We start from the raw sequence: 72,089 nt of genomic DNA, 5'->3' as shown, positions 1-72,089 counted from the left end.
AGTTCATCCCAGGTGAACAATGAATTAGTTATTCAGTAGCTGCCTCCGAGACTACCACCCACACCTATACTTCAAATCCATGGTTACACTCTCGAAGATTGAAACAAAGAACTTAATTACACTAAAATAATGAAATACTTAAATGTTACTTTTATTAAGGTAAAACTTACATAAAAATATACAATAAAGTGTACACTACCAAAAGCTAATTTCATAGCGGAGTATGCACTAGTTTTCAAAGCATTTAGTTAACATCAAAAGATACCCACCCCTTTCCCCAATACACCCAACGGAAGATACCCACCAATGTAAAACAAGGCAATTTTAAACAAAACTTTCTTGTCAGTGTCCCAGTCTCACTCGTGCTAAGCATCACAGCATAGTATACGTCTATCACAGATGTGGGACCCGACATGACAATCACATGCAGCAGAAAATAACAGCCTTTCAATACAGTAAACTAAATGGACAATTCAACAGGGTGGATTTACTGTCCTTGCATTCAAGCTTAAGGTGAAAATTTACAAAATTGGGTAAAAAGACTTTAAATCAAGGTGGCAAAATATATTTTCACAACTTAAAGGGACCACACATTCATCTTACACTGCAGACGAAATTCAACCAACTTCCATACAAATCTAGATACATCGGTTGTCACTTTATCCCATCAATAGGATCGAGTAAAAGACTTTATTGGTTTTAGAAACAGAAGTTTATTTGGTTGCCGATATCTTTTGAATTTTTCCTGTTGCTGTATTTATAAATTTTACATTTGTTTGTATACAAAGTTTTTTTGCAAAGATTTTTTCACGGGTGACTGTTATGGGATTTTTCGCCCTAAGAGGGCATTTTTGCTTTCTTTTTATAACAAAGGTTATGGTTTTTTTTATATATCTTTAAAGTTATGTTCTCCACACCTTGATTCACCTCCCCGGGTACCCTAGTAGCTAAGAAGTGTGCGGCCACACTATGTGTGGAAGTTACCATCCACAACCAGCATGTATGTTACCGATCACACTGGTGTGGAAGTTATCCAACCACATTTTACTGTAGATGTTACCCAACCACAAGTAGTGGCCCTTCACACTGGACTGGTCACTGAACAGCTACAGTCCATTGTGTATTTTTGGGGTTTTACGATTTTTTTGTGATTTTTTGCATTTTTAAAGTTTACAAGAACACCTACTAGACATAGACTGTTCACGTGGTTGTGGTCGATACTCTAAGAAATGCCGTGCCCCCTGGAGTTGTTGGGAACTTTGGGACCAAATGAGGACCAGCGTGGATGAACTTATGGCCAGAAAAATGACGAAAAACACATGAAAAAATTAATAAATATATATATATATATATCATCCTAATAACTCCATGGACTAGGCACAAATCGAGAAGAATAAAATCAAGGATATAGTCCTCCGGGCCTTGGTGGCAAGTTTGCGGCAATACCACGGCAGTAGTAGGGCTTTGGTGGGAGCCGCAGCAACAGTTGGCTCGTTTACATATCATCTTTCTTTTGGACAGCAGAAGCCTGCTGTTTGGCCTGATGAGCCTGCAGCACAGCCACGGCTTCCTCCACTTTGGCCTTGAGGGAGTTACGGTCTTCCAGCATGTGCAGGAGATCAGAGTTGTCAATCTCGAGCAACATGCCTGTGATCTTACCCGCCAGTTCCGGGTAGATATCGCGGATAAGGGGGAACAGACGTTCTCCCAACATCTGCTTTTGCTCCTGAGGCACTGCACTGGCCAGCATGGAAGGTGTGAGTGGCTCTTGACCCTGGATGTGCACTGCTGGCTGGGCCACTGCTTGCATGGCACTGCCGGGAGCACCGGAGACTGCAGGTGGGTTTCGCATTGTTGGGGTGAACTTGAAATTGTTGTTTCTCGCAGCAGCTGCAGCAGCAACAGCTTGAGGCACTGGGGCACCAGCAGGTGCCACAGGCCTGGTTGGTTGCAGAAGATTTGAGATACCTGGCTGTTGCTGGGTAACTGGAGCAGCCATGGGGCGGGCTGGAACATTCCTTGGGCCTGGCTGAGCTGGACGTCCTGCAGCCCTGAAGGGTGCTGCTTGCATGAAAGCAGTCTGAGCTTGGCCACTGGCTCGCACTTGAGCAGTGGGCTGCCCTGGCCAACGAGTTGAGGCACGCAATTGCGCCATCTGTGCTGGTGTATAGAAGCGTTGTGCCTGAGGCATGGTGGGCATGAAGTAGCTTGCACCACTGGGCTGGAACATCTGACCCATTTGCTGCATACGCATTCCGGCCACCCTCTGCATATACTGAGAGGCCAAATGGGCCTTACGATCCTCACGACGTTGAGCAAGTGCCACATACAAAGGTTTGCTTACCAAAATACGTCCATTCATTTCTGTCACAGCCCGAGTTGCTTCCTCTGGAGATGAGAAACATACAAATCCAAAGCCCTTGGAACGGCCATCCTCCATCATGACTTTAGCACTTGTAATTGCTCCATAAGGCGAGAATTCCTTCCTAAGCCTATCATCATCGATAGAATCATCCAAATTCTTGATGTAAAGGTTTACACCCTGGTAACGGTTCAGTCGTTCCATCTTCATCATTTCGAATTTCTTCTTTAGCTCTGCTTGACGTTCTCCCTTCTTTTGGGCACGTCCAACATATAAAGGCTTCCCATTGATCTCTTTGCTGTTTAGCTCTTTAACAGCTTTCTCAGCGGCCTCAGGCTCTTCATATGCCACGAATCCAAATCCCTTTGACTTCCCTTCATCATTACACATGACCTTATAGCTAGTGATCTTGCCATACTTTTTGAACATTTCAGCTAATTTATCATCATTAAGATCCTCTCCAAAGTTCTTGACATATACATTTGTGTACCTTTTGGCCTTTTCACCAAGTTCTTTCTCACGCTCTGCCCGTGGAATGAATCTTCCTACATAAACTTTCTTTCCATTGAGCAACATACCATTCACCTTGTGGATGGCATTCTTTGCTGCCTCTTCAGTTTCGAAATGTACAAATCCATAGCCTTTAGAATTTCCCTGCTCATCTGTTGCAACCTGTAATTTAAGAAAAAAATCCCTCATTAATAACCTAAGAATTTGGCCTACTGTCAAAAGAAATAACTATGATGTATATCAATGGCCACAGCTTTCATGACTATCAATGAAACCCTAAGTATCAAAGTAATCTATACAAGGGAAAAAAAAAGCCCTTTGTATATAGATAAATTATCACACATATCAAAGATTAAAGTTCAAATTCCATGCCTCACCTTACAACTAAGGATGTTCCCGAAGGCTGAAAAGGTATCATACATGGCTTTGTTGTCAATTGATCTGTCAAGGTTTTTGATGAACACGTTGCCAACACCTGACTTGCGTAGAGAAGGATCACGTTGAGACCACATTATACGAATCGGTCTTCCTTTCATTATGTCAAAGTTCATTGTGTCCAAAGCACGTTCTGCATCAGCGGGTTGCTGGAAGTTGACATAAGCATACCCAAGCGATCTTCTTGTGATCATGTCACGGCACACACGGATGGAAAGAACTGGGCCAGCTGTGGAAAACTGTAAAAGAGAATTACATTAATTTATATAACCCACCACTGCCTATATCTTAAAATGGATAAAATTAGTCATTAGGTTCAATAATTTGCCCAGTTCCATCTCCCTCCCTCACACACACACAAAGTGAGCTAGTTGCTTGCCTACACCGTGCTCATGGCTGGGTGAGGAGTGCCTACCGCAGTTAGTGACAATATGAATGTATGAAATATTAGGAAGTTAAAATTAAATGTGGTTTAATGTAAGGTGATGAGATGTGTAAGAGGTAAATCTAAAGTGATGTTAGGTGTGGATAGTTTAATTACTTAAGTTCACAAGTAGCTGGAACTGGAGCGAGAATGGAGATGAACTAGAAGCAAGTAAATCAAGAAATTTAAGACACCAGCAGCAAGGACAGACAGGGAAAATACAGATAGTACAGAAAGGAAGGTGCCAAGATAAGAGGGAGGGAAGAGTGTAGAGGTGTGTGGAGTATTAGGCAAATGAATGGGTGAGAGTGGTTTCTATGTCTTATGGCTACCTCCTGTGTAAGGGGGGAAAATGCCTTGGTATATATATATGTATGTACAGAAAGAAAGTACACCAAATGGAGGTAAACTGGAAACAAGTAAATAGAAAAATTGAAGGGACTAGCAGGGAGGACAATGAAAATACAGCAAGTACAGACGGGAAGAAAACAATACATGGGTAGGACAGGGAGTCTAGAAAGGGATGAAACACAATAGAAGAGGGTGAACCCTGTCAAATGTATGCAGCATCAAAGAAGTGGGATTGCAAGGGCATATCACAAACCCATACTATAAAAACATGTTCAATCACCCCCTTTACCTCAGCACATTTAGTCTAAAGGACCAGTTTGTCTCCCACCATACTGCTTGGGTCGAAAGCCACTGAATAGCTCTTGCACAGGAAGACCCAACATCAAGAGCAGTTTTACACATATTGCTTCACCATATGGTGACCCCCCCTCAAAATCTTGAACTCAAAACATATTTATTATACTTAAAAACACCCCTTCACCCTTTCTATTAATGATCATTTGCACTCTTCCCTGCTCATGAAACACACCAAGTATGTCTAATACCACCTTCTCAACTCCTCCATCCACTGACACAGGGAACCACAACCTTGATTCTCAGCTAAATCATTGACTAAAATCTTCAAGTAAATGATAATTTTCAGTTCATGAGAGCACCCCTACATATTAGGTTTTACAATTGTAGGTCAGTTCTTCCCTGTACTGTTACCAAAATTAATTTGTAACAAAGATTCCAGTTTTTGACTATTGCCCTTGTACCCCTCCCACTCGATGCATTCACATACATATACCAAGGGCTTCCATCCCACCCCTACCTTACAAAAGAGGTAGCCACAGTTAATGGCATAAATTCACTCCCACCCATTTCATTCCCACATTCTCCACTCCCATTCACCATCCCTCCCTCTCTTCTTAGCTACTGGAGGACTGGTCATCCCTGCATCTCTCCCACTACCCTGGGTCAGGAGCAATGCAAGAGAGAGCAAAGGCCATAGCTGCATTCACAACAAGTAATGTTTAATACAATTAAAAATGCACTGCAAATATAAAAAAAAATGTATGTCAGTAAACACCACTACTCTGGTGTCAATAGGAGCTGTGAACCTACCTTTTCAAAGAGCATGGCTTCAGTACAATCCTGATGCAAATCACCCACATATAGGGATGCTAGAGGATAACTGGGGCCGCTGGGATTCATCTTTACCAACTATTACTGACACCTGGAAAAATAAAAATAGTTCTTAGTGCCCTGCTTGCTTTACCATTCAAAATAATCTGCAGCAATCCAAGTCACTGGCACATCAGTCATCCTGAAACATAAGCTCAACCCCCTAAAATATTTTTAGACTACAAGCATCCAAGACTGACAATCCTTCCTAAAAACATACCATAAACACCAACACTGAAAAAATATCAGTACTCATGGAATTACACTGGCTACCAATAAAGGCGCGGATAGTTTTCAAGATATGTCTTCTGACTTTTCGAGCCTTGAAATATGGAAAACCAGAATATCTAAGGAGTCTTCTCAACGATTTTCAAGTGGATACTACTATGGGGCTTCGGCATAGTGATGAACAATATAGGTTGAATGAGCCAAGAAGTAATTTGGTAATGGGTTTTCGAGCGTTTGAAAGATGTGCGCCAAGACTTTTTAATGAGCTACCACTAAATGTCAAAATGAGTAGAAACTGCCATTTTCAAGAAAAATTTGAAGACACATTTGTTCACCGAGTGTTATGACATGGATGATTTGTGTATTAGAAGTGACTATAGTGTTTGATAACATCAATGGAGGCCCTGCAGAGCACCGATGCTGGTGGAGCGGGGCCTAGAACTCCCAAATAACAAGTAACAAGTAACAAGTAAGTAAACAGTAACTTTGCTTTTGGATATTGTAAGTAACAAATGGCTTCTCCATAATCCATGTATTGCATTTATGTACATGTTGTGCATGTGTGGGGGACAAGCTGAAACTTCAAGGTAGAAAATATATAAACAAGGCAAAATTATATTACCTTTCATACCATTCTGGTGTATAGGTAAGTTCCAGGTACGTTACCTTTAATTTTCATTTACATTTTTAAGTTCCAGGTACATTACCTTTAATTTTCATTTACATTTTTCACACAAAATTGATGGGACAAAATTGATAGGACAAAATTCATGGTGGAAACTTCTACAAAGTCCACACACATGCAGTGGATGCTGTAAACCATTTGGCCAGGGAGCATCCTTTGATAATTTGAAATATCTTTGCCCCAACAAGTGACAATACAAAACTAGTCATGCAGACAGGGCAAATCTAGTTTTGGGGAAATTACTTTTTGAGGAAACTGATGAACATTCAGCAGAGTTCATAAACATGTTTCAACACCCAAAGGAAATGGAAAAATATTCCTATATATTTACAACTTTGGTGGCAAATTAATTGGGTGATAAAATGGTTTAACCAGTAGCACAAAAATTATTCCAAACATCAGAAACACAACACCAACTAAAACGTGTGAATATTTTCCAAAGAAAAAACAACAGACTCAGGGGATTTGATTCAGGCACAAGAATCTAAAAAGAATTTACTACATTGCAACAAAATCTTCACATTGGATGCAAATCAGAACAGAAATAATGGTCTCAAACTGCAAGTAGATTTAATAGTAAACAAATGGAATAAACTTCCTGCAAAGGTAGTGCAATGTAATACAGTTCCAAGATTCATTTAGATAAACACCCAAGCAATATGCTGTAATGCCTGCCATTTATTTTATTGTATTTCTTATTTTTATTAATCATTCTTTTTTTTTTTGCAAGACCTAGTTATGGACCAAAAGGTTTCCTGTCAGCATGTTCTTTTGTAATAGCTAAAGAAGCCAACAGGGACTTTACATTTTTAATATGAAAATTCCAATACAGCATATAGTACAAACAGCCAAATTTTTTTTACACAATTATACTTCAGACCGGAAAGATTACGAGTGTCAAATCTAGACATTTTTCTTAAAGTGATGTGTTGCATAGATTGCCAACAGGGACTTTACATTTTTAATATGAAAATTCCAATACAGCATATAGTACAAACAGCAAATTTTTTTTACACAATTATACTTCAGACCGGAAAGATTACGAGTGTCAAATCTAGACATTTTTCTTAGAGAGATGTGTTGCACAGATTTTAAATGTACCTAATCTCGGCAAATACCCCACTGAACTATGGAATACATTGATTGATGTGGTAACCATCTTGAATGGATGAAAAGTTTCCTGAAGGGAAGGTACACATGGTCAAAGATACACAAGGATGGAGGGCATTAACATCCATGTTGTCTGCACTAGTTCCAGTATATTCCTTAATCATATAAACGATATAAAAGGGGCTACAAGTTACTAACATGCTTGCAGATGATAAATATCAAGAGATGAGCGAAGTTGTTGCAAAAATATTGACAACTTGTCTGGAACAAGGTGGAATATTAAATGGGAAACAGAACAGTCAATTTATCCAATGGGAAGCAAGACATGGGAAGATCCGGGAGTGCTGATAAGGGGCTCACTTGAATCATATGACCGGATGTATGTGTGTGTGTGGGGGGGGGGGGGGGGGACATTGCCAGGGAGCAAAGGTTCCTTTTCACTACACAGACTTCAATCTGTCCTTAATAATGTACAGCAGTTAAAACTCCTGCACAAAGTGAAAAATTGACATGACCAAGAGAATAGGAAAAACATCCCCATTAACCACTTCAATACGAGTCAAATGCTCACATTCAGCATCACACTACTTGCATAAAAAATATAGTCACTGCAGTATTACTCATTCTCTTTTACCGAGTAATAAAAACAAAAAACATGATCAAATCAGTTCACAGAATCCTGGGATCACTCATGTACAACTACAAAAATATATAATCAAAACACCAATGCCAGCATTCTCGTGTCCCTACTCACACCTCAGGATGCCTAAGTAGGCATCATCATACCGAAGTGGTTAAAGGAGTAGAAAAAGTGATTTCACTGTAGCTGTTTCAGACTACTGAGGGAGGTGAACAAAATTAACAGAGCATTTCTCAATCTGGGACGAGAACACTGCCAAGCATTGAGAAGGAGTAGAAAACTTGTCTAAAGGATATGAAAGTCTCCATTCAGATGCAGTAAGTCCTGGGGCCTAAATTATACAAGTCAAACTGAAACCACAAATTCAAAACAAAGCATGACAATTTAAGAACAAGATACAGGTCCCCACAAACTTCCTGTTTACAATAATTTGGTACATCAACAATCCCATGGCATACACAACTAATTGACCAAAGAGGAAATTATGCCCTCAACTTGCCAACATATACATACTAAACTCCAGTGAACCCCAAATGAGACAGGCAACAAGTGGCTTCCCCAGTGAAATGTGCTCGCCATCACATAACTCACAAATCTGGGAAAATAAGCATGACATCCCTACTGACCACAAATGGTAGATGGGGAGGAATGTTACAGTGTGCCAGGTCATGATGGTAGATCGGCATTTCTATTTTTTTCAAGTTCAAGTACTACATCTCCATGCCCTTCTTCCTCACAGTACCCCCAACTAAGAATAGCACCTGGGAAGTTTATGCTACATGTGAGGTAGCAATGACAATTCATCAGTCACCAATCAAGTGTTGAAACTTCTTTCAAACAAAAACTCCTTGCTTCACATGACCCAATCCTCCTGTGGTGGCAAGTGACAGTTGGGAGTGGGCAGGCAGAAGAATAATTCACACAACAGGTAGTGTGGGGTGGGGTCGTCCTATACCATGACAGTGGTACAGAGCAGCAACAGCCTGCACAACTGAGCAACATTCTTAGGATCCACTTTGCTCACCTAACTGGAGGAGGCGGGAAATGGTGCCTCAGACATTGCCCTCACCACCTTCACTATGGCAACAAGAATTTAAATACTTCAAGTTGGGAACAGTGGCCCTACCAAATTAAGTCATTCTGATGCATCCCCACTGCATGCCACCTACACAAGGTTGACCAAATTACTAGAGTGACCACTGGCATCTGCCCCAACTAAGCATTGCCAAAGGTCTGCCATATTATTTTCAAGTGCAGGGACATTCTTGCGACTGGAGCTCCTACTTGATTTCGCTAATACAGCAAGATTTTTCAATGGTATTGGAGTGTTCACACCATAAAGTGATGAACTTTTCCTTCAACTCTGCAACAACACATGCCAATGCATCACTACCAACAATATTATTCAGTGCCACAGCTAACCACCATTAATCCCACTACCTGAAATTGTGTTCCCAAACTATCCATGATCTATCAGCTCCCATGTCAAGATGATGGAGACCCAGACTTAAAGATTCTTAAGTATTTCTGCAGAGGTCTACCAATTTCTTTTCTATTCTAAATCAAGTCCTCTTAAATGAAGAGCTTCCACAAATGCACAATTTTTTGACTGGATAATGTACAAATTCCCCTCTGGTGATCCACAAACATACAAACAAATTAAGCTCAATTAATTTGCTCCAACTCCCCCTACAACAATCCACAAAATATATACAAAAACTGCTGTCAGAACTACCCTGCATTCTCTTCATTGTGCAACATACTATTTTGAACAAGCTTTAACCTTTGGGCATGATTATTTGAGTTTCTGCATGCAATACCAAATCACAGTAAATCAGCAATATGAACAATGCTTAATAAAACTAATAATCCTAAATATAACTGGAAAAAGCATGGACACTACATTATAAATGAAAAAATAGCTGGTCCTAATCAACAAGCAACACTTTCACATGTATTGAAGTCCTGTGGAGGCCACAGGTCTTTTACACGATTCCATGGGCAACAGATTGTTTGATCAAGTACTTTTTCTTGTACATGTATACATTTACATACATTTATGCATCTACAACAATGTAGTCAAAATCAACATCTTCCAATAAAAACTGAGTACTGTTGCAAGTTGTGGAGCCCAACTAATATTGGAGAGTCAGAAGCTATGCTGAGCTTTACCAACAAGATTGTCCCATCAGGTGGTCAAATTTACTGGGAACCACTGTTTACTTGGTGTTGTTCTGAGGTTGATCCCTCACAGTCACGGTGATCCACTGCTGAATCCGGTTTTGGCGTCCCTAGCTAGTAGGTCCACTTGATCCGGGATGGAGTTTGAGGCTGCCCGACAGTTGTCTGTATAGCCTGGTACCTGTGGTTCATCAGGTAAGGACGATAAGTATCTGTCCAGGCCAGCCTTAAATGTGTCCACCGTGCAGCCTGTTATGTCTCTTATTTGTTTAGGGAGTACACTGAAGATCCTTGGCCCTTCATGCCCCAGGCTGGCAGCAAGTAAAGTCTTGATTCGCTCTGGGGCTTTGGTTGGGAGCACCAAGGAAGAGAACAATACCACATTATATACACCTGGAAGATCAGGTACCAAATAGTGGCCTGAAATTAAGCCATTGTTCATCAAGTGCATAGAAAACTGATCCAAGTAAATACACATCCCAGTCAAATAGCCTTTTCGATGATGTGGGGCCATACTCAACACCGACAAGTAACATTTCGACAGACAAGCAGTATCCAGTCAACAATGCTTGTTTTGTGGTATAATTATTTCTGCTAAATCATAAATGAAGTTATGGTCGGTCACTCACTAACGATACGAGACTTTCTCTGCTGGCAAGTAAACCCTGTGCCAAATCTGCGACAAGTGACCCACATCACTCAACACTTGTTACAAGTGTTTCCTTTGGGCGCTTTTAAATGTTTCATGGTCCTTTACATATAGATGGTTTTGCCCAACTTTCAGCATCTCAAAACAGCTTTCTGCCTATTAATGAAATGTTACATTAACAAACAATCCACTGAACTTAAGCATGCCAGTCCAATTACTGAAACACAAAAGACAAGATGCTGTCTGATAAATGGACCATTTCAAGGTGCCAGCAATAGCCTCATTTGTGTTCCAACCAAGAAATTTGCACAGGTGTGATGATGACAGGCCACTTAATTATGATTTCCGATACACTCTGGATATGCTGACTTGATTGAAGACTCGAGCTAGGAGGCAACATGGCGTCTCAAAGCTCAAAGCTGTCAGTAGTGTATCAATCTCGATTATCTATATTGATGAAGCCATACATTTTAAAAATTAGAAAAAGACAAGCAACTTATTTATGCCAATATTGTCTAAAACAATGATTATCATTGGAGTTGCCAGTACTTGTCAGTAGTTAGCATAACTGCTTGTTTACAGTTTGGTACAGTGATTACTTGTCAGAGAAAAACTAGATTCCTTGGTGAATGACCTAACATATAAACTGTAGAAGAAATACTAATTGAACCACAATCACAAGCATTTTGATTAAGTGGTTTGTTGGTAATTTTAGTTGTCAGTCTTTAGCGACTGCTATAATGCTGAACAAAGTATAAAATAGAGTGGACGGAATAAATCATGAAGGTGAAAGGCATACATCACATTTTGTAGACAAGTTTGGTTTAACAGATTTCATGAACTTTTTCCAAAAATATTGCCATGAAAATCATGGGTGTGCAGTATACTATATCACTACCATAATGCTTGAACTGAAAACCACTTAAAATGGCCAGCATTCATCTAAAATATGCACTTTGACCTATCAACCAACTAGGTTCAGAGCTTCAAAACATTCAACACGTGCAGAGCCTTAGCAAGCAGTACCCAATGGACCTATAAGCAGTTACCACAAGATGTTAAGATAGTTATAGCCTAGAATCTTCAAGTAGAAATTTCTGATAAACTTAAGTCATAATGAACTACCCCATCCATCAAATCTGACTTGCGTCTAGTTACAGAAAATATATTGAAGATTGTGGGGCACAGCTGTGGCCATGGAGCAGGACCTCACTAACCAGTATTAATATCCCAAAACAGTTAATCCAATTCTAGCCTGATACCGGCTATAATTTTACCAACCAACCAGGTTCAGAGCATCAAAACATTCAACACGTGAAGTCTTGTGGATACCAGGGCATTCAAACATTGTGTATATAGGCACCCTAAATGAACCATAATGACCATTCACTGCGGAGCCTTAGCAAGCGGTACCCAATGGACCTATGGCTATAAGCAGTTACCACCAGATGTTAAGATAGTTATAGCCTAGAATCTTCAAGCAGAAATTTCTGATAAACTTGGTCATAATTGAACTACCCCATCCATCAAACCTGGCTTGCATCTAGTTACAGAAAATATATTGAAAGATTATGGGGCACAGCTGTGGCCATGGAGCTGGACCTCACTAACCGGTATTAATATCCCAAAACAGTTAATCCAATTCTAGCCTGATACTGGCTAGAATTTTACAAAACTATGATATGGGAATTTACACCAACTACTATGACTAAACATGGCAAAATCACAATAAGTATCAAGACCGTTTATCATAGCTGATGCAAATATGATATAGGAAGATGTAGCTTGAGCAAGCCTTACTATTTACAAGGCAGCATGCAATGCACCATGTTACCAGTGTGCAGTCTCGTATGTTAATTACAAGTAACAAATATCAGTCATTACATACAGTTCACCAAAAACAGCTCTTTATGATCACAGGACTTTCAACTTAGTCCTATTGCAACAATTTTCTGGAGATTTAGTACACAATGACCCTGACACAAAGTACCCATGTTAATGTTATCAATACATCTAATTATGATAGGCACTGGTTAGCATTTCTTTAAAACCAGCTGTGCCTGTGATAATGCATGATGGTAATATTGATCAAATAGTGCCATCACAATTTACAAACCCCAGTCCCAGAGCAATCATTGCAACCAAAACTACATTCCCAAAATACTGTGAAAATTTAAGACTATACAAATACGAATATTAAATTACAATTATATCACTTTCAAGAATAAACATGGGATATTACTCTTCCCTGCAACATGTACTTGAACTAGTAATCTAATTGTCTAGCACCTTTAGTTTAAAAAAAAAAAAAATGAAAAAATAATAATAATGAAATACCGAGACCATATTTGGCTGTTAATTTAAACTCCCATGATTCCACCATCACCACAAACTCGCGTGCATTCCTGCACACCAGCAAGCACATCTATGATCTAGCATATGTAAGCCAACCCCGAACCCCGAACACTTTCCCCAGGGACTGTAAACATTGAACCGCCAAAGAAAATTAACTACGTCCGAGCTACAATTTCAGGTTACCTTCAAGGTACTAACAATTCTGTAAACAATTAATTTGCCTACAAACGGACGGGAATACAACTTAAGGAGTGGCTAACCTACCCAAAATACATCAGTCCACGTGATTATACAGCCACATGGGCACTTATAACGTCTATTCCAAGCTACAATTAAACTATTTTCAGCACGCTACATCATCTACCCCAAACCCCTACCTTAACCAAACCTAAATAATCACGTTTTTAATAAATTTGTTGAACTAAGTATGAAATACATGTGAAACTGGGGCAAAGCGAATATATACAATTTTGTAATTATCACATTTTTTATTCCTAATTCTACTGAAAATCACCCAACTCAAACAATCGCAGAAAAATAACAACCACAACCTTGTTCTTATAGCATAACTTTCGGACTTCCACGTTGGCAAAATGGGAAAATGTAGCTTCATTCCGTCCGCCATGATGGTTCCGCTATTGCCTCACAAATTCACCGAAATATTACGAAGCACGTCACGTTTTCATTAGCAAGTCACACACTAATGATAATGCAATTTTAGAAGTATCGCAGGGAAAAAACAATATGTAATTTCTTAAACTACACAGTTGAATATTGAATGCAAACAAACAATACTACTTACCAACAAAGACACTAAGTACACCTCTTTTACTTCTGTTTCTAGAACCGTTTGCAATTTTTATAGTATTTTCTTTTATATTTTATACTTTTTTTGGGCTTTTTATGATAGTTTTAAGTAGTGGTGTGTGATACTAATAAATTAGCGACACACAACCACACGTGAACAGACCCTACGTTGAATAAAATAGGGGTAACATAGCGTGATCATGAGGTCATATATATATCCTCGGCCGCACTACATCTTCCCAGCCTCCGCAAAGTAATCTAGTGATGTCGCAATACTACTTTAAAATGTTTTCTTTTCTTTCAGAAAACACAATGATACGATAAAATGCATTTAATACTATTACGACGTTTGTTGACATGCCTTGTAGTAATTAATAATAAGATAAAGAATGGTGGATTTTAAGATCTCATAGATTGTGAAAGTCATATTCATCCGCGGCGCGAACGCAGACCAATCACATTGCTGCATGCTAAAGGTCGCTATATTTACAATATTTAATAAAATAAGAACGGCAATTCTACTTATTTTCTGCTGTGAAAATATATTCATTAAATATATTAAATTACTAAAAGTACCGTGGTATAACAAAAGTCTATGTGCGAATACCTGAAAAAAGTGACAAAACCAGTATAACATGTTGCTGCGGCTCACCAAGGCCACAGTGTTCGTGAGAGCGGTTGAGTTGGACTACGAAGAGAGAATGTTGTCTGTCACATTTTAAATTTCTCATGACGTTTATTATTTCGGTCCTTTTCGTCTATCCACCATCAGTTGTTCTTATAACACAATTAAATACATACAATATATTTCACTGTATAATGTTCAACTTTAGGTAAAGACCATTATGTTTTAATTAATTGAATGATGTCGTAATTTATTTGATGAATAAATAATTACATTACTTCCTGCAACTTGAACTAATGTTTATTAGTTGATGTTGAAGTTCCACAACTTTTATTGAAAATATAGAAGCTTTTTTGAATTTGCATACAATTACCAAAGGCTGGAAAAGTAGTGCAAAAAGGAGGCAATGAATGGATTGAGTACTAAGCACACATGTTTGTCATACTTCCCCCGTCATGTATGAAAATAGTTTTCCAAATTAGAAAAACAACGTAGCTTATTCATCAAGCATTTGACAGTTTCTGGATGGACTTTATGCCATGTGGATTTATGCCAACTCTCCATGTACATTGGCAGTTTCCAATAATGTTTCCTCATCACTTCATTACAAGTGAACCAATCCAAGATTTATGACCAACATTATAAAAAAGTAAAAAAAAATAATAAATAAAAAATCCTTGTTACTAGGCACAGGTTGAGATAATAACATCTACAAAATGGATCACTAGGTCAACTCCGAGGGGGAAGGTATGCTACAGAGCGGTCACCTTTAAATGATCTATGTAAGGATGTAAGCCATACGAATGTGTATACGCACAGTGTGGATGCACAGTGCATGTGACATGTACAAAAACGATCCAGATAGTGTACTTATATCTACAAAGTGCCCTCTCTTTGCAGTTCATGAGATTGCCTGCCAACTTATATATATATATATATATATATATATATATATATATATATAAATTGTAGCTGCAGTATATGCTATGGTAATTGTAACCCCACCCTCAATAAAATGGCGCTCAGTTCTTTCAACGGCTCCCGGTAACTGTCACTCTCCCCAGCTATCCCTTTACTTCGACATACCATCGAGACACAAGTCACTGACGCATACAAGAATGACATTTCACTTTACTGATAAAGATATATTAGAAGATTATTTATAATGGAAATATTATCTGCTGCAGATTGAAATACGCAGTAATTATATGGTCTACATTTAAAGAAAGATATAAGAAAACAAGATCATACGTAAATATAACAGGGTGATATTAGGTAAACACACGATACAAAAAAACGGGATCAAATTGATTCCCAGCCTTGCATATAATCTATATGAAATATAGACAAAAATATTCAGGGAACAAATCAAACTGACGGTGTCGTGATGTCATACGAATAATACGAAAAAAAATGAAAGTTCCCATATAGATCCATGAATTCCTGGAATGCCTTTGAAGTCATACGCGAATTCGAAATTAGGTACGATAATTAGAGAATAAAAAAGAGGAATGCACTGGTTCAATTTACTTCCTCTGCATTATAATTTAGAATACATAGAATATATAACGTGTGCATGAAAAATTAAAACAAAACACAAATTTACAAAAAAAGGAAGACTTGGCAGGAAGGAGGGAGCGGTGGGGGATGGAGGGGGAGTATGCACAACGTGCTGTGTAGCATAGAAACTTAGAAGCTGGACGGGGGAATCCCCGTCTGTAAAATTTCCCGCAAGGAGACGATGCATGCTTTGACTCAGCTATTCCCTTTCCATGAGGAAAAAAACAATTGATACATGCAGTATGTATACTCAAAATACCATAACGGTTGATAATTAGGTCGCCACAATGTATACTGCCTTTCACTATGCAAGTCCACATAGACACTCCTTATTGTATTCCTCTGTAATCTTTATCGTTGCTATTGTTTTGGTATTATATTATATTCATATGCAGTATATTAATTTTAGTTTTCTTCGTCTTTGAATAATGATCCATACACCCAGGCAATTTTATTCAGCATACAGGGAACCTTGTTACGGGAAGTTCATGATGGGAGGAGTTGTGGCTGGCGGGAGGGAAGTGGAATCAAAGGAAGGAAGATGGAAAAGAAGAGACGGTTCTTATATGTGACCTAGTGGCATAGTATCCACTACAACACCCGAGAGACAGAGGATGTGGAGCAAGATCAGACCATGGGCGTCGGGCTTCCTTCTCACGAGACGCAAGGAGGCAGAGAATAAATTAAATAATAATCGAACATCATTTGGCAAGATTGGTTCTCGCTGTGTGCGTGACGACATTCTAGAGAACTTGGAAATATCAATAGTTTGCAAATCATATTTCGGCCCATAACGTCTTGCCGCATTAATTTTGGTTTAATTAAAGTGACTGAATAAAAAAATAACTTATTGGAAACAAAGTCAATTAAAGATTGATTTGTCCATGACATTCTCGCATTCATTTCAGAACTGTTTTTACTTCATGTGAAATGAATTAATAAGAAATGGATAAACCAATTCATAGATAAATAAATGGATATATTAATAAGCGCAAGGCACATTTGGAAGAAATTGGTCCAATTGGCGGCCAACTCCCTGGCCACAGATGAGGAAATCATATAATTTAAAAACAGATCAGTTATAAAAAAAATGGTAGATATCTCGAAATTTGAGGATGAAGGATGGACTACGAGACCTCAAAAAAGGACTTACAATTGGTATTTTTAACATCCACCCTCCCCTCTCCAACTCAATAAATAAAGGTTTGTGATTGACAGCGTTCTATGAGGAATTTCCCTGTTCGCCATCAGGGACGTGCCAGTTTGCCGTGGGTCCTGCGACTGTGTGTGTGTGAGCTGCTCGTTGTCTGATCTTTCTTACAAAACCTGTTCGATATGGGTGACCCTGCAGAGATATCCTCTCTATCGACATAGCTTTCGTAATCATTAAGATTCTCAAGCCTATCCACCACGTCAAGGTGTCAACTCTCGGAAAAGCAACACGAAAGTTCAAAGTAGATATATTATAATAGATGGTGAGAAAGTCTTGAAGAGTATAATTATTTAGGCCAGATGGTGAAAGTGACGAAAGATCATGATAATGAAATAAAAAGACGCATTACAATTGGTTGGAAAGTGTTTGGTAAGTAAAATAAAATCCTGAGAGGCTCTCTACCTTTATGTTTGAAACGTAAAATTTACAATTAATGCATTCTGCCAGGAGTAATCCACGGGTGTGAGACTTGGAAACTAACGAAGGCGATGGAAACAAAACTGAGGATGAAGAGATCAATGATGGGAATAACGCTGAGAGACCAAAAGAGAGCAAGTTGGGTGAGAGAGCAGACTAGAGTGAAAGATATTGTGGAGGTGGTAAAAGAGAGGAAGTGGAATTGGGTAGGTAGGTTAGTGCGAAGGGCTAATGAGCGATGGAACAAGTGTGTTACTGAGTGGACGCGGCGAGATAGGAAGCGTGGAAAATGGAGACCAGACAGGTGGAGAGACGAGATTGAGAAATTTGCAGGAGTGACGTGGCAGAGGATGGTGCGGTCGTGTGAATCATAGAATGCTATGAAGGAGGCCTTTGTTCAGCAGTGGACTCAGGATGGCCGATTTGATTGATTGACTGCATTCAGTATTTTATTTCTCCAAATGATGGTGATGAATTGCAAGTTAAAAAGAACAAATGTCACGGAAAGATACTGAGATCAAGAATAAGAATGAAGAACCTGTAGATTTGTAATCCTTGCTTTTCCTATTATCTATACTTACCTATTTATCGCATACATTGCCTGCTGTAATTGAGGCATATTATTCTAGTATTCCGTTAGCGATAACCAGCCGTATCGTTCTCATAAGCCTAGATAAGCGTGTGATATATTCTCTGTGCCTCGCTCACCCATCTACTCACCCACCACGTGACCTCTAGGTCACCCACTCCCTCCAACACTGGTAGAGCTTCTCAAAGCCAATTTGTTGTTTTGATGGTAACCGCTTTCCACATCTTCGTAACCGTGACAACTACTTCCTTTTCTTGGTGAAAAACATGCTTGTAGTATAAATTATATGTTATCAATATCCAAGCATAGTGACGTCCCAGAGTAATGTACCTTTCTGAAACTTTAACATATATCTGTAATATTCATGAAACAGCTCGTTGATAGGTCAACTGAACGGAAAGAGGAATATATGTTGGTTTCTTGTCAAATGGAGAGGGAAATTAACAACTTGGTAATGTCATCTTGGGACTTGACGTCGGTTTACTCTTGACGTCATATCGTCTGAGTAAGGAAGGCGGCCGTTGTCGGCGATAAAAGCGGTGACGCGATTGGGTGCTGCGCAAGAAGCGCCAGATCACGTGTTCCATACAGCTCACTTATCTGCATGTGGGACAAGGAATGGAACGGATTTGTAACCATACGGCTCGTAAATGAACAATTATGCCATAGAGTTAAAGTTTCAAAACTACAAAGTAAAATATTAGGTAATATTATGTAAAAGTGTATAAAAACGCACTCGAAACGCGTGCAAGCAAACACACAAACCCATGCTTATGAGAAAGGGTGAGAGGAGTGATAAAGTGTGGGAAAGGAAACTTGAAATTGAATACAGTTGAAGCTGAGTGGATGAGTAGTCTTCTCTTTAACGAAAACTAGTCTAAACGTGCCCTATGACCGAAATAATAAGAATGTTAAGAAAGTCACTTTAACATCGACTATACGAAACCCAATACATCTAAACGGGGTTTCTCAATTCTACTCTCGTTTTCTAGAGAATATCCGATATCTATATAGTCAGTGAAATTGGAAGATTTCCAATTGTATCAGGCAGAATCGCACGCGAGCATCGTGACCTCCTAGTCGCGGGTTCGAGTCCTGCACTTCATTCCGATGTCAGGCAACGGTCCAAACACACAGAGACGACCAGAGGAAGCAAAATAATTGTAAAAGCAAGAGTAAGAACTTGACGAAAATCTAATTCAGACTAACTAATCTGTAGAATAGAGGAACGAAAATCATAACTATATCGATGATAACAGCGTGTTCAACGCCATGATTGATCAGACTATTGACTTGAAGTTACAAAAAAAAATTCAAGTAGGACAACCGCCCCCCCCCCCCCCGGACGAAACACAACTTAATATAGTTAACCAGCTTGGTTGCCAGTGAAAGTATATCACATATGTGGAAAAGAATTACACGTATTAACTACGTAACAATTACTACTTGGTCAGTATATACTACCAGCTTGTCAATATTTCTATCACCACCATCATCTCCACAACATCACATCACCACAATCATAACCACCACCCTCACGAGTGAAATATATTGGGGTGTTTCGTCCGAGGGTGTTGTGTTCGGATACGTATTTGGTTTGTGAATATATATATACATATATATATATATACATATATATCATTGGGTATGAGTAGGATTCTTTATGGCTATCGAAATGAAATATGCAGACGGTAGAACACATATTGATAACAGATGTATCATACTTTATTTTACTATCCAAGGGAAATGTGTTGTATGGCAACTGACCCTCCACCCTCGCCCCGAAGCCAATACAGCGAGGAATCGGAGGAAGTCCAGCGAGCTCTCCTAGGTTTGGCTATTTGATATAGACACTCACCATGATAAGATCAACTTTCTCTACTCAGGTACACAATTTCGCAGTTGTGACTTTTCTATTTATACAAAAATAAAAATCGAATGTAGATTTCAGCCAACGTATGAGATTTTTACTGACAGAAAGTTTAGACGTACGGGTAGATGTCCGATGGCGTAGGTATATTTGTAATAAACACGACTGACTGGGGTGCGGCGTTACTAAGCATACTTGACAGTCATTTGCTTTTCCCAAGGGTATGACAGATCTTGAAACCATTAAACATCTTGGATCTACCCACACATGGTGTGGCCAGTATTATATATGAAAGCAAAGGAAAGAAGTATGAATAGGTTAATATTCTGTTAATTTAGAGGGAACATAATAGAACTCATGATAATCTCGATATTTCTTCATAACCCGCTTTGCTTTGGTGGAATCAGTACCAAATAAGTACTGACGCTCAAAAAACTAAAATAAAGATAGATACCGTACCTTGAAATACAACAAATCAGAACGAAAGAAATCCACTCAAATAAAAAAAATAGCTAAGATTTCCTTTGGAATTACGCTGCATTACCAGTGAAGGAACCAGAAAGCGCTTGCATCACAACGGATTTCCAACGCGAAATTATGTCGACAGGAGTCCTTCAGTCCCTACCGAGGTTGGATGTGGAATAAATTAGTACATAATGATAAATAAGTAAATAAATAAACTAAAAGAATGCCTAAATGAATAAACAGTATATAAACCAACAATTCATTCAAACACCAGAGGATACGTTGAGAAAGCAGTTGATGGGATCTTGGAAGCACGCAGTATTGGATAAGTGGATTGTTGTGCTAAAAAAAAAACCGGACTTCGACGTGCAACTGACGTTACTGAACAAGGTAGAATGTGTCATAAGGAAAGCCCAATGCGTCAGCGTTATGTGGGTGCTCCGAAGATGGAATACTCTACTGGACGTCACTGAAAGTGGTACAGCACAGTCCGATGGTGCCCACCAAGCCCAGCGGGGAGATGTGACGTCATGTCGTTGTCGAAGATGGGGAGAGAGAGAGAGCGCGCGCTTCTGTTTCACTATTCTTGGATCACGTGCTGGACTTGTGATCGACAACTATTACCCTCCCGGGCGTGAACTCAGAGCTCATATATACCACCGATCTATGTGACCTTACACACACGCACCCCCCAACTACCTGCCCACCAGATTTGGAGTTCCGGCTCGGTATGTGTGTGTGATTCACCATGGTTTTGGATCACGTGTTAGACTCGTGATCGACAGATATATGACCGATCTATGGGTAATGATGTGACCTTACACGCACACACACCCAACTCCCCGCCCACGAGTTAAAGTAACGACTCGTAGCGCAGCGATACCGAAATTATTTCAGCCCTGTACGTATATATATATATATATAGAGAGAGAGAGAGAGAGAAGCTGAAAGGTGAGCAGTTGGACTGAATAGGCAGTGAAAGTGGACGACGCTTGAGCAGAAGTATGAGGCGGGGTGGGGCGGGGCAGGTTTGCGAGTGGGAGCAGTGAGTGGACCAAGGGTAATGGGAGGCGGTGTGCATGGACTGGCGTCGTTGGCGTCCAGCCAGGTAATGAAAATTAGTGAAAGGTAGTAGTTAGTGGTGTACAGAACGGCCCAGAAGAGGAATGCGAGAAGAAAGAGGAATGACTAAGAATTTGCGTGTTGTGTTTGAGACGGAGTTGAACATTCGATGTGTGATCGATTTGTTATGATTATCATCATGGTCATAATTACTTTCAGTAATATTCTATAATTATTACCATTAATATTTATAATGCTACAAATCATTAATGTAATTATTCCTGAGGAATTGTTTGCGCTTAATCCAGTTTCAATAGGTAGCTGAGGTGAAGGTCACTCTTGTCGTCCGCATCAACCTGATGACCAACCGTCTCAGGGGAGGGGGGGCAGTGGTGGCAACTCTTATGGGTCCCCTGAGGCTCCTTAGTCTAATCTCAGTAAAATAGCGTTTCATTTACCAAATCAATATCGCCAAACGTGCCATATTCTTAAGAGATGGCTGAATATCCCCATTCAGATGGACGTGCTCTTTCTAAAATAAGTGAAGTTACTAGGAGTGAGCCGAATTGTCCGCTTGGGCGGTGAGGGAAGACACAAAGTTCAGGTGACCTTTCCGTGGTCGAAGACAGTTGCCTGGCCTGTGCCATGACCTCCTTACCACTTGCCGTGCTTCTAATGCACAAATGAGTGAACTAATTCAACCCCTTAAATACAATAACGCATCTACAGTATAATGTTCTTTGACCGGGGTCCCCAAGGTGACTGGAGCCAACGGAATCTGTTTACAAATTCGCTCCAAAGTCGCAGTTAGAGATTTTGCGTTACCTGATGCTCGATGATTTTATTCAGATTAAAGTAGAAAAAATGGTGATTGAGCTATATGCTATCATGTGTGGTGTTCTCTAGGTGTGTGTGTGTGTGTGTGTGAAACGTGTATGGCCATGTCGTAAAATTATAAATATATGTTAGTCGTTGATGGGATAACGGAAGCGTGTGCATTGCAAATCTTGAATATAACATTTGTCATCATGGTAATTCATAGGCGATTAAAGGAAATCCAAAATAGGAATAAATCGTAATTAGAACAGAAACATTTACACAGTAAACATAGGACGTTCGGATATATATATATATATATATATATATATGACACGAAATTCCTCAGCCATTATCCCTCTAACATCCAGTCATTTCCCCTCAATTGAAAAAAATATATAATCTAAGAAACCAGAGCTAGTACAAAAAAGGTATAGTAGATTTGTCTATAATAAGATCTATTTAGTCATAATCCAGAGATTCCCGGACAAAATCCTACGTTTATGTTTTTCTTATGATAGCACTACAATATTAAAAAAGTTACTTTATATAATAACAATCTAGACCGTTTATTAAATCATCAGGAAACTCAAAAGTTATAGTCTAACACAATTACATTACTTTATTTTCAATGGAAGAAAATATTGCATAATTGCAATACAGGACAAGAACATAATCATATTAATTTCCATTTGTTTTAATGGAGGGAAATATTGCGTACTTGCATAATAACATTATCTTATTTTCAATGGAGCTGTTGGAGGGAAAATGATCAACGGACATAACAGTCCGTTGGGTAACTTGAATCCAAGACATAATCCCACTGGTCCTTGTGAAGTTGTCCGAAAGATTTCCGAAAGAAAATGTCAATCCACCATATTGATCCATGATTCAGTAATGGTTATTATACCAAAACCCTTTTACATAAGCTTTATCTCTCAACAAATCTATTTTATTACTGACACTTCTGCTGTTCGTGTTCACTGAAATTTTTTTTTTGTCAAAGCACTGCTTAGTGTAATTAACCTAATCCTCTAGATCAAATGCAATTAACCTAGGCCTATATTCATTAATAAATTGATCAAAGGAAATAATACTTTAATATAAATAGGTGTATTCATACTATCAACATCCTGGAATATTTAAATATTTGTGGGATTTTGATCATTATTATACTATACATTCATACTATCAACATCCTGGAATATTTAAATACTTGTGGAATTTTGATCATTATGTGTGTGATTATGAACAAAGGAATATTGACAACGGAATTTTGAACGTACTGCAGTTAACTTGAATCTTGTGTATAACAAGGTTTAGGATCTTGCATGTCCTCTGAGCGTGGACAACTGAATGTATTGAAGAACTGATTTAAGAATATTTTTTTTTAATGCAGAAACAGCAAGGATGATGCAGAATGACACAAAATGGACAAAAGTCGGAAAGGCCTACCATACAGTGCACAGGCATAAACTCACACACAATCGTGGCGCAGTGGTTAGAGTTCTCGGCTGCCACTACGATAGTCCGGGTTCGAATACCACCCCGGGCTGAAATAATTTCAGAACCGCTGCGCTGCGAGTTGTTACTCCAACTTTCGTGGGCGAGGAGTTGTGTGTGTGTGTGTGCGCGCACACGCGTGTGCGTGTAAGGTCACAGCATTACCCATAGCTCGGTCATATATGAGCTATGAGCTCTCTTCCGGGAGGGAAATAGTTGTCGATCACGAGTCTAACATGAGATCCAAGACCATGGTGAATCACAAGACATAAGCTCACACCCTTAATGAAAAAAGACAAAAGCCCACACTTTTATATTTTACATTAAATTATATCATACAAAGCCACGCTATCACGTGTTGTATCACAATCGGATATTGGAAATATATATTTCTATATTTTCTTTATTATTAGATTGTAATACAACACAAATACACAATTGGTCCCTAACTACAAATTCCTATCATCATTTATTTATAATATGGTTAAGTTTACCCCTCCCTCTACAACAAAAAAAACATTAGGTCACATGCACTCACCCTTATTAATAATGTGTTTTAGTACACCTGTGATAATTTCTTTTTTCCCATTAAACGTATAGCTTTTCTTGTGAGTTTATGTCATGGAACCTACTTATAAACTGGAAACACCCGCGTTACTATAAAAAAATAATCAATGGAGTCTTGCGTTACTGAAGACCGTATCAATAACAATTACACTAACGATACGTCAACGAAAGTCTGTGAATTTTCGGGGATGTTGCGAAGTAAATTGTTTTGATGAGGTCTCCCTGTGAAGACCTGAGAATGCGGAGATATTTGCGAACCGGTGACCTGACTAATGACAGCCGAGCACTAGCCTGGAGAGGTCATTCTAGGTCACATGGACTCACACATGAATGCAAACAAGCTTGAGTATATAAAATTACATTGAATAAACATATTTATACATTCATGGATTTTTGTGGGAGACAGAGCAAGTTATCGAAAATGGATAGACCATGACAATATTTGCAAAGTGGAAACCCGCGGGGGCTTGAGATTCCAACAAACTGCCCTCCGGCTCTCTGAGGTAGAATTTCCCCGCGGGGGTAATGTGTGAATATAGACCTTGGCACGCCAAGATATTCCTTGGATCACGGATGTAGAAATGGAAGGTGGAAGGCCAGACGAAAATAAATTATATATATATATAAATATATATATATATATATATATATATATATATATATATATTTATCATTTGACAATTTTTGGAAATAGACTCATCCACTGGGATTCGAACCCTTGCCTAGGCAAGGGTTCGAATCCCAGTGGATGAGTCTATTTCCATATATATATATATATATATATATATATATATTATATATATATATATATATAATATATATATATATATATATATATATATATATATATATATATACAAGTCTCACTTCCGGGGAAGGAAATTATGTTGATTTGATGAAATAAATATCATTTGAGCGTGGGGAAAGATGAGCGAGGCTGCTGGCTGAGGTAAGATGATTCAAATCATCCAGTCGAAAGTGAGGGCGACTGGAGTACATAGTGACCCACTCTCCATACTCCCCGGAGTTCGCTAAGGGTGTCTACTCTCACCATTCCTGTTTAACTTGGCCCCGGAGTGGGTCGGGCGATAAACAGTGAAAGGAGAGTAAGAGTAAAGAGGCTCTCACTCTCGCCGATGCAGACGAACATGCCACAATTGAATTTCATTTTTTTTCTGAATTTGCTTGCAGGCTGGTGAAAAACAGAGGTCTCAGAGTAAATGAAAAATAAAACAAAAAATAAGGGGCATTCAGAAAGAGATGTAACACCAGAATGAAAACGAAATATCGACAAAAGAAATTGACATCAAGAGGAAGGTCAGACGCCGTGCTTGCTGTGCAACTATTGCCGCCTACCGTTCCGCCTGCAGCAACTCATTCAACAGTAGACTGCTCTCAATAGTTCCCACTTTCCTCACCTCTGGAGTGAAAAGATGGAGTCTGGAGGAGATTGTGCGTGCACTGACACAGCAACTCAATGTTCGGATGGATCGGGCCACAGCGTGAGAGCTGAACCGGCCTGCGACACATATATGTTCTTCAGGGAGACATTTATGAAAGGCGCTTGTCCGAAGACATTTGACGTCGAACCGGAAAACATGTCATGAGAGAGCAAAGGTCTCAACGTGTCTACATCTCCTTTCGTAGACAATGAGGGAAGATAATTTGATCTAACCGAAGGGGGAATAATTCAAGTGATAAAGAATAGCCATTAGACTAGTATTATTCATCAAATTTAAAACTTCCCGGTCAAGGTGTTATTTTTCGTCAAATTTGCAAGTCCTTGTAAACATTGTGAGGTTATTTGCCAGCAACCTTACAACAAAGCGTCAAGATTAATTGATACAAAACTTAAAGGAAAAGTGGCCTGCATCCCTTTGCATGATCCCACTGAACTTTGATGTGGGTCGACGCCAAGGTGACTGAAATTTGAAATTTTACTATTGGCTGAAAATTCTTCAAAATTGTTCGACTTGGCTCAAACTAAGACCTAAATGACATCCTATTTCTCAGTCACAATGATCCGTTGAAAAATTACATAATTTGACCTGTAACGAATGAAAATTTAAATTAATGCCAGAAAATGGCTGCAGGTAATTTTTCAAAACCTATATTTTGTACCGAAAAATAGTACTAAGCTAAATGTAGTACGGCATCTCGCACACATAAATCAAAAGCTAGAATTAAAAAAGACATAACGTACATGACGACATAAATGTGAAATTCAAATGTTGGTGTAGGATGAAAATAATTCAAACGTTGGAATCACTGGCAAGAATTGGATGAAAATGAAATTCAAATGACACTATGACAACCTATAGAAAAAAAAAGTAAAACGCTGGTATTACTCGCAAGAGCAGGTTAGGCAATGACATGAATTTCAAACGCCATGAAGTGTAATACGGTATTTCACACACAACGACCAAACGCTACACTCAAAATATCATTCCTATGAAGATGTCCGCGCGTCACCTATGGTGAAAGATCCTGGTGTTTATAGTTTGCTATTGCAGGTAGATGGTGATAGTGTGCACTCTAGCGAGGAAGGCAGATTCTGGGAGAAGTCGAGAGTGCGTTGATTAAAGGGAGATAGATGGACGATGTGTTTGATGGAATGCAAATACATCTGACCTTCCGCTTCCTGATCAGGAATAGGCGTTGATGTTACCAAGTACTGGGAAACCTCTCTCTCTCTCTCTCTCTCTCTCTCTATATATATATATATATATATATATATATATATGTATATATATATGTATATATATATATATATCAATTCCTCAAGGACAATGGATCAATAGAGATGGATGAGTGGAGTTCATAGATCTATTTAAAAAAAATCGACACGGTGCGTGGGCACGAGGACAATTTAAAAGAGGAAACAGTATATCGGAACATAGAAACATAGACTAGAAAATAAGCTGGAAAAACGAAAGAAACAGATACCAAATAGTACACTTGGGACAAATTAAAAGAGAAAATAATAGATTAAAAACCCAGATGTAAAGAAACTTTACATTAAACCCTTTCTGTGCGCAGCGATTTCCCCTCGGCTGAATAAAATAAAGCGGCAGTGTGAGAACAAATGTTCAAATTGTGAACAGTACTGGGAAATATGTGTGTGTGTACATCAAACTGTAGTATACAGAAAAGGGGCAACACTCGTAGGGCCCCGTCTCCCATACTCCAATATAAAAATCATGAACAGTTCCAAATCAATCTATATCCTTGATTTCCTATTGTCCGACCTTGGGCTATATCTTTTTAAGCTATTCCAAGTATTTGTGCATTTATATGGAAAATTATATTTCTTCGCATCCTTTAGACGTGTGTGTGTGTGTGTGTGCGCGCGTGCGCAAAGCTGGGGTCGGGAGACCATTACAGCACCTCACAGTTTGACCTAACCTGCCCTGTACCTGTCTCAAACAATGCACTTATAAGATAGTAAAGTGTGCTACTTATATTCGTGAAAAACTTCATGAAATAGTTATTAAACATTTAAAACGCCATCAAGTGCAATATGTTTCTTAAACATACACAACTTCATGAAATATGTCAAAAGTATGGAATGCCTGTCAAATTAAAATAAAAAAGTGGTCCGCACTTAGCACCTACGATAAATGTAAATTACAGCCACGAAAAAATAATTGTAGTCGACGTATTATGTGTGTGTGTATGTATGTATGTATGTATATATATATATATATATATATATATATATATATATATATATATATATATATATATATATATATATGCGAGTCATTTGACAAATGTCGACGGAATGCGAAATTATATTTTTCTTCGTATCCGGCAACTTGCACAAGGACACCGATATTTGCTGCCTCATTCGTGTAGTGTTTGCCCTTCAAAAGAGCAGGAATGCCGGGCTGAATCACCTCACACAGTTAAGTTGCGAAAGTAGTAGACATTATCGGGTTTGAGGCTGCCATACATGATAACGCGACATCGCGCTGCTTTCACTAAACGGTACTCCCAGACAAGTCACACTGAGTGCATTTACGTATCCCTCCGCCACTTTTTTTTTACGTATGTAGCAAATTGCAGAAAAAAATGTTCACTGTGATCTCCTTTCCCCAAACACTTGTTTTCGGCTAGGGGATTATGAATGGAATAATATTACAACCAACGTCTCCATATCGCAGCATGTGTACTATGATGCAGTCTAACGTGAAGTACACGCAAGTAAACATAATTCACACAATTGTTCATGACATCTGTGACATACTTGCTACAATTATCTGGATCTAAGCTAATGAGGACTACAGCACGTTTGAAATTATACTGCAATCATTATATATATAAATTGCGATACAAAAATTGAATATAACACACCATAAAACTGTGTTCTTTAGATTTTTGCACTTTTTGAAAATAGATATGCAGATCTTAAAATGAAAATGTTTGCGCATTCCATTAAAAATAATAATGGAATATTAAATGTACTGAAACGCGTGGTTTGGAATAAGCGCATGTTCTCTGAAATACATACACGTTTGAAAAATAGGCTTAGAAATGTACGTATTAATGCCTACACAAAGAAAATAGCAATGAAGAAACCTGGTAAAACACAGGAACATATTTTTCCTTCTAGGATTTCCCCGCGTATTTTCCCACAATTTCCACGCCGTTATGTAAAAAAAAATGTCACCGAAGAATGGTCATGGCAAATGTATGAACAACTGAACAGTTGTTTATATATAAAATCACTTAACACAGATATCACGCAATTATTTGTTTTGATTGGTAATGGAGAATATCGACATTTCGGGCAAAAGAACTTGCAGTTGGGATCGAAATCTAAATAGTTCTATGAAACCATTGACCGTACTCTGAACATAAAAAAGAAAAAAAACTATTATTATATTTAACCCGATTTTTTTTTTTTTTTTTTTACTCGTCGCCTAATCGAAAGCACCTCAACAATGTTCATCAACAAACCTTGAAAACGCACGAAGTAGCCGGAGGTCTTGTAACGGGCAGCCGTTTTCTCTTCACCCGTATGTGGAGCGAGGAGACTAACGTGAAGACGCCTACGCAGGTGCTCGAGCACAAGATATAAGAATATAAGGTCTAACCACTTCCGACCGAATTTCGAGGGAGTTGGCGCAGCGGGCCCGTGAACGTCACCTGGCTGTTCAAAGTGGGGTTGACGGGTCCTATAGCTGTCAGTTGAAGCTGGTGCAGCGTAAAGGAAAGACGTTGCCTTCGCTCGCACTGCTCCACGCAATTAGTTATATTCTGACAAATATTATATAAAATATATATATAAAATATTATAGTTCCTGTCTATATATATGAATATATGATATATAATATATATATATATATATATATATATATATATATATATATATAATATATAAAATATTATAGTTCCTGTCTTCCTTGGCGTTTCACAGTTTTCTTCAGTGTTTCACAAAGAGAAAATGGACTCAGCCAAATGACGTCAGAAGCTGCGCACAAGAATTCAAACGGTCTGACCTGTATATTTAGACCTTGCTCGAGCACACTTCGGCAATTCGTGTTCCCTACAAATGTTTATACTTGTCCGACAGGACATCAAAGTTTTCCTTACTCGTTTCTTTGTATTTTTTCTAATATTCGTACAAACTCACAGTTTTAGTGCACGTATTCTGTATAACTGTTTCTAATATATAATTTGTTGTTCTGTAGAAGCACAACACTGGCTTAGGGAAATTGTTCATCCTTATTAATAGATACATCTTTTATTACATACCAATTGTGTATGGTGATGAAGACATGAATGAGCTAATAACAAAATATATATTAGACAAATGATTAAATAAACAGACATGATACATGGAAGGCTTTCATATCTTGACACAAAATATTTACAAATATTACCTAATTCAGTGTTTCCCAACTTTTTTTTGTCATTATGCCCCACCTAATCACCTCTAAAATGCTGATATCCGCCCATGTAGTGATATATAATTCTTATTTAATAAATTAACTCCGTTTCAGGTGAAGAAGCTTAAAACACCAATACTTCGATTATATTTTTAAGATTTTATTTCCACTTAGAATTTAAAGTTAAAGTATGTTAAATCATAGGCATAAACAAACTTCAAAACAACATAGCATCCATGGAAAAGAAAAATGAAATAAACAAAAGACAAATTCTGAGCAACAAATTGCTAAAAAAAAAAAACCCCACTAAGTGGTATTAAGATAATAAAAAAGTTAAATTTAATAATAAAAGAGTATTCATAGGTAGTGAAAAATTACATTAGGAATTTGAAATATATGTGGATTGTCTTATATTATTTTATATTTATAAAAAAAAATCAAAGCATGTAATAGGTAATTGAAATTTATAATATAATCACAAACTAATTTCAAAGGTATGTGGAACAAGGAGGGCGGGAGGAAATAGAAAGAAGGGTAGTGAATGGTGGGATGAGGAAGCAAAGAAGGGTGTAGAAGAGAAGCTGCCTTTCATAGATTGAGTACAAATTAGGACGAGGGAATCGTATGAGAGGTACAAAATAAAGAGAAGGGAGGTCAAGCAGGAGATAAAGGAGGCAAAGAGGAGAGCAGATGTGAAATGGGGTAAGAGTATGACAGAAAATTATGAAAGTAATAAAAAGATGTTTTGAAAAGAAATTAAGAGAGGAAGAGGAGTCGAATCATATAGAAAAGAAAAGGTAAAAGGTGCAGATGGAGAGATGATAATGGAAGAGAAGGCAGAAAGAGGAAGGTGGGCAGAGTATTTTAGGGAGTTGCTAAATGTGAAGGAGGATAGGGAGGGAAATGTAGTCGTAGTGGACAGCGCTAAGAAAATGAGACTGATGAGTGAGGAAAATGGAGGAGAAATAGGGAGAGATGAAGTGAAAGCAGCTGTTAAGATGATGAAAGCAGGTAAGGCACCTAGGTTGGATGTATGCCATGCAGAATGCCTGAAAAAAGGAGGTACAGTGATGGTAGATTGGCTGGTGAGGTTATTTAATGTTTGTTTAAGAGAGGGTAGAGTGCTGGAGGACTGGAGGAGTGCCTGTATAGTTCCGCTTTACAAGGGAAAGGGGGACAAGTGTGAGTGTAGTAGTTTCGGAGGGATCAGCTTGTTGAGTGTAGTTGGGAAGGTCTTGAGTGAGAGGAACAGCGGGAGCAATTGGTGAGGAACGGTGTGGATTTAGGACAGGTAGGCAGTTGTGTAGATCATATTTTTGTGGCAAGACAGATATGTGAGAAAGCTATGGGAAAAGGTAAGGATGTTTTTGGGGCTTTTATGGATCTGGAAAAGGCTTACTACAGGGTAGACAGGAAGGCGCTTTGGGAGGTATTGCAGATATATGGGATAGGAGGAAAGCTGAGAGCAGTCAGGAGTTTTTACGAGAGTAGTAGAGCTTGTGTTAGGATTAGTGGTGGAGAGAGTGAATGGTTTGAGGTAAAGGTGGGACTTCGTCAAGGATGTGTTTTGTCGCCCTGGCTGTTGAATATATACATGGATGGTGTGGTGCGAGAGGTGAATGCAAGGGTGGTGGGTCAGGGGTTGGAGATGGTTAAAGAAAATGGAGAAAAGTGGGAAATAAGCCAGTTGTTGTTTGCTGACGACACTGCGCTTGTAGCAGGATCAGAGGAGGGATTGAGGAAGTTAGTGACAGAGTTCGAGAAGGTGTGTGAAAGAGAGAAGCTAAAGATAAATGTGTGCAAAAGTAAGGTGATGAGATTACAAGGGGAGAAAGTGGCAGCAGGCTGGAAGTGAGCATCAAGGGTTAAAGACTGGAGGAAGTGGATAGTTTTAGATACTTGGGTGCGAATTTGGCAGGAAAGGGAGTGGGGGTGGAGGTAGAATGTAGATTGTGAAAAGCGAGTAAATGCCTTGGTGAATTAAAAAGTGCAATAAGAAATAGACATTTGGGAATAGATGCTAAGAGGAAGTTATATGAAGGAGTGATTGTGCCGACAGCACTGTACGGGGCAGAAACATGGAACATAAGAGAGGAAGAGAGGAGTTTGAATGTGTTTGAGATGAAATGTCTGAGAAGTACAATAGGGGTTACTAGGTTAGATAGAGTGAGAAATGAGGAGGTGAGGAGGAGAACAGGGGTGGTAAGGGAGTTGGGAGATTAGATTGATGAAAGAGTATTAGGAGGGATTGAGGAAGTAAGTGACAGAGTTCGAGGTGTGTGAAAGAGGGAAGCTAAAGATAAATGTGTGCAAAAGTAAGGTGATGAGATTACAAGGGGAGAAAGTGGCAGCAGGCTGGAAGTGAGCATTAAGGGTGAAAGACTGGAGGAAGTGGATAGTTTTAGATACTTGGGTGCGAATTTGGCAGGAAAGGGAGTGGGGGTGGAGGTAGAATGTAGATTGAGAGAAGCGAGTAAATGCCTTGGTGAATTAAAAAGTGCAATAAGAAATAGACACTTGGGAATAGATGCTAAGAGGAAGTTATATGAAGGAGTGATTGTGCCGACAGCACTGTACGGGGCAGAAACATGGAACATAAGAGAGAAGTTTGAATGTGTTTGAGATGAAATGTCTGAGAAGTACAATAGGGGTTACTAGGTTAGATAGAGTGAGAAATGAGGAGGTGAGGAGGAGAACAGGGGTGGTAAGGGAGTTGGGAGATTGGGTTAATGAAAGAGTATTAGGATGATTTGGACACATGGAAAGAATGAGCGAAGAAAGATTAGTAAAAGAGGTGGAAGGAGTGATTATGAGGGCGCGTCCTAAGATGAGATGGATGGATGGGGTAAAATGGGCATTACGAAAGAGAGGAATGTCTGTTGAGGAAGGACGGGAGAGGACAGAAGATAGAGGTGAATGGAGAAGGGTTGTGTATGGATGATGCTGTGATGCATGAGGGGTTGGGGAATAGGGGGTGAGTGAGTATGTATGAGAAATAAATTGACGCAGTCCGAAGGGATTTCTCTCCGTCTTCTCCTTTTCTTCATGAGGGGGACGGAGAGGGGGGGGGGTCGCCGAATTAATGAAGTGGCCTTGCTGTGGATGTGCTGTGTCTTGCGACACTGCTTCTGATCTAAGGGAGGGAAGAGGGTAGAGGGGAGTGGAGTATGTAGGGGATGGAATGGGTGGGAGTGGTTTCTATGCCTTTTTCTTTTTGGCTACCTCCCGTGTAAGGGAGGGAAAGCCTTTGGTGTATGTTTGCATATAATTTCAAAGGAAGCCTTTTCTGTGATACTTTGATCAGTACTTTAAATTAAATTGTAGAATGTACAGTAAAGGTATCAATCAAATACAAATATTATTTGAGCTCATCTCAAGATAAGTACAATAAAGCTAGTCAGTTAGTGAGACCCTTGTGCTTTATGCCTGCTGCAAAGAGATATATTAGGAACTAATTTAGTCAGATTCAACTTCAGATCTCCTCGTTTAGTGATGTTACGGCTAATAGACCAAAAAACTTTGATTACCAAAACACCTAAAAATCAAATTGTCCCCCTGTGGAGCGTACGCCCTGCGTTGGAACCACTGGCCTAATGGGAAATATGGTCCATGGATCTAAGAAATTTAATCTTATCAACGACCATGCCGAAAACCATCCTTCTAATGAAAAAAAAAAAAAAAAAAATCTGGCCCTGCAAAGACAATTTATGAAGTCGATCATCGTTTTAAAATATGTTTTTATTGGTTAAGTGCCTTATTATGTAGATAACGTCAACAATCTGCAAGTAGGCTTTGTTATGAGGCATTCGTTGCGTGGCCTTTATCACGTGTTTGAATTGGTTACAACGGATCACAAGATGTCCCCAAGCTTTTTTTTTTTTTTTTTTTTCCAAGGCGTAATGTGTTGGACATTGTTTCCCTTGTCAACATCAAACATATTTCGTGTTAAAAATCCAAGTTTCCAACCATCACCATTTTACTGTGTCATTTTGTCTCATTACATTTTCAGGTCTGTGGGAAGAATACTTCAAGATACGCGATGAGACATCTACTTAAAATGTGTCTTTACAAACGACGACTCACAACAGAAAGCTGCCAACAGCAGCGACACATGATCGAAAAAGTGTTCCAGTAAAATAAAGAAGTATCATAAACTTTGGAAAATTATGTAAAACTATAAGCTGGATCTACAAGGTTTTGTGGCGAGATTAAAAAGACACATGGAGAAATCCCAGCAGACAGCGAAGGACCAGCTAATTTGTTATGGACATTTGTTGTGTACAAAAAGTTATTTTCGTTATATGACAATTGCACTGCAATTGTGAAATTTCCTTGTGCATCGTACTATATTCGAGGTATGGAGGAATACTATACCTGGTTAGCTTTCCTTCCTTCCCTTACATTAGAAATAAATAAATAAATGAACTAGTAAATTACCTGGATAATTTATTTGAAAAATTATAAGAATCAACCAGATTTAAATCAAACAATCTTATAACAGACATTTGTTCGAACCATTTCGCCCAATGTAATACGAAAATATTCGTTCACTTCCCCTTGAGCGAAAGTAAATGAAATCCTTTCCTTGCCGATTGCAGACTGAAACATATAAACCCGCCTTATACAGGAAGTTTAACATTATTGATAGAAACAGTGAAGACTACATTATCACTTGTGAATAGGATCGGCTATCAATGGTCACCTATCTTAAATGAATATAGGGAATAATGTGAAACAACAATATAGAAATAAAAGTAGAATCGATCTAATTTTCGTTTGTAAGCTCAGTGTCATCATGTTCTACATTACATCGACTGGTGGACGTTGGGAAAATAAAAACCGAATTACACCAGGAAACACGTGATGGAAAAGTATGTGTACATAATGGGGAAATGCTTACAAGGTAATTGTAAGAGAAAGAAGACGAGAAGAAAATAATTATAGCATATATGTGGGAGAACTTAAACAAATACCAATCACAAAATTTGTCTCGTATCAGTTAATACATATCAAGTTATACCAGTATTTGAAAAATAAAAAAATAAAACGCAGTATGGTGGAATGAGGAAATCAAAGCAACGGTGAATGAAGATGTTCAGAAAATGGATGAAGAACCGAAGAGATAAGTTGTCGTGGCAGATTCGAAACCGTTAATAAGTTCTTGAGAATAATAAACAATACTTCAACTATTTAAGTGCAAATCACAGCACATGCGCTTCTCGCTTATTATTCTTGACAAACTGTGTAGAATTAGCAAATGTTAGCAAGAACTCGCTCACGTTAGCGGTTATGTGGTTAACTTTAGGACGCCTAAAGAGAAGACATAGCAGATGTTGAGGCAAGACCTAGTGAACGACCATAACTACTCCTTTGCTCAAACTATAGAAAGTAATTCTAAGTGATAGCTTGGAAAATGAAAATTCAATATAAGAACCAGAAATCGAGAAAATGTGGACAAGCTACATGTACAAGGAGAAATGATCATTTGAAGGTGATGATATATTCAACGTAGAGGAAGCTACTACTACCACTACTCCTACTACTACTACTACTACTACTACTACTACTACTACTACTACTACTACTACTACTACTACTACTACTACTACTAATAATAATAATAATAATAATAATAATGATAATAATAATAATAATAATAATAATAATAATAATAATAATAATAATAATAATAATAATAATAATAATAATAATAATAATAATAATAATAATAATAATAATAATAATAATGATAATAATAATAATAATAATAACAGTGATAATGATGATGATGATGATGACGATAATCACATAAAAAGTTTAACAATTCTAGAAGTATTTCGCTTATCGTAAATGTGAATTATATGAAAACATACTGAACAGGAGGCGTAGACCAGGTAATCTGATTTTCATATTAAGAATCGTACCTGATAAGAGCTGAAAGTGGAGCACTGATAAGTGCGCTTTGTTTGTTTTGAGATTACTGTTGATCAAGTCCATTGGATCAATATTCACTAAAGATCAATGAGCAAATCCCCAAAATTACTCAAACATTGGGACATACATGAAAAATGCCATGAGGAATCCCGTCGGACATAGAGGAAAATATAACTTGACATAAATAAGACGAATCAAAACCAATAGAAGCAAAAAACAGGAAGCTTAAAATTAAATGTCTAATAATTGGAGTGTGTAGCGAAGTTTTGTGAAGAAGGACGACGACTGGCAAGAGTATCTGATGTCGGAGCGCAAATAAAAATGTCGACATTTTGTGCTCCATTTCGCATATCGATTCAAAGAAAATTGGTCATAAGAATGTACTTTTTGGTCTCAATCAAGGTTTGATATTTAATCTAAAACATCGATGACACAGATGCATTGCAATTAACTCAAAATCTCATAGGAATCTATGATGTAAGCTAACGTTATTGAGACGTTGTTCGGGACCTAATTGTATATGATTTACCAAAGCAAAGTGGATGTGGTATAACACTAACACCTAGGTAGAATGATATTACCATTTAATCGAAATGTTTCTACTCAGTTGAATAAATAATATGACATTGGACAGAAAAAATATTAGATATGCCACTGATGATACAATTATTTACTTCAGAGCTAAACCGACAATTATGCTTATGCATGCACGTAGTAGTCTACGCGTCGTTGGACTTCACGCGGACGCGCAAGTGTTCTCGGTCTAACTGACTTACGTGAGTCATCGCTGTGGAGAAGGAAAACTGCGCGTCAGAAGGGAACATTTTGGAACTCCAGAAATAATAAAAAGTTGAAGTAAGAAAAAAAATCCATGAAAACAAAGAAAAAATAGAAGAAAACTGAAGAAGTCAAAGACAAGAATGAAATAAGGGCGTGAGTTTTTCTGATCAAAGATCAGATAGTGGTGAAAACGATAAAAAAACAACAACAACAACATGCAGATGCAGCAACCGTAAGAAATTTCGGAAGCAACAATATTTCAGCGCTGATTATTATTTGCCACCAGTTTCAGTGAAACGTGAATCAGAGAAAATATTCTTGTGAGTGTGTGTTAAGCTAGGGAAAGAGGAGAAAGTGTGTTGGGCGAGTAATTTGTCAGTACATGGCGTGCACACACGTAGTGCTTCAGTAAAAGTTCATGACAAGACGTTTCTGTCTGGGTATTCGATGTGGTCGCTGCACAACGGGGGTATGGACAACTGGTGACCTAGTGTCTTATTCCTCATGGCGATAATCCTACTAAATGAATAAATAGACAAATTAATATATATATATATATATATATATATATATATATATATATATATTACGCGCGCTCACACACACACACACACACACACACACACACACACACACACACACACACACACACACACACACACACACGGCTCGGTGGCGGATTGGTATAGCACTGGCCTCACAAGCCAGAGAACCGGGGTTCGATTCCCCGGCCGGGCGGAGATAAGATGGGTTTGTCTCCTTTCACGTGAGTAGGTACGGGACGTTAGTCAAGGAGTTGTGACCTTGCTGTCCCGGTGTGTGGTGTGCGAGTGGTCTCAGCCCTACCCAGAGATCGGCAAATAATGAGCTCTGAGCTCACTGCCGTAGGGTGGTGTCTGGCTGTCTCGACAGAGACTGCAGCAGATCCGAGGTGAATACACACACACACACACACACACACACACACACACACACACACACACACACACACACACACACACACACACACACACACACACACACACATGCTAGATGTCGTAGAAGAACTACAATCATATAGTGTCTTCTTTGATAACTTATTGACCAGATATGAGTTACTGGTTCATTTTTGCGATCTCGGCTTTCAAGCAACTGGGTAAAGAAATGCCCTTTGATGGAAGCAAAAGAACTGAAAAGGCAAAAAAGAGGAACATACAGCTTTAGATTTGACACCAATGAAGAAATTATTTTCGTAAGATGGCTTGATATACATACGTCACTATTGGAAGTAATTATGATACAGTGGAATCTGCCGTAGGGTGGTGTCTGGCTGTCTCGAACAGAGGCTGCAGCAGATCCGAGGTGAATACACACACACACACACACACACACACACACACACACACACACACACACACACACACACACACACACACACACACATATATATATATATATATAAACAATATCCGTATTCAGATTTTTGCCGATCATATTGTATTATTTATTTATTTATCTATTTGTTGTTTTTGTAATGGTGTGCAGATATTAACTGACTGGTTGAAAAATAGCATATGAGGTCTATTGCTTAATTAATCCAACCTAAATGGTTCGCTACCGAACCAGTCTATCCTCTGTGGGACGATGCTTCAATACCTCACCAAGGTTGCTTAATCCGCATTTGTAAGGTTGTTAACCTAGTTAGAAGTATTTACCTAATGGACGCGCTCTGAAGGGATTTCTACTCGTCTATTTTCGCATGAGGTGATAAACATTTTTGATGCTACTATAGGATGAGATCTACCGCCATTTGTCGCCTATCCAGGTGCAGTCAGGTCTACCGCGTGGCCCGTGGTCCCTTGGGACGCTCCCCGCACCTGTCCATCAAACATGTGACCTGCCCAAATACATTAAAAACGTGGCCTGACCTAACCTAACCTATTTGTGCCTATTTGTGTGTATCGCTAGAATAAATGCATGGAATTTTTTATTTTTACATTTCTTTCTTTAATATGAATGTAAATAGAAATCCAACTATCTGTCTAAGTCAATCCTAGGATGTGTACAAAATATGCGTTTATCGCTAAAATGAATGTATTGAAATGGCAGACCTCACGCTATAGTATGGTAGACCTCACGCTATAGTGTGGTAGACCTCACGCTATAGTGTGGTAGACCTCACGCTATAGTGTGGTAGACCTCACGCTATAGTGTGGTAGACCTCACGCTATAGTGTGGTAGACCTCACGCTATAGTGTGGTAGACCTCACGCTATAGTGTGGTAGACCTCACGCTATAGTATGGTAGACCTCACGCTATAGTGTGGTAGACCTCACGCTATAGTGTGGTAGACCTCACGCTATAGTGTGGTAGACCTCACGCTATAGTAGCACCCATTTTATTAATGTCTCTGGTCAACGTTACCCGAATCAGTGGTAGAAAGACGGTGTCAAACATTGCGACTTGTGGGATCCCACTGGCAATCGTAGGGTCCGCATAGGTCGTCTGCGCGGCGGACCAGCTGACGTATGGCATACGTAGGATGCTGGAGGAAGACACAATGAATATATATAATGAATAACTAACTGAAAAAGTAATAACCAACTAAATAAATGGACATGGTAAATATATAATGAGTGAATGACATATAAATAGAATTATATGATAAAACTATATCTGAATGGAAATGTTTACGATTAGTGTACGGATGCGACTAGGAAAATTGTCGAAGGCAATGCACGAAAGAGAATGGAGAGATACTTTTTTAGGTTCCTCCGATTTTTTCCCCTTCGACTTTCCATTGCTTTTCTCCCTCCCTCCTACATTTTTCTCTCTTCCCCTATTTCCCTTCCCTTTCTCTTGCATTTCCCTTTCTTTTCTCTTCCTCCTACTTTCCTTTCCTCTTCCTCATTTTCTCCTTCGCCTTTCTCTTTTCTTTCTTTCACTTTCCCTAATACTCTACAAATTTCACACACACACTGAACACCTCCCCTATTGTGAATAATTTAATTCTTATTTCTCATCGTACTCTCTCCAAAATTGTCTCGTAATTTTATATTTCAGGCAAGGAGTACAGGGACGATATACTGTTTCCAACATAAGTGTGAGAAAGAGGGATCTAAATCGAAAAAAAAAACTGTTTTTCAGTCTCCCCGTATAGTTGAAGCTAAAAGTGATCATATATATATTTTTTTATCGAGATAAGTTTCCAACTATAAAATATTTCTACGTGACTGGTCTGTAGGGGTGTCACCAGACCCCTAAAACATGGCCTGCATACAGCTCTGCATACGCACATGTGAACAGGCGGGGATGCTGGGAAGATGATACATTGAACATAATTTCCTGAAAGCTGTCGCCAGCTCTCTCCTTCATGTCGTCAGTAACGGATATGCAGAGAATGATTAATTAACATGCCTTAAGGGGTGAAAGTCGCAGTAAATGAGGTGTGGAAAGACATCCGTGGTGTCGGGTGGATGAAATCGATCTCAGAAACATCTACACATCCTGAAACTCGCGGTAAATTGATATTTAGCATGAGAAGTAAGAAGTATTGTAGAAAGGTGGGAAATAAGCTAGTTGTTGTTTGCTGACGACACTGCACTTGAAGCAGGATCAGAGGAGGGATTGAGGAAGTTAGTGACAGAGTTCGAGAAGGTATGTGAAAGAAGGAAACTGAAGATGAATGTGGGCAAAAGTAAGGTGATGAGATGTACAAGGGGAGAGAGTGACAACAGGTTGGAAGTGAGCATTAAGGGAGAGAGACTGGAGGAAGTGGATAGTTTTAGATACTTGGGTGCGAATGTGACAGGAAAGGGAGGAGTGGGGGTGGAGGTGGAATGTAGATTGAGAGAAGCGAGTAAATGTCTTGGTGGATTAAAAAGTGTAATGAGAAATAGACATCTGGGAATGGATGCTAAGAGGAGGTTATATGAAGGAGTGATTGTGCCGACAGCTCTGTACGGGGCAGAAACATGGAACATAAGAGAGGAGTTTGAATGTGTTTAAGATGAAATGTCTGAGGAGTATGATAGGGGTTACTAGGTTAGATAGAGTGAGAAATGAGGAGGTGAGGAGGAGAACAGGGGTGCAAAGGGAGCTGGGAGATTGGGTTGATGAAAGAGTATTAGGATGGTTTGGACACATGGAAAGAATGAGCGAAGAAAGATTAGTAAAAGAGGTGTGGAAGGCTGAGGTGGAAGGAGTGAATATGAAGGGGCGCCCTAGGATGAGATGGATGGATGGGGAAAAAGGGGCGTTACGAAAGAGAGAGATGTCTGTTGAGGAAGGACGGGAGAGGACAGACGATAGGGGTGAATGGAGGAGGGTTGTGTATGGATGATGCTGTGATGCATGAGGGGGAGTGAGTGGGGGATGGGGGGTGAGAGAGTATGTATAAGAAATATTTTGACGCAGCCTGAAGGGATTTCTCCCCGTCTTCTCCTTTTCTGCATGAGGGGACGGAGAGGGGTGGGGGTCGTCGAATTAATGAAGCGGCCCTGCTGTGGATGTGCTGTGTCTTGCGACACTGCTTCTGACTCAGTGCAGTGGACAGGATGCAGGGATGACCCGTCATCCAGGAGGTGCCAAGATGAGAGGGAGGGAGGAGGATGGAGGGGAGCGGAGTGTGTAGGGGATGGAATGGGTGGGAGTGGTTTATGTGCCTTTCTTTTTAGGTTACCCCCCGTGTAAGGGGGAAAAATCTTTGGTATATATATATATATATATATACATACATATATATATATATATATATATATATATATATGTATATATATACATACATACATATACCAAGGCTTTTTCCCCCTTACAATGGAGGTAGCCAAAAAGGGAAAGGCATAAAAACACTCCCACCCATTTCATCCCTAAATACACTCCACACCCCTCCCACCCTCCCTCTCATCTGAGCACCTCCTGGATGACGGGTCATCCCTGCACCCTGCCCACCGCCCTGGGTCAGAAGCAGTGTCGCAAGACACAGTACATCCACAGCAAGGCCACTTCATTTAATCGGCGACCCCCCCTCTCCGTCCCCCTCTGCATATAAGGCGAGGACGGGGAGAAATCCCTTCGGGCTGCGTCAAAATTTACTCACACATACTACCCCGGCCCCCACCCCCCCGCCGATTCCTCCTCATGCAGTCACAACATCATCCATATACAACCATTCTCCACTCACCTCTGTCTTCCGTCCTCTCCCTTCCTTCCTCAACAGACATTCCCCTCTTCCCCAAAGCCCCCTTCACCCCATCCATCCACCTCATCCTAGGACGTCCCCTCATGTTCACTCCCTCCACATCTGCCTTCCATACCTCTTTTACTAGTCTTTCTTCACTCATTCTTTCCATGTGTCCAAACCATCCTAATATTCTTTCATCAACCCTATCTCCCAAATCCTTTTTCACCCCTGTTCTCCTCCTCACCTCCTCATTTCTCACTCTATCCAGCCTAGTAACCCCCACCATACTTCTCAGACACCTCATCTCAAACACATTCAAACTCCTTCTCTCTTCTTCTCTTATATTCCACGTTTCTGCCCCATACAGTGCTGTTGGCACAATCACTCCTTCATACAGTCTCCTCTTCGCATCCATTCCCAAATGTCTATTCCTCATTACACTCTTTAAACCACCAAGGCATTTACTCGCTTCTCTCAATCTACATTCTACCTCCACCTTCACTCCACCTTTTCCTGCTACACCTGCACCCAAGTATCTAAAACTATCCACTTCCTCCAGTCGCTCTCCCTTAATGTTCACTTCCAGTCTACTGCCACTTTCACCCCTTGTACATCTCATCACCTTACTTTCACCCACATTTATCTTTAGCTTTCTTCTATCACATACTCTCCCAAACTCTGCCACCAGCTTCCTCAATCCCTCCTCTGACCCTGCCACAAGCGCAGTGTCGTCCGCAAACAACAGCTGGCTCACCTCCCACTTTTCTCCATTTTCTTTAACCATCTCCAATCCCTGACCCACTACCCTAGCATTCACCTCTCGCACCACCCCATCCATGTATAAGTTGAACAGCCAGGGCGACATAACGCATCCTTGACGAAGTCCCACCTTTACTTCAAACCACTCACTCTCTCCATTTCTAATCCTGTCACATGCTCTACTACTCTCATAAAAACTCTTGACAGCTCCCAAAAGCTTTCCTCCTATCCCATAAATCTGCATAACCTCCCACAGTGCCTTTCTGTCTACCCTATCATAAGCCTTTTCCAGATCCATAAAAGCCCAAAAAACATCCTTCCCCTTTCCTATAGCTTTCTCACATATGTCTTACCACAAAGATCTGATCTACACAACCTCTACCTGTCCTAAATCCACACTGTTCCTCACCAATTACTCCTTCTGTTCCTCTCCTAATCCTCTCAATTAAGATCCTCCCATAAGCCTTCCCTACTACACTTAACAGGCTAATCCCTCTGAAACTACTACATTCACACTTGTCCCCTTTTCCCTTGTAAAGAGGAACTATACAGGCACTTCTCCAGTCCTCCGGTACTCTACCCTCTCTCCAGCAAACATTAAATAACCTCACCAACCAGTCCACCATCACTGAACCTCCCTTTTTCAGACATTCTGCATGGCATCCATCCAGACCAGGTGCCTTACCTACTTTCATCATCTTTACAACTGCCTTCACCTCATCCTTCCCTATTTCTCCTCCATTCTCCTCACTCATCACTCTCATTTTCTTCGCATTTCCCACTGCAACTATCTTTCCTTCCCTATCCTCCTTCACATTTAGCAACTCCCTAAAATATTCTGCCCATCTTCCCCTTACTGCCATCTCTTCCATTATCATCTCTCCATCTGTACCTTTTACCTTTTCTTCCCTACTTGATTCGCCTCCTCTTCCTCTCATAATTTCTTTCTGTGTGTGTGTGTGTGTGTGTGTGTGTGTGTGTGTGTGTGTGTGTGTGTGTGTGTGTGTGTGTGTGTGTGTGTGTGTGTGTGTGTGTGTGTGTGTGTGTGTGGTCACTTAAAATATGTGATATATCAACGTAGGCGAAATCAAAACAACGCACCAGTAAATCCTTACAACAGCGATTCTCTCGATTTTCAGTGTATATATATATATATATATATATATATATATATATATATATATATATATATATATATATATATATATATATATATATTCTACCAAGGCTATTTGTCATAAAAATATTTGTCCCAAAACGGATTTAAAGCTACGACCACCTGGGAATTTATTGAGTCATTTTTTAATATTCTAAAAACCATATGTCTTATCGAAAGCTGTTAGAAAAATATTTTATGAATGATAGATTTTGTGAAGTACATATCAAATTCTTTCGAAACGAAAGCTGCTTTCGTCATCTCTGAAAATCGTGAGCATGATATCATAAACCTAAAGAAAAAAAAACAAGAACAAAATGAAAACTAAGTAGAAACAAAACGTTCCAATAATGAATCCATGAGGTAAAAATAACAATGCTACTACTACTAATAATAATGATAATGAAAATATAATTTGTAATTGGAAATGATTTGTACGCATATAATTTCCTTATACTTTTGGAAATATTTCGTTTTATACACAGGAATTTGTCTTTTGTAGCGAACCTGTCGAAAAAGAGTAGAAAGTTGTTAAGTTGTTGCTGTCTTGTGTGTGTGTGTAATGTGTGTGTATACATATATATATATATATATATATATATATATATATGTGTGTGTGTGTGTGTGTGTGTGTGTGTGTGTGTGTGTGTGTGTGTGTGTGTGTGTGTGTGTGTGTGTGTGTGTGTGTGTATGTATATAAAACGTGCATGTATAATGAAACAAAATTATGCATAGCATAGGAATAAAAATATATTTAAAAATGAAAATAATATTCACAAATTAAAAAGAAAAATAATATCCTTCCTTTCTACTGCCCTCCTTAAATCTCTGACTCCTGCTCTTCGGCACGACATCATTCCCACGGATCTAAGAGACGAAATACGAATCTATTACCCTCTTTTTTAATTTCTCTTTGCAGTTTGCACTTATGCCGTACTGGATGCACTAACTAGGTACGGCTGGCATTATCTATGTCTTCCTTGAATGAACTGCAATCATATCTCTGCCTTCTCAAATCCATCACCGATAACCGATATCTCCTCAGGTCCTCACCAATCAAGCGATGCTCCTCTGCACAGGTCTCAGGCCTCACTACCGGGTGTCAATTTTATTTCTCAGGTTACCAACATGCTATTACCCCCCTTTGTGAGATCTTCTCTGGTAGGCGAAGAGGACTTATAAACTTCTATTATCTATGTCCATGTCGTGTTGTAACTTTATTTTCTATTCTGGTTATCATTACTGTTTTGTCTTAATTTCCGCGGCATTCCTCGGTAGCGACGACGAGGTTTGGTGTACGTGCGCGCGCGCACGCGGGAGTTGTCTGTCGTCACAGCCTTGCACGGTCTGCCACAATTCTAGCTTCGGTATATAACATTATTTCGCTCGACCAAACACACCGTGAGCAGTGGGGGGAAAGTAGGTTTCTCAGGGTCCCTCTCTACCTCAAGGAACTGTTATTTACAAAGATCTGTGGACCTGTGGTTCGTGGTAAAATGGTTGTGGTCTGTGGGTTTAATAGTACATAAAACAGTAGTAACGGATATACATAGCCAACAGTGGGTACCATGTGCTTGAGTTAATGAATTGTGAAATACGTAAATGATAAAAAAAGTAATACTAAGAAAGCCAGGAGAAAAGAAACTACACATTCAAGAAGGACGGGCAGGAACAGGTAGAAATCGAGGGGAGTGGAGGTGAAGGTGAGGTGGAGGTAGGGTGGGAGACGGGTAAATATGCGACCAGGAGACTGGATGTTGCTCCCTTGCCCTGTGACGTTGCGGTTTCCTTGCCAAGGTCGCCCTTTCCACTTAGACGACGTCGAATCGCGCTACTTACGTGCGTCATACCTGTGACAACGGACGAATATTGCAAAACCTTAAATGCTTTATTGCATAGGCGTACAAACGAATATGAGATTGGGTGGGTGGGGTGCACAAGCCAGGATGGGGCTGGCGAGCAGAGCAATTTCAAACAGCTGGGGGGGGAGGGGGGAGCCATCCTAAGAAAATACCTAAAAATTAGACAAATTTTGGGGAAAGTTTGAGGTCGTATGCAATGGTCGAGTATATTCTATGTCCCCATTGCGCAGCTACTGTATTTTTCTGTAACACCCTTTGTCTGGTTATTATTTGAATTAAAATATCCAGTTATGAATGCCATGTACTGAACACGTTATTGTTTTCTTGGTCACAGTAGAAAAAAAAAATAGCCACTGTGAAACTCTTTTGCGAAAATATTGGATAGGCCGACTCCAACAACATTCTTTGTTTGGCTTCCCACGTCCCCCCATCCTCCTCCGGCCTTCCACGCCCTGTTCCTATACCACAGTGGCACAGATAAGGATTATGTAGCTGGGCAGCGAAGTGGGAGGGGGGAGGGGTGTTACTGGATTCGTTCAGAACTTCGTATATTAGGCATGACTGTGATTGTCATATTTGAAATAACTACTATTTCATTTTTGCAGGTAGGTTAGGTTAGGTAGGTTAGATTTGCGTATATTAAGTTTGCTTTTTAGGGTAAACATTTCTGAAAAATAGAAATAAACTCTATAATTACAAAACCGAGTTTCTGGTCAGTTTGCATGAAATGCATTAGAGAGGACTTCTTTTATCTTTAGCAAAATGTTCTCAAGGCTTATTTGGAAATTAATTCCTTACCCCGAAAGGAAAAATATGCAGGTACTAGGACGAAACATAATCGTTCTGCTTCAACTGTTGCTGATATGATATTGGACTTCTCCTCTGATGCAAGATGAAAAAAAAAAAAAAATCCAGTTCTTAAACCAAAATCTGATTTTCTGAAAATGTATGCTGAACGTTTGAAATTGCCATGTTAAATGCCCGTTTTTGAACAAACTGAACGGAGTTATAAACAAACCGATTAAAACAAATTTATTTCACTGGATCTTCCTTTAGAATTATGCATATACACAGATAGAATAAACAAACAAAATATATTAAAATAGAACATAAGAAGAGGTACTACACTACACTGAAGTCCAACACAAATGGAATAATATATATATATATATATATATATATATATATATATATATATATATATATATATATATATATATATATATATATACATATATGTATGTATGTATATTTGTATGAGTGGTAAGAATAGAAATTACACGATTGTGAGACTATTTATGACCGGTTTCGTCTTGTGAGGAGAAACCGGTCACGAATAGTCTCTTTCCCAATCGTGTATATTCTACCACTCTTACACGTCATGATGCCACAATATATATATATATATATATATATATATATATATATATATATATATATATATATATATATATATATATATATATATATATACACATACAACGGGATTGAATGTGAATGAGACAGCACAAGGTCCTATCCAAACCAAAATAAAATCAGTTTGCGTTGCCCAGACCAAAATATATTAAGGCATTGTTGCGAAGGAGATTAACTGGGAGGGGCTACTTTTCAAAGGTCGCTTATGTAAGTACATTCGCGTGTTTCCTCTTCCCTAACGGAACAAAGTACTGTTGAAACAGAGGGAATGTATTAGACGCATTTTATATAAATTTTGCTTGAAATGACCAACATTTTTTTATCTATAGATAAATTTTATGATTTCCCAGTACGTTGTTTATTTTTTAAAAGTCTTCTTTATTTCACAGCTGCATCGTTTGGTCTCACTTCGCTGCTCCAGAATTTTCACTGATCTACGGATTGAGCTCTCCTCTTTGACCTTTCAATAAACTCTGGTCATCTAACCTACTTAATTTTTCCAATCATGACTTTTCTCAAAGGTTACATGGCAGCATGGTTAATTCGTGGATATTCTTGGTGGTGCAATAGTGAGTTGTTGACACCACTGCAACCATCAACTGGAACAGGTAACCATGCAGTGACGTCGTCGACGACAATAACGAATGATGATAATAATGATGATAATAATAATAATATTAACAATAAAACTATATAATGATGATGAAGATGATGATGTTATGGTGACATAAACGTATGTTAGTAGAAATAATGAAAGCAAAGCGCGCAAGAATAATACCTGGAAAATGAATGCAAGGGTTAGAAGTCATGTGGAAGCAGGAGATACAAGGTGTATGAGGGAAGTTGGAAAACATGAGGGTATCTGTATAGTGTTAGAAATAATATGGGTTTACTTATTGTTTGGTTAATGGAGAGATCATAGTGTGATGGTGTAGTGCAGTGGTTCTTAACCTGTGGGGAATTCCCCACTGGTGGGGAATTGCGGAGTTGCCAAGTGGGGAATGACCGGTTGGACAGAAGAACCACTGTTTTTTTTTTCTTTTTTAATCGATGTATTTTTGTTTCTTTTTGTTTGTTTCTGGTGTCTTCTTGTTGTCACATTTCGTGAATTTGTTTCCACCCACAAATAATCGATAGTGCTTCAAAATTTAATACATTACATCCAAATGTTGACTTACTTTACAAATCACAACCATTTACAGACTGTTTTAATAACAAAAACAACCAATATATGAGGTATTGTAAGTCATTTTTGGGTAAAAGTGACAACACTGTATATTTACGTACTAAACACTGCATGGGTTAAAATCGAATTTGTCAAAGACCGATGCTGTGGTGGGAAATGGAGAGTTGGCTCACTAAAAAGTGGGGAATTGGAGAAAAAAGGTTAAGAACCCCTGGTGTAGTGTGACTTGTTTGAAGGCGCGTATGAGAATAGAGGTGGATGTAGGAAAGAGCTATTGGGTATTCCAGTAGTATACTGTATGTGATATTGTAAATCAAGGGCCCTGTTCTTAGTGTGTTAGTGCTGTCCCAAAACGTCGGTTCCAAAGATGTGAGGACAGCCAGCATGTGTGGGTCTTGATTGTTTTTATTTATTTTTTCGGATACAACGTTTTTTTCCTCACATTTAGCATCGCTGGAGGATTGGGTTCCCAGAGACATTTTGAATTGTGATGGGAACTTCTGGAAGGGACAGCAATGGAGCGAGTGTTTTGAAGAGCGGTGTTAAGGCTGAATAATGTCTTGGTTGTTCAACGTGCCTATGAACGGAGGAGTGAAGTAAACAAAGGGGTGTTACGGAGCCGCAGGAGGTCGGAGTAGGTGAGAGTGGAAGGGAGTGGGAGCTGATACTTTTTATGACAATTCAAATATAACAAAGTAGGAGGATAGACTGAAGCAGCCGATGGTAGAATTTGGGAGGGTAAGAGAAAGGTGTAAATGTGCACAAAAGGTGATGATATCTACACGGGATGATTGTGTTCTTGAATTAGAGATGAGTTTAAAAGGTGAGAAGGAGGAGGTGAAGAGTTTTAGATACGTATGCCATCAATGCATTAAAGTATAAATTTAGTGATGTGAAGTTGGTGTGACATGTTTTACTTACACATGTACTTACGATGTATTTTGTTCAGTAAGAGTTATGTCGGGGCAATTTGGAAAGATCAGGGTTTTTTAAAGACCCAGACGTACGCGAGAGGAAATCTGATGATGCCTGTAACTCCTTGATTGTATGAACCAAAGATTCAAGTATAAGCCCGGTACTGAGAAAAATATGAGAAAGGGTGATATTTTGAATATGTAAAAATAAACAAAACATTGAATACTGTATTCAATTTGAATATAAATCAACCAATTGTATCATATGTTTTATCTTGTTTCACTCTGATTAGATGCCTCCCTCATTCCATTTGACCCCGCTCTCGATTCCACGACATAAGCTTACAAAAATGCTCACTAGACATAAGCTGGCACCCTTAATAAAAAAAAAAATTACGTGCTAAGAACCAAATATTATCATTGATATGGGTTTATCATTACAATTTTGCACATCTACTAGTGTTGCCATGATGAGATAAGTGAACATGATATAAAATGTCTCACTTTCATATTTATACACCATAAATAGATGCAGGGTGTCCGCAGGATTTTTTTTTTTTGGGGGGGGGGAGAGGGGGCAAAATCAAAGATATACATTACATGGTTATGGTATTTTTTTTATCAAAATACACAGTACATATTGGCCGCATTGACATATATCTACATTATCTACACGAGTTCCTTTTGACTTTCATCAATCATAAACTGATATGCAACAACAAAATTTTGTATGATGTATTATGATTTAATAAAGAAAATATAGAAGTGATATATCCAATATATTATTATGATAAAACATGTGATAACATGTGTATATTTGCATGATGTATTACAATTTAAGAAAGAAAATATAAAGGAGTGAGCTTTTGTCTTTTTTTCATTCTTTTGAGTTTATGTCTGTACAACCCCCCCTCTCAGCACGCCATTGCCCAGGCAGGGTTATACTCCTAATTAGTATGGGTCTTTGAAATGTATATTAGCAAAACCTTGCATTAAAATACCTCAACATAACTTTTGGCTTTAAACGAACACTTTAATTAAGCCTATCAAATGCCACTCCATATTCAAGGGATCACAAACATTGAAAAGGGTCAAAGTAAACAGTCTTTGTAACTGACATGCTTACACAATGCAGATGGCAAGTTGTGGATTGTTTGGAAAAAGGGTTTGTCCCAAGGACTTTCTGTACATCGATTTTGTGGTTAAGTTTTGGCTTTCATGAATGAACCCCACGACCCCCCAGTTATTTCATTATAGGGAGGGTTTACTATGTACATGTATGTACATACATACATACATATACCAAAGTTTTTTTCCTTTACAAGGGAGGTAGCCAAAGTCAAATGCATAAATCCACTCTCACCCACCTCACCCCCACATACTCCACCCCACCCTCCCTCTTTTTTTGGCTCCTCCTGGATGATGGGTCATCCCTGCATCTCACCCACTGCCCTAGGTCAGAAGCAATTCAGCAAGACACAGCACATCCACAGCAAGGCTGCTTCATTTAATTGGCGACCCTCCCTCTTTGTCTCATCATGCAGAGAAAGAGAAGACAGGGAGAAATCCCTTGGGCTGTGTTAGAATATCATTCACGCATACTTCCTAATCCCCTACCCACTCCCATGCATCACAGCATCATCCATACACAGCCCCTCTCCACTCACCCCTATCTTCTGTCTCCTCCCTTCCTTCTTTAAAAGACATCCCCCTCTTTCCCAGTGCCCCTTTTACCCCATCCATCCATCTTATCCTTGGTCACTCTCTCATGCTCATTCCATACACCCCTGCCTCCACACTTCTCTTACGAATCTCTCCTCATCATTCCTTCATACGTCCAAACCATCCCAACATTCTTTCATCAACCCTACCCGCAAACTCCCTCTCCACCTCTGCTTTCCTCCTTGTTTCTCACTCTATCCAACCTTGTAATACCTACCATACTTCTCAGGCATTTCATCTCAAACACATTTAAACTCCTCCTCTCCTATGTTCCATGTTCCTGCCCCATATAGTGCTGTCAGTACAATTACCCCTTCATGCAATCTCCTCTTAGCATCCTTTCCCAAATGTCTATTTCTCATTACACTTTTTAATCCACCAATGTATGTATTTGCTTCTCTCAATCTACATTTTATCTCCACCCCTCCCTTTCCTGCCACATTTGCCCTCAAGTATCTAAACTATCCACTTCCCCCAATTCTCTCTCCCTTAATACTCACTTCCAGTTTGCTGCCATCCTTTCCCCTTGTACAGCTAATCATCTTACTTTTATCCACATTTATTTTCAACTTCCTTTTTTTTTGCACACCTTCCCAAAATCCATCACTAACTTCCTTAATCCCTTCTCTGATCCTGCTACAAGCACAGTGTTGTCAGCAAACAATAACTGGCTTATCTCCCATTTTTCTCCATATGTATATAAATATATATATTATGTATATAAATAATCACTGGAAAATAACAGGGTCTTTTTTTTTGTTATAGTCTTTGTGATCTTCCCTTGGCCTGTATAAAATTCATATGCACTTGATATCTACATAGTATTCCTAATGTTTGTAACATCAATGACTACTTGGTTAGAGACACTTGTTAATTTTTATCTATATTCATTTTAAAAAATTCTATTGTATGATAATGTAAGGAGTCATTATAAAGGAATAATAATACATTTCTATAAGCGATATAATATAATTCAAAGATCATCCTCTACAATTTGAAGTATTTCTTTTACACTTTTTGACTCTGGATATGATAAACAGAAACAAATGAAAAATGACTAGCTTTTATAACAATAAATAATTCATTTAAAAACCAAAGCAAGCTCTTGAAACAATAGTGCTGCTTTTTTCAAAAACTTGGTCTTATGATCCAATTTGGGCTGCACGAGGAGAGGCAGTGGATGGGTCTTTCTTGTCATCACACTACCTTCATATACAATGCACCAAAATAATCCTTATCATAAATATCTTAGCATGAACACAAGTCAGAACACCTAAGTTTTTTGTTCACAATTTGCTGTTTAATCAAACAGTGAATAAACAATAAGAAGACTGATGGAATGGGAATTAGGAAGAAAAGTATGATGCATGAAATCATGTAATTAATTACATCTTTGTCATAAAAGATCTTGGCTACCTGCATTACAAAGGGTAAGAAGCCTATTGACATATGGATAGAATAGAATAGAATAAATGGCCAACCTATTTAGCACTGAAGTAATGCAGGTATAACGAAAAAGTATTCTTTATATTCTCCATGAAATAAACTAATATTTGTCAAAGTACTATACTTTTTACAGCAATGCCTTGACTTTATACAAAGGTTCCAACATTTGGACCTGGATACTAAACATGCAAAGTTTAACAATGGGCACCTGCTTGTGGTGGTCCTGTGAGATAGATGCGAGAAAGAACCAACTCCCTGCTACTAATTCTAAAATTCTATTAACTTGTTCACCTCCATCTAGAGGGGCAGCCCCTGAAGTGCTGGTATTAATTTTCTGGAGTGGACCCAAGATATCTATCAACATTTTCTTTCTTCCAATTTTTCACGTAAGAAGAGATGCCAACCAGCAATTGCTTCCTGTCTCCTCTTCTCACCAACTGGTGATACAGAAACAGACCCATACAAATACAATACAAACAACACTTAAGTGTTTCTTTTTAGAAATCTATGGGAAAGAAAAGAACCATACCACACTTTTATTAATGATGCACTGTTGACATAGTTTTGTTGCTATTTCCTCTACCTGACTTCTTAAACAAAGTAAAATACAAAAAAAAATATATATATATAAATAATAATGGATAAATCTTATCAAATAGAAAATGCACCACTATTTCTTATAATTCTTAACAACCTGGTGCTGTGAATTCGAAGTATAATTTTAGTTCCTTCAGATACATACAATATGTCTTTTATTCACTGAGTAATGTTACTGCACAAGGAATCTTATTCTGGTCAGAGCTATACTATTTCAATTAATTAGAAATCTTCAGCAGTCTTAAATGCTATTTTTATTATCCCATTAATCCAGTGAAGTGTGTCACTGCATTCATGAATTCTACTTGAACACCAAATTATTCTATTCATCTAGGAGAAACCTCAGCTCCTTTGAAGGATAAACAAAGCACCCAATTCTCAACAACCCATACAGTAACATTAAAGAAACATTTCTTTGATCTGACTGTAATATTTTCTTTTCTTTTGGTGTTCACAACTTTTGTAATTATCATGACAAATGGATTGGGTTTGATATGAATAAAATTGAGCAAAATATAGAAAACAAATTATCTTTACCATGCTTAATTTCATGAATTTCAGTGGTTTACATAAAATATACATTAACTTAATTCATGTTGAGTCTACAAAATATGGATTTTAGGTAATGAAATTTAGGTACCAACCTATGTCTTTGAGCAAGAATCCATTGTTGATGATTTTGACCAAATCAAAATCACCAACAATGGATTCTTGCTCAAAGACATATGCTGGAAAGAATTTTCTCCCACCCCCTGAAAGGTTGCCAGTAAGTATTCAGACAAGGCTCAAGATCTATATCAACTCTGACGATCTTTCCTACACTATTTCAAATCAGAAGAGCAAACAACCAATGACTGCTCCCAATGTTTCTTCTCAGAGATCTATGGGACTGCCCAAAGACTGTAGCTCACCACCTCGAGCTGCAAGTTTTATCAGTGAAGCTCAAGACAACAATTGTTATCACTATCATTATTATTATCATTATAATTATTATTACATGAAATTTTACAATAAAGTCATATCAAACCTAATAGCAATGATGACAAAAAATTGGTACTCTACTAAACTATCCTTCACTCCTTAACATAATAAAATTATACTGCAAAGAATCTGAGTCAAAGAAATAAGGATTCCTGATGACACATCTTATAGAAAAAGCTATTCAAGATCTACTCTTGATTGTCAGACTTTCATAAATTCCTTAATTTTACATTTTCTGAACTCTAACAAAATAAACTGAGCAACTTTGTAATTTCTATCCAATATTAAAATCACTTACATATATTTTTCAAAAGATGCAACTATGATTTCTTAAATAGTTAATATTTGTGTTCATTATCGACTCCTTTGTACAGCCCAAATGGTCAACAAAAACAGCTTCAAACTTGGTGCAACTAAGTTTATATCTACTCATGATAAAGTCTGAATTAGATCAAGTATATCCATACCAAAATCAATCAAACAAGCTATATAAATTTATATGACTCCCTCCCAAATGAGATTCTGTCATACAAAAATGAATGTACAGTTGTATGCAGAGTACAAAGTAAAAATGGGAATTGGATGAAACAATTTTGACAAGAATATCAAGCATAAACCATTCTTTTGCATATGATTTACTCAGATACCTACTACTATCCCAACTTTAGATATGTAAAGAGATGCATTATAAAGCAACAGCCAAATCAAAATTAGAAGAACATGGTATAGTACAAGTTTGAAAGATAGTAAATGAAAAGGAGATCTAATATAAATAAGAAACAAAAGAAAAAGTATTACCATGGAAAAGTAATTCAAATACATAAAATATCTACACAAATTTCCTTGCATTACTATCATAACTGCCTAGCCTACAGTCTTTAGAACTATTCACATTGAAAGACTTATGCATTGCAACTTATCTGAAATTATATGTCTGGCCCTATCCTTTCAATCCGAACTAACATGCTAACTCAACTGAGTATTTTTCTGTTGCCAACTCTGCCAATGTGAAAGAGGGGAATAAGGCCAAAAAACGATGGATTTATTTAAGGATAGGGCCTGGGCAGCATTAAGAAAAACTTAAAATTAAGAGGAAAATGTCAAGTATAGAAAAAAAGAACATTAGGTGAAGAGCAGGAACATTAGCCGACATAATATACAAGAGAAAAATAGACAACAGACATTGGAAAAAAGGGTCTAATACAAAGACTAATTCTACCAAAGCTGCATTTGTTCAAGAAAGACATCTGGTTGATTCCTCCAAAGATCTGTCACCAGAGGGACCAATGATGGGTATTTGCAAGTGGTGGTCCAGCAATATGGATATCATGAGAAAATCATCCCCTGTTGCCCATTTACAAAACCTGTCGACACCCTCACCTCAACCTAAAGGTGCAGTCCTACGCTTAGGCTCTGGAATAAGCCCATGGTCTCTCTTTATCAGCTTCAACTTTATTTCCTCTACCTTTTCATACATGGAAAGCTGACAACACATTTCTTCCCGGAGAGTTCTATGAGAGGACTTAAAAACTGTTGCTAGCCAGTGAAACTCAAGGCAACAAGTATTATCATTAGTCACCTAACAACATAATACTTTTACAGTACATCAAAAAGAAGTGACGTGCTCATGGGGCAAACCCAATATCTTTACGAAATCTGTCACTAAAAGATATTGTTTCAAGGAATGGGTGTAATATATGGCGACTTGCAACAAAACCAATCTAAGGTCTGGTTTGACACTAAACATCTAATACATAACATCTTCCTCAAACTCCAGACAACTGGAAAAGCACAACACCACCTGAACTCACTCCTTGTTTAAAATAAATTTTTGCTCCCAAACTTACAAACACACACACACATGCATATGGATATACATAGTACCTTCACTATGACTGACAGAGAAACTTAAAGACAGCAGTGGGACATGCCAGCTTGACAAAAGTGTGCAAGTATATATATTCTTATACATACACATACATAAGTGTTTACAGTACATTCTTTTCAGTTTATGGCCTTATCCCTTGCATGGGGTTGGTTTCACTGGCTCTATAATTGTAAGCACAGTACCTAGTGTCTCTGGACTAAAAGATGCTAGAAAAGAATTTTCAATACAGTTTTAGTCCTCAATAGAGAATGCAAATTAATTATTTTCTGGAGTGGTGAACACTTGGTCCTGCATATATCCATATATGTTCATGGTGGAAATCACTTAAACTGATGAGTATCAAACTCCAACAGTCTTCTAATTGCATGAATGTTATGTGTGATTTACCACTGTTTAGCTGTACTGGCTTCTGATACATATGTGTGTATATGTATAATATATATATATTCTCTTTTTCGTCAACAGCAGATCACTCAACCTTTGCAGCTGAGGTAAGCAGTTCATGACTGGAGAGATGGGGTAACTCCTTATTCCCTATTAGAGGAAGGTATGTTGCTCTTCATATTTCAAATACATGTACCTTTATACATTTTTTCCATCTACAGTATCTCTCCCCAAGGGGTAGTTACTTAGAGAGTTGGTAGGTGTCTCCAAACCAAACTTGCCTCTAAATAATTAAAAGGAGAGATTGCATCCCACATACTAGACTGGTACAGTACATATATACACATATGAATGCATGTGCACATTTGTATAAACAAAGTCATAAAAATTCATGACACAAATATTAGCTACAGAAGTTTTATTGAGTGCAAGGCACACATGAGATCAGATGAAGTTCAGTAACTTTCACTTTCATAATATCTATTCTGTCGACACTGAATGAACACAGAACTGCTGCAGCTTGGCAAAGCTTATGCAAACTGAATGAAAATAGTAATGAGAAGGGATCGCAACACAGTAAAAAAAAAAAAGGAAAGGAAAGGAAAGAAAGACAGAAAGAAATCATGGGGTGACAGTAGGCTGTTGTAGGATGGACTGATAATGGTTTGGAAAATAAATGTAAGTGGAACTTTCAAAGACATACTATGGGAGAAGTGCAGAGAAGAGAAACAGATAGTTCTGGTGTATGTGGCTATATTCTTAGTGGAGGGAATTTTCTATTCACAATGGCCCATTATCGACACAATCATTTCTAGTATTTTCCCATCAAGGCAGCTTTTGTGTATATGATGTAGGTATATAGTCAAAATATTGTGCATCTTTTAAAGTTACCATTAGGAGAGTATGTAGAAATCAGCAATGATTGCTTTACTCTATAATAATGAAAGATTTATAGTCTCCTTTTGATCCCAATGGGGTAAACATTATTTTTTGAGCACAGTTCCTTGGGTGAACTCTTCAGGCTTTGAGTCAATGATTAAATAAGAACTAAATGATACATATTCATGTCTACACTTAATCATCCAAGGAAAGAAAAGTCATTGCTAAATTTTGCACCCCCTCTCCGGCACCAGGGGCCTAAAGATCAGCAAAACAAAAATAAGAATATATCACTGTGACCAGTGACAGAGTAATATGCTGGAATATGTATAACAATGCTGCATAAAAGCATTATCTCTTTTCACAATTTTGTTAGTAATGAATTGATAAAAAAAGTGAGAAAAAAGTAAACAAATGAAAAAAATAATAGCAGTACTTTCCCACTCTCTGGGCCACTTTTCATACCCTTAATATTTAGTACCAAATTGGATTCAGGAAAATTGTCTTAAAGCTCATGATCAATTTATCTTATAACTATTAAGTTATTAGAATCATTTAAAATTTATTTTCACTTAACATTATTACAATAAATATTCCAAATCTAGATATCTAAATAAACCTTTAATCAATTTCCCATACCACTAGTCTAGCTCAGTATACTAATACTAAACAATTATAAAGCACTGAAAATAGTTTTGGAGTATAAACAAAGTACAGCTGTGTCTGTTTGATAATAAGATATTTTGTCACTCTAGACAAACCAACAGATGTTAAGAGTATGAATAAAAAAGTACCTTTGCAGAGTCAGGAGAAAACTTAATGAAAAAAAAAAAATCCATTGCTGCACAACAGATAGTGAAGCTATGTACCATTTCTTTCTATTACTGCAGCAATATGGATCTTTATCAGTGGTGCTTGCTAGTGCTTCTTGCACCTCTTTCTTAAATGTACATATGTCACTTTTTCAGGAAACACCTTACAACTGCCTACAAATCACAGAACAATAAAAATAATGTCAACTGAAATCAGTTTGCCTGATGACCTCACACACAGACAAAACTGCATTTGTTCACTTCCACTGCAAGTGCTCTATCAATGCAGACCTTAAATGCAAGTTCCTCTTGCACATGTATATTCTTAATAGATTTCCTCTGCCAGCACTTAACTTTTCGAGATCCTTTGTGATGATTCTTCATTTAGATGCACCGCATCTATACTCTTCATGATTCTCCACAAAGTTCTTCACAAAACTCACTTGTGAAGCTGCACTTTGTTGCATGCATTTTATGTAGCTTGGCCTACAGGTTCCATGAGTGGATCCTATTTGGTCACAAGTCCCATCATAAGCCTGCATAAAGAAATGACAAAATATAGAGCATATCCACAGAGGAAGAAAAAGTAAAAAATAAAATAAAATAATAATAATTACTGTGATTTACAAAACTTATTTCCCATATAAGACACCATGAAAATCATATCTGTTATGTTTATTTTATATTTATATATTTTTACCAGAAACTCCAGGACTTGATGGAGCCAACAACGGAATCCTTGTTTCCTCAAATATAAGGGAAGGAGCCGAGTAAAAGCATGTAGCCACCGTACAACCACCCAAAAACCCATCCATAATTTCTCTCTCACCTCAGTTCCTCCTGGATGTAGGGTCATCCCTTTCCTAATTGTACATACATCTACCAAAAGAACCCTTGCCCCTTATAAAGGGGATGGCTAGCCACGGCATGCACCCACCCTTTATCCATCAAACAATCCATTTGTATCTTTGTTATGGACCAAAAGGTCTCCAGATGACCAATCTTATCTTCCAATGTCATCTAAAACAACAGAAATTTCAATATGCATGTTTAAGTATCAACACATCTACATAGTAACAACATATAGTGGTCTTCAAAAGCCGACAAGACCTTCACTTCCATATAAAGCTGCAACCCTGAGGGTTTGGTACTGTAGTACTATGAAAATATAAAATCATATGATTATAGATAAATTGTAAATGAATGCTGTTCTGCACAAAACATACAGCAATTATTTGTGATGTGACACAAGCAAAGTCAATGTTTGTTATACTGGGTACAGTCAAGTCATTACTCCTCTGTATGTCGTTGAGGCATAACCTACTGGGTGAGTCACCAATGCTGTATAGTATTGTAACTTGTAAATAGTCTGATATATGTCTTACGCAGAAGTTCAAGTAGAAATTAATTTGGTATGTGTTGTACTGTCTGCCTGTGGTTTATTTGTACATGCATTTGCAGGTGTCTTCATTTCTTCCTTCCTTCAATTATTGTTCAAATAAACACTTTTGCTCCTCAACTGGACTCATCCATAACCTATTGGTCTACAACAACAATTTATGGACTGGGTCCAGGACCTCCTTCTATTAACTTTTTATCATATATCCTTGACCCTTTCACAAAAGGAAATCTGACAAATAGTGACTGCTCTCCTCTTCCAACTCATACTACTATAAACTGATGACAGAGAAACTACCATACACTAATAAAACTAAACAATAGTCTGTTCCTTCACAGAGAATATATGGGGTGGACTGAGAGCCATTACCAGGTGCTGAGGGCTGTGGGTTTCCAGTCAGTGACACTTGAGGTATCAATTATTACATATCCAAGGGAGAGGACAGAAGACAGGGGTGAATGGAGAATGGTTGTATATGGAAGATGTTGTGATGCATGAGGTGGAATGGGGGGTGAGGTAGTGTGTGTGAGCAAAATTTTGACGCAGCATGAAGGGATTTCTCCCCGTCCTCTCCTTTATATGGGGGGGACGGAGAGGGGGGGTCGCCGATTTAATGAAGCGGCCTTGCTGTGGATGTGCTGTGTCTTGCGACACTGCTTCTGACCCAGGGCAGTGGACAGGGTGCAGGGATGACCCGTCATCTAGGAGGTGCTAAGATGGGAGGGAGGGTGGAGGGGTGTGGAGTGTATTCAGGGATGGAATGGGTGGGAATGATTTTATGCCTTTTCCTTTTTGGCTACCTCCCTAGTAAGGGGGAAAAAGTCTTGGTATATGTATGTACAAATCTATATCTAAACATCTATCTATATACCAAGGGCCTTTTCCCCCTTACAGCCCTTCATTGATGAGTCATCCCTGTATTTGCCCACTGTCCTGGGTCAGAAGCAATGCAGTAAGACATAGTATATCCACAGCAAGGCCACTTCACTGAATCAGTGACCCTCAACCCCCCTACCTTCCTTGCATCACAGTATCATCTTTATACAGCCATTCTCCACTCACCCCGATCTTCTACATTCTCCCTCCCTTGCTCAACAGACATTCACCTCTTGCTCAATGCCACTTTCACCCCATCTCTCCATCTAATCCTTAGTCGTCTTATAAAATTCACTCCCTCCACCTCTGCCTTCCATACCTCTTTTACTGATCTTTCTTCACTCACTCTTTACATGTGCCTAAACCATCCCAATACTCTTTCATCCTATAAACCATTTCCTTTTCCAACCCAGCTCCTCTTCTCACCTCCTTGTTTCTCAATCTATCCAACCTTGTAACCCCTACCATATTCCAAAGACATTTAATTTCAAAACGCATTTAAACTTTTCCTCTCTTAAATTCCAGGTCTCTGCCCTACAGTACTGTTGGCCCAATCATCCCTTCATACAGTCTCCTCTTTGTATCCATTCCCAAATGCCTAATTCTCATGACACTTTTTAATCTCCCGAGGCATTTATTTGCTGCTCTCAGTCTACAATTTACTTCCACCTCCACTCTTCCCTCTCCTACCACATGTGACCTCAAATACACAACACTCTCTGTATTTAAACATACTAATTCAAAAGTTCTGCAAAAGTTAAGTTGGTGAATCAAGAATAAATCTACTTCAGAAAAAAGTAACTTTTAAGATATATTTCTGTATTAGTCTATCATGATGACAAACAAAGCATTCTGTATTACATATTCAGGATAACATTAATTATATCTACCACCTTAGAAGTCTAGCAATGTAGTTAAAATAAATGTGATGATTGTAACTAACCTGAAGTCAATGGTACGGGCAGCCAAGAGCTTATTACATTCTGCACTGTCAGGAAGGGGAAGGGCAAAAAAGGGGCTTTCTGTATTGGCCTCAGTAAACTCAAACTGCCAAATGTGTGGTTCCACTCTCATATCACCAAATGGTCCTCGCAGAATCATGAAGTGGACAACCAGTGGAGTACTTGGCTTGCTCTTCACTATCAACTATAAAAACAAACTCTTTATCATTACAGGCTATCAGTATATCATGGCTATTCACTAATACACATAAAGCTGTGTTAACAAAATATATACCTGTTTGAACATGTATGTGAATATCTGGGCATGTAGGAATATGGCAAACATGTTTGTGAAAATGTAAAGTATTTGTATAGGGAGTCTGGTTTTGTGTAGTGTTCTATAAATATGCACATATATTGAAAAGCATGAAAAATGGGAGAGAAGATTATGGGCTGTAATTTAAAATGGAAAAAAATATAGATTGATACAGATTATTATCATTGTCATCATGTCAACACAAATTCCCAAGAGGATCCTGAGGGGCAAAATCATGCAATCAGTTTTTAATCAGTCACATGATCAGCCAAAACAATATTAAAATACCTTCCTATGTACAAACCTGATAGGTGAGGTAGCGCGTACAAGTGAGATGGGGATCTCTCTGGTTATCATTAAGCCGTGCCTTGATGACCCACAAGTAACCCAAGGCAGAGAATCGACTGGTCTCGTAAAAAAGTTTGTGGATGTACTCATCAGTTCGGTAAGGTTTTAACTGCAAATCTAAACAAATAATGAGAATTTCATTTAATATTTTCCATGAATGAAACAAAAGAATTATCAAAAAACCTAAGAGTATCTTCTTACATGATGTAAAGCCTTCATAAGAAGGCATTATTTAGGTACGTGTTTCCTTGTAAATTTTCGTTATCTCCTGAAAATAAAACAAAATATAATATCAACTGAAAATTTCCCATCTGTCACCTGTATTTAAGACCTAAATTGGAAGAAACAATTCAATCTTACCGTACAGATCCCATGGCCTTGCATTCTTTTACTTTATGTGGTACACACATCAGCAGAGGTGAGAGGTAATGACAGAGTGGGGGAGGTAGATGAGTGAGGAAGAGAGTAGAAAGAGGGAGTGAAAAGAGGAAGAAGGGGAAAAGAGTGGGAGGGAAAGAGTGAGTGAATGAGAGAGTAGAAGAAAAGATTTACTGGCTGTCAGTTCTCCCAATGTGAAAAAGTGGAAGAAATGATGTTAACAGAGATATTAGGACCCAGTCCAAACACCAAGTGTCAGCCCCTTGGGGTTGCACCTTCAGATGAAGGTGAGGGTGTTGACAGGTTATGGAGATGGTCAGCAGGGAAAAGTTCCTCTGAAATCTGTCTTGCAGGACCAATTTCTGGAACCTGCTGTTGGTTCCATGGAGTAGATCATGCAAGAAAGGAGAAAAGGAAAGAGAAGAACTGTGCAAGGACGTGTGATATTTTCTTTATTTTGTGAATTCATGATTCCCTGGATTAAAGGAATCTTCATGCATTCCTACCTTTTAGACTCTTCTCTGCTGGATAAATATTCCACATGCATCCACAACCTCTTCTGCCCTATCTGCCCAATTCTTGATCTTCTTCCTGAGTTCACTCCATCTCCATTGACTGCTTTCCACTTTTTATGGGATTCTTTCCTCATCCATGCTTTCCATATGCACAAATCACCTGAGCACTCTTACACCCACCCTATCCAACACTACTCGATTCAGAAGCAATGCAGCAAAACACAGCTCATGACAATACCCTGCTCAATCTCTTTACTGTTATACTAAATAATTACATAAACAACACACATACATATACCATTAAGGGCTTTTTCCCCCCTACAAGGGAGGTAGCCAAAGTCAAAGGGCATAATCCCACTCCCATTCATTTCATTCCCATTCATCATCTCTCCCTCCCTCCCTCCTTCTCATCTTGGCAACTCCTGAATGATGGGTCATCCCTGTATTTTGCCCATTGCCTTGGGTCAGAACCAATGCAGCAAGACACAGTACATCCACAGTAAGGCTGCTTCATTTAATCGGCAATCCGCCCTCTCTGTCCCCTCATGTAGTAACACTGAAGATGGGGAGAAATCCCTTCAGGCTGCATCAAAATATCATTAGTACATAATCACTCCCCAACCCCCACCCACTCCCTTCCATGCATCACAGTATCATTCATACACAACCATTCTCCATTCACCCCTATCTTCTGCCTTTTCCTTTCCTTCCTCAATGCCCCTTTTACCTCATCCATCCCTCTCATACTCAGTCATCCCCTCAAGTTCACTCTATCCACCTCTGCTGTCTACACTTCTTTTATTTATCTTTCTTCATTTATTCTTTCAGGAGTCTAAACCATCCCAATACCCTTTCATCAACCCTATCTCCTCAATCCTTTCCACCCCTGCTCTCCTCCTCATTTCTTTGTTTCTCACTCTATCCAACCTTGTAACCCCTACCATACTTCTAAGACATTTCATCTCAAACACATTTAAATTCTTCCTCTCTTATGTTCCATGCCTGTGCCCCATACAGTGCTATTGACCCAATCACCCCTTCATACAATCTCTGCTTAGCATTCATTCCCAAATGTCTATTTCTCACTACACTTTTTAATCCGCAAAAGTATTTATTTGCTTCTATCTACAATATACCTCTACTAGCTTTCCTGCCACATGCGACCAAGTATCTAAAGCTATCCACTTCCTCCAGCCTCTCTCCTTTAATACTCACTTCCAAATTGCTCCCATCTCCTCCCCTTGCACATCTCATCACCTTACATTTATCTACACTTACCTTCAACTTTCTCCACTTACACACCTTCCCAGACTGTCACTAACTCCCTTAACCCCCCTCTGATCCTGCCACTAATGCAGTGTAGTTAGCAAACAACAACCAGCTCACCTCCCACTTCTATCCATTTTCTTTAACCATCTCCAGTCTCCTGCCCATTACCCTTCCATCTACCTTCTGCATCACCCCATGTAGATATTGAACACCCAAGACAACATAACACATCCCTGGCAAGGTCTCACCTTTACCCCAAAGCACTCACTCTCTCCAAATCTAATTCTAACACAGACTCTACTACTCTCATAAAAAATCTAGATTGCCCTTAACAGCTTTCCTCCGATCCCATGTATTTGCAAAACCTCCCACAGTGCCTTTCTCTCTACTTTGTCATAAGCCTTTTCCAGATCCATAAAGAGCCAAAATACACCCTTACCCTCTGCTAAATCTTTCTCACATCCTAACCCTCTAAATCAAAACCCTCTCATAAGCCTTACAAACTACATTCAACAAACTGATCCTTCTGAATCAACTACCCTCACATTGATCCCCTTTTCCCTTGTAAAAACAGAACTATGCAGGCATTCCTTTAGTCCTCCGGCACTCTACCTTCCTTTAGACTAACATCAAACAACCTCACCAGCCAGTCCACCATCACTGTACCTCCCTTTTTTCAGACACTCCACAAGACACCCATCTAATTCAGGTGCCTTACAAGCTCTCATCATTCTAATAACCATTTTTACCTCATCTTTTCATACTCCTCCATTTTCTTCATCCACCACTGTCATTTTCTTAGCCCTTCTCACTGCAACCACCATTCCCCTCTTATCCTACTCAATATTTGGCAACAAATAAGTGAATAATATAAATCAAGACATGAAAAAAAACATGAGAACAGTAGACCCACCATTAAATGTTATCTTCTCAAATGACAGAACCGACATAATCTGTTTGTGCGTTTTGACTGATTCCTCTGCAAGTTCTTTCTGACGATTAAGATGGGGCAAAACCTGTGGAAAAGGAATCAAATATGTAATCTTACCTGTAATGAAATCTATATCTCTATTCAAAAGCTACTGAATAAACTTTAAAGTGACTACAATACAAGGATTTCTCTATTTATGCGAAGGATACATTCCTGAAAGGAGTGCATAAAGTGAACAATTAAGTTTTACTATTGTTTACTTGATTTTTACATTGTTTTATTCTAAATAATCCATGATGATGATGATATGGTTTAACGTCACAAACCCCCCCCTATCGGAAGGCTAGGACGGTGCCGCTCACAGAGGGCTTTGTAGCATGGAATTTAATGAACCATGCCCTTGGTTCAACTTCGCTGGTGGCAGGATTCGAACTGCCATCCCCACGACCTTCGCCACAAGTAACGACGCCCTAACCCGTTCAGCCAGCGAGCTTCCTAAATAATCCATGTAATATGAAAAAATGACTAGGTTTTTTATCTTGCGTTATTTCAGAATTGCATATTCTAAACATACATAAAATGAGAAATCCATGTACTTTCTGTATTCCCTGGAAAATAATGTAAGCAAAAATAGTACCTTTAATAAACAAATAATAAAAAGGTATGCAACAACTAAAAATACTTAAACACCATTCTGTCCATATTGCATCACTGGTCCCTGGGATGATTGGGAGATACAAATGAAACATTTCAAAACTTTAAGTTATCAGTAGTTTATGCTATAAAATTAATATTAGGTATCAACACCATGTGGTCGAACCTTGAGACCTACAAATCCTATTTTTCCAGACGCCTTAAGATGTCAACTGAGGAAAAAACACTCCTAATATATGAAAGTGTCATTGGCACACATACAGTATGTTTAGGTCATCTCTCAGCACAGAACTGAGCTGGCAACAGACATCAAGTTCCCTAGATGCAATCCCCACTCTGAAGATATCATCCTGCACTGCCCTGTACTTGCTCCAGAGAACTCCATGATATCTGTTCAGAGTGACCTATGGGCTGAACCAGTAGCCATGGCTTGTTTTCTAGAGGCCACAGGTTTCCTACAAGAGAGAACCTAGACAATGGATTGAATGATCAAACTAATCCTATTGATACCCAGGTTTCAATTTACAAATTTTGTCCCAGATGTAGTCAATTTTATTTAGCATAGGAAAAAACCTATGGGTGAATTAGTTATACAAACAAAGCCTGAAATTATCAATGTTTTATGGTACAAAAGTAAATAAATTTTCTGTACCTGAGAACCTGTGTGTTTGGGATGACCGCACTGCTCTTGATGAGTTGACACCTCATGATGAGGTCCACGCCAACCACACCCCAGGACATGATATTCACATCGGACAAGCCTGTTGAACAATAAGTAATAGAAAATAAATTATAGTCTGCTGTAATAGATATTACGGGAATTATATATGTATACAGTATAAGCATACACAACAATAATTTCTTTGAATCATTTGAAGTGATAGAAAAAACTATCAGTTATTGATCATAACTCCCAGTATCTATTGCGATGTACTACCACAAATCTTCGAATTCTACTCAACACTAGTGATTGAGCATATTTTCACATCTTTCTCTCCTAAAAAAAGCCTTGCAATAAGACACTGGTCTCAGGAAATAAATCTTAGGGGTATTACTTTATCTAATTTGCTACAACATAATGTGCACAATATTATCTAAGAGGTCAGAAGCACTTGTAAACCATAACATGTAGGGCTTACCTTTCTTCACACAGTTCAGTTTCATGACGCTCAAGTGTGTTGCGTGGATACTTGTGGCTGCAAAACTGACACTCAGCAGGAAGCTCCAATACAGTCTTTTCAACCGCTGATATTGCAAAAGGAAAGACTTATATACAAGTTATTCTGCCATATAACTCACATAACAGATACTTCAAACTTTTGATCATTACATTTTTGCACTGGAAAAAAATTCAATATACCTCGCTAATCATATTTCTTGTCATTTACAGACACCCAATCAATGAGCCTGGGACAAGAATATTAATAATAGGCACCTCAGCCACCTTTCATAAACATATTGGAATACATAAATACATATACCAAGGCTTTTTCCCCCTTACAAGGGAGGTAGCCAAAAAGGAAAAGGCATAAAATCATTCCCACCCATTCCATCCCTGAATACACTCCACACCCCTCCCTCTTATCTTAGCACCTCCCAGATGACGGGTCATCCCCGCACCTTGTCCACTGCCCTGGGTCAGAAGCAGTGTCGCAAGACACAGCACATCCACAGCAAGGCCGCTTCATTAAATCGGCGACCCCACCTCTCTGTCCCCCCATTGCATAAAAGGAGAAGACGGGGAGAAATCCCTTCGGGCTGCGTCAAATTTTGCTCACACATACTACCTCACCCCCCATCCCCCCGCCCATTCCACCTCATGCATCACAACATCATCCATATACAACCATTCTCCATTCACCCCTGTCTTCTGTCCTCTCCCGTCCTTCCTCAACAGACATTCCCCTGTTCCCCAAAGCCCCCTTCACCCCATCCATCCACCTCATCCTAGGACGTCCCCTCATGTTCACTCCCTCCACATCTGCCTTCCATACCTCTTTTACTAGTCTTTCTTCACTCATTCTTTCCATGTGTCCAAACCATCCTAATACTCTTTCATCAACATTTACATAAATTTAACATCAGATAATCACTAATTACCATCTCTTCACATGAACAAAGGTGGAGGAAAGATAGATGAAGTTGATAGACAAAATGTTGATCCCAACACAGAGATTGAGAGGCAGAAAGAAGGAATAGATACAAAAAAATTTGAAAATAATCTTGAGAAAAAAAAAGTAATGACCTGATAGTGAAGACAAGAAACTAAACATACCATGAACAGTGGGAAGTATAGAATTTGGGGAGAAGAAATGCTTATGAAAATATACAAACAACTCATAATAGCTATACTTCGTATGCATCCACACCAGTGTCCAAAAATTAAGAAAGCAAAGGCATTCTACAAATAACACATTGCCTAAAGAACAATAACTAGGTGCACAAAAACAATCCTAATGGAACATCAACACTTATCAACCAAATCCTTCTCAAGGGAATGAGTCACACAGTTCAAAGCAAGAACCTTTGAACCCTCTTACCCTTCACACCATATATAAACATAACATCCTGAATGCAATGAAAAACAACTTCAGCAGCATTCTATTCAAATATCTACAATAACCTGCCCCCAGAACCACATATCAATAAAAAGATATATACACTATCAGATCACAAACACTAAAATAGACCTTCAAATTCTATATACTTCACTAATCTCCTCCAGACATCAACCTGAGAAATCACTTCCAAGACAAGTAAAAACTATGCTGACACACGTGTTCAAGTCACCACTATGCACTAGAACAGTACCAATACAGCACTGGTCTGATAACAAACTACATCTGCCACATTTACAAGTACCACATTCTACACTGCCCTACTCTCACCCTACAACAAAACATAATCTCTTCTCCGAGTGATTTGTAAGCTGACCTGGCTGTTGTGGCCAGCCACCTGAGGGTTACAAGTATTTTTCAAGAACCTGGGGCAAAAGTGACTCCAGGTGCTCACTTGTCTAGATCCACAAGTGAGCAATATAATCTAGAGCACACCATAATCATAAAACAGTCATCAACCAACCTAAGTTTCGTGTGGCAAGGGACCTTGAAATTTCCACACGGCAGTTGGGACAAGTTGCAGTTTCATCACGAATCCGTGCATCAGCCAGCAGATGAGTAAAGCATCCAGCACACATCAGATGCCCATTGGAGCACTAGAACAAAAACATTTCTCATCTTTATTTAGTGTTTTAGCAATAATGAACATATTATAACAATTATGTACACCATACATACCTCTTGTCCTCGTCTCTTGATTTTCTGAGTGAATCAAAATAAGAATAAAATATTTAACTACTGTAGTGACTTCAAAGTATAATCAGCAAATACTGGACTCTTGGATAAACCTTCATGCAAAACCTTTATTGCAGTCTTAGACTATATAGAATTTTATATAAACATCATGAAAAGCAAGACATTTTCATTTCAGCAACTAGGTAAACATATACTACCTTTGCTTCTGGCTCTGTAATAATATCTAGTTTTAGTATCAGGGTAATTCCAATTATGTATAATAAACATTAATCCATTAATTACAATATCACAGTTAAGCCCACAAGGCTTTAGCAGTTACCCCCTTTTAAGACCAGAAGAACATTTCAAAACAATGCCTGTCAGTAAACTGTATTTCCAGCTTCTGTTTGTCATCTAGCTATCTGTTTCTTTCTTGCATAAAATCCCAATCAAGGACTTGTTCAAAATAAAAAAGATGTGGAATCCACATGGCAGATTTTGTGACCACTAGTGAAGCAAGAGTTACCATAATATTCAATAAACAAGTTGATTATCATTATTACCACTATTTTTCTCCACAAAGTTCTACAATATGGACTCCATGCCCATAACTGAAGTGGTTAATAAAATACAACTAATATTTAAACTTCTATATTATTCATTTCAAGATTTCCAGTTTGGTAGGGATAATCAATCTTTTTTTAATGCACACAAATTCCAGTTTATCTTAAATCTTCCTTCCCATTTTTTGATCAATTCTTAATGTGAACAATTATTCTGATCAGGTTCCTAAATCATTACAACGATAGGAAACAAAAATTTCAATTATACTTCATATATTTTATTGAAAGCAAACATAAAATATGAACTACTGTTATATGTGGAACCACAAGAAACAGTACTTTATATTGATATGATACTTTCACAAGTCTATACCCATTTCACAAGGCTCCAGTATCAACTTCTTTCACTGATGCTACTCCCTTGATGTCAGCGGCAAAAAAATAAATATATGAAAGATATTTAAAAGTCATCAACTCCTAATACAGTGAGTCTGAATCTGTCCTTTTGTCTCTACACATATAATGTTTACTAGTCTCTTCCCACTTACTTAACGAGAACTGTCCTTTGTCTGTTCTACACCCAATGCAGTCCCAAGGCTCAAGTCAAAATGAGTGTATTGTGTAAAGAAATCTTTACTTTACCTTTTAATATTGCTTTCTTTCACACAATGATAGCTAAATACAAAATGGAAAATTCTTTAAAAATGGTTAAATACAAACTATTACTATAATCGGACAGTCTGGTGGCTATACAGTGAAGGATGAGCAATTCTCTTGTATATATTCTGCTCAAAGAAAACTGTTTAACATTTATGTTATCAAGCGTTGTACCTGAAAATACGGAAAATCCTGGTGATTTCAAGTTTATTGATATGGGGGCTCCGAACCGTGGATCCCAAATGACCTGGTCGAACGCTACAAATACGATAACTGACCTGGTATACTCCAGCTCGGGGTAAGTCCAGACATACTGCACAACACAAAATCCCTCCCAGTCGCTGCTCCAATTTATTGTCCTCTTCCTCCTTCTCTCGCCCCTCTAACTTCGGTTTTTTCCTCTCGGGTTCCTCTGTCGTGTCCTCACATTTCTTTTCCTGCGTCGCTATGGGCGAGGAGGAACTGCCTGCTGCGTCTGTCATGATTGCTTGGTGCTCTGAGCCCTCCTCAGTTTGTTTTCCTCGATCAGCTGTTCGTACAGGCGTGTCGGCGGTGTTGCGGTCCCTCCGAAAAACAAAATAGTTCTCATGACGCAATATTTTTTTACATTTCACTGGTAAAGTCACAGTTGAAATACTTAAAGACAGAAACCTAAAACTAAATCTGACTAACTGAATGTATTGATGACAATTCAAACCACTATTTTGAAAATATATACCAATCCTGACCTGAATTGCTTTGTTTGGTATTGCGTATTAGTACAGGGCGTAGAAGGGCTGCGTAAAAAGAAAGAGGGCATTTAATGATAATTCCCTCATTATTCTTATACAAAAAAGAATATATGGTTGGATTCACATGTCTATCCTGGTTGTATTGGTTATCATCATATTTTTACATATCAGCCTATTTGTATACAAGAGTGTACTACAAACTTTCACCATTACAATACTTGGTAGCATTCCTTCTTGCATTTATGACGTAGTACGTTAGGCTTACGCAGGTATGACGCAGTAGCGTACGCACACGAAAAATTGCGTTCTTTCTACCTACCAAATGCTCGCTCCTGTTTATTTTTTGTGCGTATATTTAAAAGAAAATTACATCACTATAAAATAGATTATTCTGTTTATTTAGAGTAAACAAAATAACAATGAATGTTATCTTAGAGACTATGACGTATGAATTAAACTTATGACGCAAAATCTCTCTACACTACACTTGCGCGTTTGTGGGGTTGAATTAATCTTGTAACATACTACCTCATACATTTTCAACTTAGTTTAATTAGAACATTCGATTCCACGTGCATTTTCAAATATTCTGGGTTACTACTTTAATAAAACCAGACTAATGTATAAATTGCGTATGTCGTGTCAACATACACGCACGCACACACACACACATTTGTCTTGCTGTGCGTACCTACGTATAGTTGTGTTACGAGTTAAATTCGTTACAATTGAGACCCAATGAATATAAAATTTTTATGTTTTTATCGTTATTTTATTTTCGCACAATATTTTTAAAACGCCCTCGCTCTGAGGTCCTTCTTGAGCTGAATAGAATAATATTGTCTGGCTGGAACG

General features: G+C 38.5%; 2 protein-coding genes across 2 annotated transcripts; both read right to left on the bottom strand.

Moving 5' to 3' along the window:
* Positions 1–689: 689 nt before the first annotated feature.
* On the bottom strand, positions 690–14,155 carry pAbp (poly(A) binding protein). Its single transcript, XM_076186774.1, has 4 exons — positions 13,900–14,155; positions 5,190–5,301; positions 3,250–3,546; positions 690–3,034 (listed from the first exon to the last, which is right to left on the bottom strand). The coding sequence occupies exons 2-4, from the start codon at positions 5,277–5,279 to the stop codon at positions 1,496–1,498; spliced, it is 1,926 nt and encodes a 641-aa protein (XP_076042889.1). The 5' UTR covers positions 5,280–5,301; positions 13,900–14,155; the 3' UTR covers positions 690–1,495.
* A 38,272-nt stretch (positions 14,156–52,427) lies between these two features.
* On the bottom strand, positions 52,428–71,053 carry LOC143026426 (zinc finger TRAF-type-containing protein 1 homolog). The gene is made up of 8 exons (XM_076186768.1): positions 70,782–71,053; positions 69,072–69,204; positions 67,130–67,235; positions 66,643–66,751; positions 65,319–65,421; positions 62,200–62,360; positions 61,582–61,784; positions 52,428–58,899 (listed from the first exon to the last, which is right to left on the bottom strand). The coding sequence occupies exons 1-8, from the start codon at positions 70,983–70,985 to the stop codon at positions 58,872–58,874; spliced, it is 1,047 nt and encodes a 348-aa protein (XP_076042883.1). The 5' UTR covers positions 70,986–71,053; the 3' UTR covers positions 52,428–58,871.
* Between the last annotated feature and the right edge of the window lie 1,036 nt (positions 71,054–72,089).

The sequence above is a fragment of the Oratosquilla oratoria genome, chromosome 6, assembly GCF_046742065.1.
Source record: "Oratosquilla oratoria isolate Oo_2021 chromosome 6, ASM4674206v1, whole genome shotgun sequence".
Classification (NCBI taxonomy): domain Eukaryota; kingdom Metazoa; phylum Arthropoda; class Malacostraca; order Stomatopoda; family Squillidae; genus Oratosquilla; species Oratosquilla oratoria.
The sequence above is the reverse complement of the archived record's forward strand: the minus strand, read 5'-3'. Positions and strand labels throughout refer to the sequence as shown.

Coding starts and splice junctions, on each gene's coding strand:
- pAbp (XM_076186774.1), bottom strand. CDS start 5,279: ATGAATCCCAGCGGCCCCAGTTATCCTCTAGCATCCCTATATGTGGGT. Junction 3,547..5,189: donor AAGCCATGCTCTTTGAAAAG/GTAGGTTCACAG, acceptor TCTCTTTTACAG/TTTTCCACAGCTGGCCCAGT. Junction 3,035..3,249: donor GGAACATCCTTAGTTGTAAG/GTGAGGCATGGA, acceptor CTTAAATTACAG/GTTGCAACAGATGAGCAGGG.
- LOC143026426 (XM_076186768.1), bottom strand. CDS start 70,985: ATGACAGACGCAGCAGGCAGTTCCTCCTCGCCCATAGCGACGCAGGAA. Junction 66,752..67,129: donor ACTGAACTGTGTGAAGAAAG/GTAAGCCCTACA, acceptor ATTGTTCAACAG/GCTTGTCCGATGTGAATATC. Junction 58,900..61,581: donor GCCCGTACCATTGACTTCAG/GTTAGTTACAAT, acceptor TTCTTTATGCAG/GCTTATGATGGGACTTGTGA.